General features: G+C 33.8%; 5 protein-coding genes and 1 long non-coding RNA gene across 8 annotated transcripts; 3 read left to right on the forward strand and 3 right to left on the reverse strand.

Annotated features, from left to right (window-relative positions):
• Positions 1 to 11,806: 11,806 nt before the first annotated feature.
• On the forward strand, positions 11,807 to 12,744 carry LOC107921892 (uncharacterized). The gene is made up of 2 exons (XR_001691133.2): positions 11,807 to 12,164; positions 12,477 to 12,744. It is a non-coding gene; the product is annotated as an uncharacterized lncRNA (long non-coding RNA).
• Positions 12,745 to 17,799: 5,055 nt separating this feature from the next.
• LOC107921600 (uncharacterized) lies at positions 17,800 to 22,401 on the forward strand. 3 transcript variants are annotated; one of them, XM_041086278.1, is made up of 7 exons: positions 17,800 to 17,871; positions 18,015 to 18,228; positions 18,465 to 18,600; positions 18,758 to 19,372; positions 20,232 to 20,724; positions 21,290 to 21,371; positions 21,894 to 22,401. In XM_041086278.1, the coding sequence occupies exons 2-7, from the start codon at positions 18,199 to 18,201 to the stop codon at positions 22,092 to 22,094; spliced, it is 1,557 nt and encodes a 518-aa protein (XP_040942212.1). In that variant the 5' UTR covers positions 17,800 to 17,871; positions 18,015 to 18,198; the 3' UTR covers positions 22,095 to 22,401. The 3 variants fall into 3 exon arrangements, with proteins under 3 accessions (XP_040942212.1, XP_040942213.1, XP_016706920.2); XM_041086279.1 differs by having other exon boundaries at positions 17,869 to 17,941; positions 18,022 to 18,228; XM_016851431.2 differs by lacking the exon at positions 17,800 to 17,871 and adding an exon at positions 17,905 to 17,941.
• On the reverse strand, positions 22,320 to 25,574 carry LOC107922107 (uncharacterized). Its single transcript, XM_016851955.2, has 5 exons — positions 24,871 to 25,574; positions 23,932 to 24,066; positions 23,152 to 23,208; positions 22,869 to 23,003; positions 22,320 to 22,732 (listed from the first exon to the last, which is right to left on the reverse strand). Exons 1-5 carry the CDS (start codon positions 25,168 to 25,170, stop codon positions 22,667 to 22,669), a joined length of 693 nt encoding a protein of 230 aa, XP_016707444.2. The 5' UTR covers positions 25,171 to 25,574; the 3' UTR covers positions 22,320 to 22,666.
• Positions 25,575 to 38,457: 12,883 nt separating this feature from the next.
• LOC107922296 (uncharacterized) lies at positions 38,458 to 45,920 on the forward strand. The gene is made up of 12 exons (XM_016852269.2): positions 38,458 to 39,084; positions 39,943 to 40,059; positions 40,168 to 40,360; positions 40,590 to 40,756; positions 40,869 to 41,043; positions 41,549 to 41,610; positions 42,106 to 42,187; positions 43,167 to 43,224; positions 43,412 to 43,536; positions 44,172 to 44,255; positions 44,355 to 44,425; positions 45,538 to 45,920. The coding sequence occupies exons 1-12, from the start codon at positions 38,624 to 38,626 to the stop codon at positions 45,671 to 45,673; spliced, it is 1,731 nt and encodes a 576-aa protein (XP_016707758.2). The 5' UTR covers positions 38,458 to 38,623; the 3' UTR covers positions 45,674 to 45,920.
• Positions 45,921 to 52,979: 7,059 nt separating this feature from the next.
• Positions 52,980 to 55,433, reverse strand: LOC107921327 (BTB/POZ domain-containing protein At3g19850). Its single transcript, XM_016851201.2, has 3 exons — positions 54,987 to 55,433; positions 53,755 to 54,885; positions 52,980 to 53,674 (listed from the first exon to the last, which is right to left on the reverse strand). Exons 1-3 carry the CDS (start codon positions 55,047 to 55,049, stop codon positions 53,261 to 53,263), a joined length of 1,608 nt encoding a protein of 535 aa, XP_016706690.1. The 5' UTR covers positions 55,050 to 55,433; the 3' UTR covers positions 52,980 to 53,260.
• Positions 55,434 to 56,304: 871 nt separating this feature from the next.
• Positions 56,305 to 61,303, reverse strand: LOC107922565 (transcription initiation factor TFIID subunit 15). Its single transcript, XM_016852652.2, has 8 exons — positions 61,070 to 61,303; positions 60,596 to 60,751; positions 60,159 to 60,505; positions 59,848 to 60,042; positions 59,389 to 59,472; positions 57,581 to 57,659; positions 57,373 to 57,499; positions 56,305 to 56,749 (listed from the first exon to the last, which is right to left on the reverse strand). The coding sequence occupies exons 2-8, from the start codon at positions 60,713 to 60,715 to the stop codon at positions 56,535 to 56,537; spliced, it is 1,167 nt and encodes a 388-aa protein (XP_016708141.2). The 5' UTR covers positions 60,716 to 60,751; positions 61,070 to 61,303; the 3' UTR covers positions 56,305 to 56,534.
• Between the last annotated feature and the right edge of the window lie 10,786 nt (positions 61,304 to 72,089).

The following is a 72,089-nucleotide window of genomic DNA, read 5'->3' on the forward strand; positions in this document are numbered from 1 at the left end:
CAAACTGGTTTGGGGTAAAGGTGTTCACGGATGGGCAATGCCAATTTTAGGTAAATTCCCACCTTGATGACTTCCCGAAGTTGTTAAGCCTTGGGTTTGTTTCATATTCTCCCTTTCCTAAACAGTTGATCCATTAAGTAACCTTACAAAACAATTAACAGATCATACCTCCACTCGCTAATCCCCTATATATGGATTAGTTCCACATTGCATTCATAAACAATATATAATCGATATAAAGAGAAAGCATGCTAATTAAATCGATAAGATAGAGTAAATGAAAGAGCCTACTTATATTGATATTAAGTGAAAATCCATAGAGTTGAATGAGTCCACAATAAAAATCTCTTGAAAGAAAACAACGAATAAATAAACTAAACTCTAAAAACCTAAGAAAGAAAGAAAACAAAACTAATTTTAACAGAAGAAACTAGGTTAATGTAAAAGTGTCTTTAATATGTGCTAAAAGAGCCTATTTATAACCTTCAGTTGGTCGTCGTCCTTAACCCTACATCAACTAACATTCCCAAGCTTTAAGTTTGATTGTGCAAACCAAAACGCCCCTACTTCATGTCTAATTTTCGTCCTAGAGTCAATGTCGTGACACACCAGAACCTTTGTCTTGACATAGCAACCAGTATGCTCCTTTGTAGCCATCCCCAAGGGTACGTCGCGACACCCTCAGTCTATGTTGCAACATCGAAGACAAACTTGAGTTTTCTTCATTTTGTTCCTTATGTCGCAACATTTGTCCTCTCTTGTTGCGACATAGCATCCAGAATCGTTCTAAAATGCCTTCCAATGGACTCGTACACACTTACAAAAATACTTTAGCTCTCCTTTAGGTCTCATTCAGCCCTTAAGGTCAATAAAAGACTCAATTTGTACATTTTATTGCATGTAAGTAAAACTAAAAAAACTTAACTAAATTGTAATGAAAATGCTTGTATTCATGCTCCTTTAGTGTGAAAACTACTTTAATCCGCAACAACGAATTTCAGCAAATCAATTATAACGGAGTAGGTGAGTACTCCAAGGATCGTACCCAAAGGAGGCTAGTAATAGATCAATTTTGACCTAAACACCAAAAGATCTAATTAGTACTCAAAATAGGTTATATTAGGCAAATATAAATAAAAAGGGTTTTTGGGGTTTTTTATAATAATAAAAATATAAATAATAAATAAGTATCGGGAAATTAAAAACTAGAATTATTCAAATCTAATTATGGGTGATTAGCTCGCTTCGGTAATCTTCATCAATTGTCGCTTCAGGTTCCTCATCAATCAATTAGTTCATGTCCTAACAGGATCTTCCGATACATCCACTAGAATAAAGAGTCAACAAGGACTACTTATCTTCCGACCTCACAGTCCAGACCGGCTTAGGGTTAAGGTGTTCACGGATAAGCCATATTAATTTTGAGTTAATTCTTACATTGATAACTTCCTAGGGTTGTCAAGCCTAGGGTTTTAGGTTCTTCTTTTCTCAAACAGCTAATCTGTTGAATAACCCTACAAAACAATCATACCTCCACTCGCTAATCTCCCATAGAGGGATTAGTTCCTCATGGCTTTTGTAAACAATATAGATTCGATATAAAGCGTAAACATGATAAATGAATCGAAAGTATAGAGTTTTAGAAAAATCCTAATTTGTATTATAAATGAAAGTGAATCCACAAGGTTTGATTGTCTCCACAAATCAGATCTCCCAAAATAAAATAAAGAACAGACTGAAAATAAATCTAAAACCTAAAAAAAGAAAAACTTGAATTAAAATTAAAAGAGATGTTCTAATCTAAGTAATTGGTGTCCATAACATGTGACAAATGAGCCTATTTATATATTTGAGGTGGTCTTCATCCTTAACCCTAGCTTAGCTAACGTTCTCATGCTTTAAGTTTGATTGTGTGGACCAAAATGCCCCATGGATTGTATTATTTCCCATCTAGAGTCGATGTCACGACACATCAGGACCTGTGTCATGACAAAGAAGTTAGTATACTTTTCTTTGGGATGTCTTCAGAGGTATGTCATGACACCCTTAGGCTGTGTCATGACGTCGAAGGCAGTCTCAGAATTTATCCATTCTACTCCCTATGTTGCAACATTGAACCCTCCGTGTTGCAACATAGTAACCAATATTGGTTTAGCATGTCTTCTAATGGTCTCCTACACACTTACATAGTTCACTAGCTCACCCTTAGGCCTCATTTGGCCCCTAAGGTTAATAAAAGACTCAATTTGCACATTTTATTGAATTTAATTAAACTGCACATTTTATTGAATTTAATTAAACTTACTAAAACAAAATTAAATCCTAATAATAATGCTTATTTTCAAGCTCCTAAAGTGTGAAAATTAGTTTAATCTACTATACTGAATTACGGTAGATCAAACTCCCCCACAATTAAGTCATTGTTTATCCTCAAGCAACACAAGCAAAAAATAAGAGATGGGAAACACGATTGACCGCCTTCGAACGTACTAACGTCTAGAGTGTGAATACTGTAATTAAAGATATAGAATTGAGACGGTGTCTGCTAGTATACAGGTCAGGTTGTAATATAGTTGCAACAAAGTAGGTGAGTACTCCAAGGATTGTTCCCAAGGGATGCGAGTAGTTAATTAATTCTAACCTAAATGCCAATAGATCCAATTAGTATTTTAAATAAATTATATTACGAATAAACATAAATAAAGGGTTTTTGGTTTTTATAAGTAAATAAGAAAATAACATTAATAAAAGGAGTATTCAGAAAACTAGATTATAAATTGGATCAAATGTAAACATGGGTGATTAGCTCGATTTGGTAATCATAATCAACTATCATCTCGAGTTTTCTTGTTCAATCAACTAGTCAATACATCAGCAGGATTTTCTGATACATCCATTGAAATACTGATTTGACAAGAACTACTTATCTTTTGACCCCACAGTCCGAACCAGTTTAGGGTTACGGTGTTCACGGATAGGCCATACCAAATTTGGGTTAATTCCCACCTGATGAATTCCTAAGGGTATTAGGCCTAAGGTTTAGGTTCTTCCTTTCCTGAATAGTTGATCCCTTAAGAAATCCCTACAAAACAGTTAATTATTCATACCTTCACTCGCTAATCCCCCATAAGAGGATTAGTTCCTCATAAAATCAATAAACATCATAAACTTGATATTGAATATATGCATAAAGAATAAAAACAATGGTAGAGTTTAGAAAATCCTATTTGTATTTGATATATAAAGTGATGAAATCCTCAAACATTTAATTGAATTTACAAATTAAGTTCTCCGAAGAACACAAATGAAAAGAACTAAAAAGAAGTCTAAACCCCAAGAGAAAGAAAAATAAAATGAAAACTAAATTTTACGAAGGAAACTAATAATACGAATATTTCTCCTTTAACAAGTGTTTAAGAGCCTATTTATAGATTTAGGGCTGCTGCCATCCTCAACCCTAAGTCAGCTGACGCTCTCGTATTAACTTTTGATTGTACGGGCCAAAACACCTCTAGCTCCTAAGTGCCTCCTGTACAAGACTGATGTCGCAACACCCTAGTGCCTGTGTCGCAACATCGAAGGCAGTATGCTCTAGTTCAAGGTAGTTTCAAAGGTGTGCTGCGACATCCAATGGCTATGTCACTACACCAAAGGCAGTCTTGAGATTCTTGCATTCTGCTCTATATGTTAGACATCAAACTTCCCGTGTTGTAACACAGCAACCAGTATTGAGTTTGTACAACCTCTGATGGTCTCTTGCACACTTACTAAGTACATTAGCTCACCTTTAGGCCTCATTCGATCCCTACGGTCAATAAAAGACTCAAAATACACTTTTTATTGGATTTAAACTAAAACTATAAAAACTTAACTAAAACATAATGAAAATGCTTATATTCAAGCTCCTCAAGTGCGAAAACTAGTTTAACCCACTACACCGAATTACAACAAATCAAACTCCCTCATACTTAAGCCATTGTTTGTTATCAAGCAAAGAAAACACAAATAGCAAATTAAAAGACGACCACTGAGCAAGTACAGCACAAACACTGGTTTCGGAGTTCATAACTAGGCATTCCATATTTACACATAATCTTAACATGATATCTATCTACCTTACCACTTTTGATATCAAACACCTAAGATCAGTATATCTCAAGGTATACAAAAATTAAGGTTTTCAAATGTATAAATCCATCAATAAATTATACGGGTAAGTTGATTATCCTAGTAGAATACAAACAATTGTAAATGCAATTATTTAATATGATGTCAATTCATGACTAAGTCTACCTAGATCACATAGGGTTTTTCGGCTTGTAATGTTTTGAGGCTTAGGAAAGGTATGGAATTCAAGAACAGTAAGCATCAAAATAGCTTCAAGCACGAAAATAGTTTGGCACATCGTATTATTCCCTATTCTCCCCCATTAGTAACTCTTACTCGCTCACTACCTTATTTCTCCTTCTCTCACCTTCCTTATTTCTCTAGTCATAGCATAATATAGCAACTACGGCTAGCTCACGAGTTTTTGTGCCCTAATGAACGAGTTTTTCTACTTTTGTGAATTTGTCACATTTTTTTCCTTTTTTAGTACTTCTCATTCACAAATGCTTTTATTTTTCTTTTTCAAGTACTTTTTCTACTCGTTTTTCTTTTCTTTTTTTGTATTTTTCTTTTATTTAGCACATAATGGCTAACCTGCAATCACTATATCCATTGTTTCTTCCTATTTCACTCTTATTTTTTCAAAATTTGTCTTGTTGTATCTACTTAACCCTCAATACGTATGGCCAGACGTCTATAACCATGCAGTTCATGACAAAGGAAAAGGGGTAAATATAAATTAACTTTTTTTTGCTCAAGTTTTGTATGAAGGTTTATCAAGAAGTCTATTCTGGCTCAAATATAGGTACTAAAAATGAATAAATAGGATTAGCCATCTCACTCAGGATCAGTGCTCCTCTGAAAAAGGTCTTCTTTACAACACAGGGACATCCCCGGCTTAGCATCCATTTCCTTCTAAAATCCTTTTTGTTAAGGAAGGATCTTTTTCAACATGCAGCCCTCTCGTGGAATTCTCTGAGATGACCCTGTTTATTATAGGCTCGTATCATCTGGTACATCCAACCCTAATGAATAGCTTTTAACCCTTTTCCTAGGTCCAACTGATCACATTGCGATTGGATCCATTCTGCTTCATCCAACTCTAGCTCAACTAATACCCGAAGAGAGGGGATTTCAATAGGTAAAACTATTCAATCCTGTAAACCAAAGAGAGAGGTGTTGCCCCAGTACAGATGTTCGACAAGCAATGAGGGCAAATGGTAATTTCTCATGCCGGTCATTGCAAGTCTCAGTCATTTTTTCGCAATTCAAAACAGTGATGAACTATGGTATCTGATTTTGAATTGACTATGGTATCTGATTTTGAATTGATCACAGACCTCAGCTATCATACTAACATTCATGATATTGTCTTCTCTATAATTATATACCGGCATATGATGACATTGACGCATGAAGCAGCCTCTACCCGTTTGACAAAGTAACTAATGATCTCAAACATGAAGCAATGCTCTATTAGAAACATTTGATAATGATAACAGCCATGCCCCATTTTGCTCAAAACTTGAGTCGCCCTTTTCAGGTTTTCAACTCAAAACCACCTTTGGTCACAAAGCGCCCTTTGCGGGTTTTCACTTTGGCATCTCCTTTACTTTTTTGTCATTTTTTATTTTGATTTTTTTTCATCTAGATTTTTCTTTTTTCTTCTTTCTTTTTCTCTCATTTTTTTATTTTGATTTTTTTATTTTGATTTTTTTGTTTTTTTAAATGATCTAAACCCATAAGATTAGGTAAGTCCTTGTTATCCCTTTTGACCAGAACCAATACTTTTCTTGATAAAGTCTTCCACATAAGATCTTTCACTTTCATCTTGTGTGTGAAAAACCTTCTTTGGTATCAGATTTCTTTCATAGAGCCTTTTAGGGCGCAACTATGACAGAAAGCTTTAGATCTTCCTCTTTAATTAAAGTAAAATCCAACAACATCTTGAAGGGATGGAAACTCGACTTCAAATGGGCAGAGCTATGCTGAGTTAACGGGAGAGGCATTGCCCCGAAAAAGAATTGCATCGTTCATATTGCAAATTTCTGACATCGCGCTGTTGTGCAGGTTTCATTATCAGCGGTTAACCCGGGCATATCCTGGTATGACCATACAAGGACATCTTTGAACTCTAGAGGTGACTCGACGAGGCCCTACTTTGTTTCTCCGGCTATGCACATTTCTTTGAGGTCACAATCTCTATTATTTCCTTGTAGGGTAAAATTTCCTCTCTACCATCCTCAACAAGTTAGAAGATAGGTTACAATCAATGTCATTTTCAAAGTCATAAGATCCCTCTAAACACATGCCCCGCTCAAAAGGAAAATCTAGGTCTGTAGCAGAGTCATTCCCGTAATTGATATTTGTGGACCCATATTAAGTACCGAAGAATATACAAAAGAATGTATAAATTCATGAATAATTATTTTTACCATATGATTATGAATGAATGAATAATAATTTGGAAGAAAATCCAAAAGAATGAAAGAATCTGGAATTATTTGTAAAGAATGAAATTATTGGCTCAGTAATAATTGCAAAGATGTATTTCATTAAAATAATAACGTTCAGACATGAGCCTATTTCACAAAGTAATTTCTATCATTTTTAGGCTAAAAACAACAAAATGTTCTGAACATTACTCTAAATAAGCTTTAAAAACTACAGGGATTTCTTTCGCAGTCTAATTGTTTAGAACACTCCCAGGGTTATAAGGGCAGATATCTAACAAGGTCCCTTCTTCAATTACTTTTCGTTGATGTGAACATTTCCCACTCTTCTTCATGCATTGCCTTCACCCCATTATCAATTATGATTAGGTAACAGATTTTCTGCACTGGAGTCATCAAACTTGACAACACCTATGTTAATGAGCCTTTCAACAAGCTTTTTAAAGACGGTGCAATTTTCTATCGAATGTCCCCCAATTCCCGCATGATAATCATATTGTGCATTCGCATCATACCATCTTGGGTACGGAGGTTGCAGGGGTTTTGAGTAGAAAGGGGCAACAACGTGCGCATTGAATAAGCGTTGATACAGCTCCTTATACGACATCGGAATGGGTGTGAACTGGAGCTTCTCAGTACCTAGTTTCACTCCAGATTCTTGTCTCAATGAACCTTGTTGACTAGCGACCCATTTACCTGGATGACTTACTAACCTTGAGTAACTTATGTTATTCATCTCATCTTCTTTTCTCCTTGAGATTGATTTTTTTTACTCTCTCCACCATCTATTCTTCCATTTTTTATGGCATTTTCAATCATTTCACCATTCATGATTATATCTGAAAAACTCTTCGAAGCACTTCCCAACATGTGAGTGATGAACGGGGCCTTCAATGTGTTGATAAAGAGCATCGTAGTTTCTCTTTCTAGGAGCAGCGGCTGGACTTGGATAGCGACTTCCCTCCATCTTTGTGCGTACTGCTTGAAACTCTCACTCGGTTTCTTCTCTATGTTTTGTAATGTAATTCTATCGGGGGTCATATTTGTTACATGGTTGTACTGTTTCATGAATGCCTGTGTTAGGTCTTTCCATGAACCAATCTTGGTACGGCTCAATTGATTGTACGATTTAGACGTTGCCCCTACCAAACTGTTTTGGAAGCAGTGTATTAGCAGTTGATCATTGTTAACGTAGCCAGTCATCCTTCTACAGAACATGGTGATGTGGGCCTCGGGGCAGCTAGTTCCATTGTATTTTTCAAATTCAGGCATTTTGAATTTGGGAGGAAGTACTAAGTCTGGGACTAAGCTTAGATCTTTAGCGTCGATTCCCTGATTACTATCAGCGCTTTCCAAGGCTTTGAATTTTTCCTCCAACCATTTATACCTATCTTCCCACTGTTTTAGCAATTCCACGTTCGCCTATCCTTCTTCAGCTGTTTCATCAAAATCGAGAATAATAGGATTAATTTGGTTTTCTCCCGGGCTTAAACTTGATCGTCCCTAGAAAATTGTGGGGATCATGACACCAGTTTGTAATTGTTGCGGCCTAATTGTGACAAACGGTCCTTTTGGGTATATTTCAGTTTGTATATTTGGTGGAGTAAAACCCGGAGGATATAACGGATCGTTATTACCTTCCCCAGGATTGGCCATAGGGCCATTTCCCTTATCTACTCCTCCCGTCAGTAGATGGGTCAATTCAGCCATCGCATCTTTTTGAGCTTTGATCAATTTTTCCGTCATGTCCTCTTGGATTTTATGTAGTCACTCTTGCATTTGCACTTGTAACCGTTCTTGCATATCTTTTTGCATTTGCTCCAGTTTCTCTAATCTTTGATCAATTTCCTTAGTTTTGCTACGAGTACCGTAAAGGTGTTTGGTTGGTTCGCTTTCCAGATTAGCTGAAATAAATTTACTCAATTAGACTCTTTCAATGGATTTTAATGCAGATGTATGAAATGTATGCCTAAAGAGACATTGATTCTGATTCAATTACATTTAGAAAAATTTTCTAGAAGACAAATTTCTTTACATAAAGTGGATATATATTCGGCCTCGCCCTTATATTCCAAGAGACAACATTGATCCCTTCCTTCACCCATACGTTAAATCTCGCTAGCTTCAAAAGGGGTGTCTCATCTATCTCTTTTTGCCTGATCTTGATCGCAATCTATTGTCTGCCTATCCTCGCAATGCTGATCAGCTTCTTCAAGGGAGTTGAAATGTCGAAGGCTCTTGAACAATCGTCTCGAACCCTCAGGCCACGAAGCAAGGTCACGAACTCTTCCATCGCTCTTCTTGTGTTTCTCAGAATATATTCAGGCAGCCGCATTGTTTTCCACTTTATCAAGGAATCCGTATTACATGACAAGCTTTCTAATTTAGTAATTGTATTTGAATCAATATCTCTTTCCTAAGATGCAAATGCAATGCAATCATAATCTAATCAAAACAAAACAAGATGGGTCAGTATAAAACAGAAGCAAACAAGGAAAACAAAAGTAGCTAGTCGGGTGACTACTAGGGGTTTGGAGTGGCTCTACCTAGGATGGGTTCCTAAGGTCTTCTACATGTGGTTTGGCTCTAAAGTCAAGGTACCCGAACCAACAGATTCCTCAATCTTCACCCATTATAAGCTCATACAGACCGAGTTCGGTTCAGGGGAATACATTTCCCTATGGCTGCACGGAGATGAAAATCTCACGAAGATATAGGTACAGATGTATTCTGAAAGTGATCCACTATCCTGCACGGAGGTGAAAACCTCACGAAGGAGTAGCTTCTCACTCCCACTTAAAAGGGTAAGACTAAATAGTCTTTCTGCAATATGATGCCAAAATATAGAGCTCAATTTATAGTAATCATACAAACAAACGCAAAGAGAAGATCGTAATTTTTCAAATCAAATTTTTAATTTTCGACAATAAGACAAAAACAATAAATTTTACGGTATGACTCTCTTATGTCCCTAGTGGAATCGCCAAGCTGTCGAAACCATTTTTTGAAAAAAACAAAAATTAGTTTAGTTGTCGACTTGAAAATGAAAATTGGAGTCGCCACCGATCTTTTATTGAGGTGTGATCGGTTCACCTTAAAAGCAATTTTGGTCTGCGAAATTTGAAAAAACAAATTCGGGAGTCAGTTACTTACGAGGAAGGGTTAGCACCCTCGTAACGCCCAAAATTGGTACTGAACTAATTGTTTAATGTCTTAGTGTCGAAATTTTGAAAAGATTTAAAATACGATCCTTTGAAAAAAAATTGAATAAAATGGATTGGAAGATGAGACTCACTTATTTTATAGAAATAAATTGTCACATTCAGTGAGTTAGAGTGTAACGTTTTAAATCTACAAAATTAAGTTTATCTCTTGACTTTTAAAACCTATACATTTTGAGAAGGGTATCTGATTATTTGGGTCAAATGAAAAAATCAAAACCCAGTAAGTTAGGGTTCGATTTCACAAAATTCCTAAATATCGAATATTGCCTTTATTTGTTTTTGTTAAAAGAATCCTCGTCTCGAGGAAAGGATATATCATATCAAATAAGTTAGGACACAACATATCGACTTCCCGAGAATGAGTTTATTATTTATGTTTTAATTAAAAAGGGTATTCGGTTTCTTAAATCCCGAAGAAGATTGGAATCCAGTAAGTTAGGACACAATCTTTTTGAGGATCCCAAATTCCGAGTGTCGCGTTATTTTCAAAGACTTTCGTATTAAATGATTTTTTATATTTAAACGATATTTGATGTAACCTTTTAAATGAATAAAGTGTTATGGATTGATAATGGATGACGCAAAATAATAATTCATAAGCCACAATGTATACTAATAAACGACAAATAATCAAATAATATGAACAAGCATAGTGACAATAATTTCAATCATACATTATGTAAATATCAACATTAGCTAATAAGAGGAAGCTAATTAAAAATCAAGCAAATTTATATAACACTAGTGTTTGAAATATACAAATTTAAACATAATTTAAGAAATAAAAATAATATATGTAAATTAAAAAGTTAAAATAAATTTGAATGAATTAACAATGTTGAAATAAGTTGAAATAAATTAAAGATGTTAAAATATTTGAAAGAAATAAAATATCTAATATAATAATATGAAATTAACAATAGATTATATATATGTAGAGGTGCTCATGGGCCGGGCCGGGCCGAGTTCTGGACGGGCCCATAAAAAAATTTTAGCACTGGTACTAGGCCCGGGCCCGGCCCGGCCCAAAATATGGGCCTAAGATTTTGCCTAGGCCTAGTTCGAGAAAAAAATCATAAGCCCGGCCCGGCCCGGCCCATTTTTATTTTAAAATTTTTAAAAAATTAAAAAAAGTATTTTAAAAATATTTTAAAATTAAAAAAAATTAAAAAAAGTATTTTTAAAATTTTTTAAAATTAAAAAAATTAAAAAAAGTATTTTAAAAATATTTTAAAATTAAGAAAAATTAAAAAAGTATGTAAAAAATATTTTAAAATTAAAAAAATATTTATTATATCGGGCCGGGCCGGGCCCGGGCCGAAAAAGTGGTGCCCGAGGCCCGGCCCGTTTTCTAAACGGGCCTCGTTTTTTTTGCCAAGCCCATATTTCGGGCCTATATTTTTACCCAAACCCTCCCATATTTCGGGCTGGCCGTCGGGCCGGGCCGGGCCGCCCGGCCCATGAGCACCTCTATATATATGTATGTATAATGAAAATGATTTAATATGGAATATGTATACCTATATAATATTATAATAGTATTACGTAAAAAATATATATATTTATACAGATCTAAAAATATGTAATGAGTGAATATAGATAAAACATATCGTAGAATGAATTCAAATAATATTAATAATAGTATATTATAAAAAGGTAAATACATATAAGATTTTATAAGAAACCTAAAACAATAATACATATAAAATAAAGTAATGCATATATAAAAATAAACCAATGTATATATATGAAAAATGTAATAATATAATAGTATAATAAGAATAAGAATGAATATGACAATACTGATGATAATAATAATAACAAGTTTCTTAATTAAAAAAAACTAAATAACAAGAAGGATTAAATTGCAATCAAAATCTAATTAACAGGGAATAAATAAAATTAAACTAAAGAGAAGGCCCATTCTGCAACACGCGAATTACATGGGGGCCAATTGGGAAATATCCCGCTTCCCCAAAACGCACCGTCTCAACAGGACCAGATTAAAAACCAAATGAAATTTAAGGTATTAATCAAATAAGATAAAAATGAATTAAAATAATTAAAAAAAGTAGAGGGTCCAAATGCGTAAATAAACCATTGGGATGAAACGCGGGGATCCTTCCCTCGGGTCGGGTCACCGCACGGATCTGTGCCTTCAAACGACACCGTTTTGAAAGCATGGCACTAGCATCAAACGACGATGTTTCCTTCGTGGTTAAAAACAAAACCCTAAGCTATCAGACGCTTTCCTAATCTAAAAAAACCTAAAGAAAAGAGAGAAAAACTCTCTCTGCGCCGCATCAAAAATCGAAAGCCCCCCTCCCATCCACTCAACTCTGATCAGAATGGAGGAGGGATTTGGCGACACCAAACCCAGGTAAGGGTTCTTCCTTTTCTTTTCTGTTTTTCGTATCAAAGAAAGAAAGAAAAAAATAAAAAAAAAAAGTGTAGTAGAAAGACGCAAAAAAAATGGTAAATCACCTTTTTTGATTTCCTTGTATTCAGTATGCCCGTGAGGGTCCTTACAAACACTAAAAAAATGGCCTAATATAGCCGAATCGAAAAGAAAAATAAATAAATCAAAATACATCTATTTTTTCTCTGCCATCTTTTCCTATTTTCTTTGTCGCTCTTTTTTTGTTTTTTTCTTCGTTTTGCTGCTTGGTTTCGTTTGTTTTGGTTGTTGCAGGTACAAGGCCAGCCTAGAGATGTACACACACGGACTTGGCACAGAGGCGCAGCACGCGCGGGGATCTGGTTCGGCTGCGGGGCAAGGGCAGAAAGCTGCTGAAAGCTAGGGTTTCACTTGGAATCGGGCCATGTAAACTGGGTTAAAGTATTTTGGGCTCGGGTTTGATGTAATTCAGGTTATTGGGCTAGAGTGTATTGAAATTGGGCCTATTATATTGGATTGTAGCTGGACTATTATTGGACCTTTATTTATTTGATATTTTTCATATCTGGGTTTTAATAGTTGGGCTCGGGCCGGGCAAAATTTGGGTGTTACATCTCTGTCTAAAGTAAACATACATCAATTAAAAGTTAGAATCTAAACTATATGATTAGTTAAATATACAATAATATACAGGAAAAATTAATTTTAATTTTCGTCACGTTTTACTGTCGGATTCATCCAACAGTTCTACCAACACGTTCCCCCTGCATCTCTTTCAACATTTGTCCACCTATCGTCATGTCCCTTCATCCTTTTCCACTTGTATCTTTCTTTATACCTACTCTGTAACCCTGCATTAATCACATTAAGCGTATTCCTGGATTCAGAATAATTAGATTTAAAGGTAGATCTAAAATGACACTGTTCCCTTGATTTCCTTTGGTTTTCCTCACTTCGGTGAGATCCACATCTGAACGTTTCAGTTTCACCATTAATTTTCATCATTAATTCATTTTTCTCAAGATCAATTATGGATCTAGATGTGGCTAGAAAAGGTCTTCCCAACAAGATGGGTATCTCCTGATCCTCTTCAAAATCTAAAATTATAAAATAGGTCGGGATAATAAAACTGCACACCTTAACTAATACATCCTCTAGCACTCCATTAGGTTGGAATGTAGATCTATCAGCTAGCTGCAGTGTAATTTGAGTGTTTTAAGGTCCCCTATCTCGAGTTTTTCATAAATAGATAAGGGCATTAAGTTTATACTAGTTCCTAAATCGTATAGAGCTTTCTTAAAATGAATGCTCCCTATCTCTATTGGAATTGTAAAGCTTCTCAGATCTTTCAGTTTCTGCGGTACCTGTCTGGAAATAATAGCACTACAGGATGCATTTATGTTGAGTTGCTCTCCTACCTTAACTTTCCTATGCCTAGACATGATATCTTTTAAGAATTTGGCGTATTTTGGTACTTTATTGATTTATTCAATTAATGGTAGGTTGACATTCAATGTTTTGAACAAGTTTAGAAAACTTACAAACTTTTAATGGGAACGGTACCTATGTGTTAGTGACCTTGTCTTTTACCCTCTCTTTTGGTTCGACTATTGGTTCGATAAGCTCCTCTGGTTCTTGTTTCTAATCAGCTTCTTGGATTTTTCTGAAGGTCCTTCTGTATTTTCTTTTGCATCTTCTTGTGCCAAGGTTGTCGGACTACTCAAGATTTTGCCTGAATAGAGCGCAACCATTTTTACTTGCTCTTTCCCTTCTTTCCAAGGATTATTCTCAGCATTTTTGGGTATGCTTATGCCAAATTGCCTTTTAATATCTCCCATCATACCCATCAATTGGCTTATTTGGTCCTCCAGTTTAGTTAATGTTCTCGATGAATTAGTGCACTCATATTGCACCTATTTTACTTATGTTTTCATTGACTACATCTCCCCTTCGATTTGATCCAAGCGTTGACCACATACAATATGGTCATTTGGGTTGGCCCTATCTTGAGGTTTCTACAAATAAAAAGGTTGGTAATTAGTGTTTTTAACTTGATTTGAATTATTATTATGTCCTCATTGATTTCCTCCCTATCTCAAGTTTGGGTGATCTCTCCAACCAAGATTATAGGTATTTAAATAAGGGTTTCCACCCCTATTACCGATGTAACTCACATCCTCAGTAAGATTGTTGATATAATGGAAAAGTGGTTTGTCTTCTCCATACACAGACGGTGCGATATTTACGGATTCAATACGGTTAAGTCTGTCCATTAACAGCTAATATTTATCGTCTTCCTAGATAGCCTTTACCGTAGTTGGTTTCTAGCCATATGTGAATCGTACAATAGGTCACTGGCAGGAGTTTAATGACATGCTTTCTATTAATTCGTATGCATCATCGTACAATCTATTCATAAGAGCTCCTCCTATTGCTCCATCTAATCTAGACCTTGCATTTGCATCCAACCCGTTGTAAAACACCTAAAATGAGTTATAGTCTCCACAAGGATTGTATAAGCTTAACCGATTAATTGAAAATTTTTAAATAACAATTTGATGTAAAAATTCAATAATTTTGGACAGTGATGGTTAAATTAAATAAATGCAAAGAGTGATCCCTAATGCAATTTTAATCTAGATGCAATTTACCTAAATGTATGAATGAATGGTTTTAGAAACAAAAACAATCAACATTAACTGGGCTAGGATAATTATATTCATCAATTCAATTTACCTTATCATGGTTAACAATGTTAAGAAATACTTCCATGGCAACTCGATCTTTCATGAGTTTGGAAACCAAATTAAGTCCTTTCGGTGTCTTTTACTTAGTTAAATGTGCATTTTACTGATCATATTAACTAAGGGTTTCTTAGTATTTATGCGAGGTCACTGGGACATTTATGTTTGCAACAGTTTAATCACATAAACCTAAAAATTATGTAAGATAATAGAGCTAACTAAAGATATTATAAACCTCAACTTAGTCGGGTTTAAGGAGCTAAATTGAGCATTGCACTTTTCAATTATGTGCCTACTATGGAAGATAATAGAGCTAACTAAAGATATTATGGGCTTGGGCAAAAAAATGAGGCCTGTTTAGAAAATGGGTCGGGCCTCGGGTAAGGTTTTTTAGCCCGAGCCTAGCCCGACCTGAACATGAAAACAAAAAAAAAACCTGCTGCTTTTTTACTTTTTTTATTTTCTTGCTATTTTCTTGTTGTTTTTTTAGTATTTTGCTATCATTTCACAATTATGTTGCTACTATTTTGTTGTTATCATTTGGATATTGTATAACTCTTGTTTTATTGTTAATTTTGTTACTATTTTTCACATTTTTTTGTTAAGTTATATTTATCTTGGTGTTATTTAAGTATACATATTTTTTTAATTTTTTTCTAATTTGTTGAGAAATATTTATTTTAATGTTTTTAATATTTTTGATGTATTCTATTTTTTAAAAAATTATATAAAAACAATATAAAAAATTAATACGGGCGGGCCAGGTCAAGCTCGGTTTTAGTATTTTTATTCGGATCGAGTTTGGGTAAAATTTTAGGCCAATTTTTCAAGCTGGGCCGAGCCCAAGCATAACAAATGGACCTAGTTTTTTTTAGCCCGACTAGGCCCATAAACATTTCTATGACTTGACTTAACTGATGCTCTAACTTGACTAACTCTAACGCATTTGACTTTGACATTCTTTTTGTTTTTTCCATTTCATTCCCTTGAATTTAATAAAAGATATGAAAATCGATTTGATGAAAATCGATTTCCTCCTCTTAAATAGAAATTTGTTCTATTCGACATTTATGCAACGTGTATCATTTGAGTTTTTTTTTGTTTTAATTTGATAAAAAAAACCAATTTTTTCCTCTTCAAACAACCATTTAGCCTCAAATTTGAATATTTTCTTCCTCTTCGTAGAGATGATTAGAGGATACCGTGACTCATGGCAAATGTATGATTTTTTGTAGTGTAGTATTGCTATTAATTTTTAAGCTATAATCTAGTGTATTATAAGTGAGTTTGAGATTTATAAATGTTAGCAACCATCAGCCACTGACACTTTATGGGGGGTGGGGGGGGGAAAGAAAATGTTTGTACATGAATGGGGACTGTTTCCAATTTGACTGTTGTTAATTCAACATCACAGATCCGTCTCTTAAGCAACTTTCTTGCATCAAATACAAATTGGCTTTGACTGAACAGATTCCATTCAAAAAGTGATAGAAAGACACAGCCTTCTCTATCTACCTTCATTCATATATATATATACACCTTTCAGTTTTTAATTTGGGATAATGTAAATTTTGGACAATGAATTTGGTAAATAAATTTATTTGTTCCTTGAATTTTTTTGTCCACTATGACGCCTGAATTTGAAAATCGCTAATGACCATTAAAAAAATTGTGACTTTTGGCCCTGGACCTTAACAATTAGGTCTACTCGAGTACCTGTATTTTTTTTTTGTCTATTTTGAACTTGAAGATGAGGTCTATTTTGATCCCTAAACTTAAAAAAGTTAATAATTTAGTGATGCGATACTTTAAAATTATGTCACGTCATCACTTAAGGAAATAAATGATGATTTGCTATAATCTTAGAATGACATATTTAGTGTTTTAATAACCGAACTAATGCTTGAACAGATTAGACCATCAGTTCTTAATTCAACCAGTTCAACCGTCGGACCAACAATAATGAAATAAATAATTAAAAATTCATAATAATCTAAAAAATCAAGTAAAACCAATTTTATCTTTCTTTTTTACTTTTTTTAGATTTTTAAGAATTTTTAATTATTTATTTATTGTTGGTTCGACGGTCGAATCGATCGAACTGGTTAAATCGAGAACTGGCGGTTTAACATGTTCAACTATGAGTTCGGTTATTAAAACATTGAATATGGCATTCTAAAATTGTTCTACATCATCATCATCTAAAAATCTTTTATTTTTCAAACCCAAAATGCCACATCATCAAAGTTTTAGATTTTTCAAGTTCATGGATCAAAATGGATCTAGTTGTCAAGTTCAAAATGAACAAAAAAAAAGTATAAGTACCAAAGTGAACCTAATTGTTAAGTTCAGAGACCAATGTGGATCTACTTGTTAAGTTTAAGGACCAAAACTACATTATCCCCTTTTTTTCACGATAATTAACAAAATAAACTTAAATAAATAATAATTTTTAATAATAATAAAAATTCCATGGACCAATAAAAACCTACTTACCAAATTCAAAAAGAGAAAGTTACATTATCCCTTTGACTCCCTCGTGAATTTAGGATTCAAAGATACACTCCTTTAATTACTGATTTAAATTTTAATTATTTTTTTAAAATTCTAAATATTATTATTTTATTTCCTAACTCTCTTATTTCATTCTTATTCATTATATATAATTATTTAACAAATTTATTATATTTTAAAAGATTATGGTATAATATAAATTATAATATTCATTAGGTGAATGTAGTATTTGATTGGAATTTATTTGACTATTATAACCATAATTATTACCAATGGCATATAATTATATTTTCAAATTTAGTGTTTTTTTGGGGACAAACCGTTAAAATTAGGTTTTTGATAAACAATTTCTTCGACCAAATATAATTTTATACAGCTATTTTCTTTAGAAAAATATTGGTCAGAGACGGGTATCCAAGGCTCATTATCCGGTAAAAATATTTGAAAGAAGTAATCATTTTTGTAACTTTTCTTCCTCTGAATCTGTCCATGGCATCCAAGGTTCACGAATTTAAACTCAAAGCATACAATTATTAAATAATAGGAGATTATTTATTTCTAGTAATTTTGTCAGTTTATAGGGCGAAAGAGAGACATATCACTTCAATTCCCTCATTGGACAGTTCTTCAGCTCTCAAGCAACAAGCATGGTGTAGTAATAATAATAGTAGCGATGCTGCCAGTTCAGTGTTTCTAGCTTCCGTTTCTATGTTTTATCTGCGGAGTGTAATATTGAAAGTAAATCAGTTTTCATTTTCATGGATTACGAAAGAATCCAAAAGCCTCAGGTACTTATGCTTCTCGCAATCTCTCTTTTCTTTTTTTATTTTTTTTCTTAATGCCTTTCTCTTCGCCCTATGCTCCGTTCCTTGTTATTTTTGGGAAAGTAAGAAAGCAAGCAAGAAATAGAGGAAGATGAGATTTCATTTTCAAATTTTATTTTACTGATCCGTTGCTCAAATCCATTTATTACTGAATAAAAGAAAAAAAAACAAATCTGTTTTTTTTTTGTGAAAATCCGTAGGGTGGAGGTGGATTTTCCCCTGCTAAACTAAGGACTATGCTCCTAGGAGTAGAAAAGAAAAGAAAACAAGAAGAAGAACAAGTTGAATCTTCAGTAGATTTAAGATCTGAACTTTCTCACCTTGATGACGATTCAGGTATCTTTATTTTATTTGTTTATTTACTTATTTTTTGCTTTTATTGATGTATATTTGAGAATAGATTCAGAAAGAAAGAAAAAAAAAAGGAAAAGTTGAAGAGAATGGAAAGAGTGTGGAAACTGTTGATTTTTATGTTTAATTTCTTTTTCTGCAGGGAAAAGTGGCTCTGATAGTTGCAAAGATGTAGATGTGGTGAGTGTTCTTCCAGAATGTTCCACTTCTACAACAGCTAGTTCTACAGCTGCTATGCAAAATGGGAACGAGCGAAGATCAAAGGATCATTCTTTAGGCACTGCTCAAAACCGGTTCATTGAGGATCATCCTGGTTTAGATTATGATAGTGGGCATGACAATATGAGTGTGTCCTCGTCGATCTTTGAGTTTCAGAAGACTGAACGAGCACCGCAAAGGGTTCCCCTTGGGCCGTTTTCTAAGCCTGCTCCATCGAAATGGGATGACGCTCAGAAATGGATAGCCAGCCCTACTGCAAATCGGCCGAAGACAGGGCAGGGTGGGCAAGGAGTGGGATCAAGAAAAGGAGGTAATTTTGGTTACGGGAGGCAATCGTCTACTAAGGTGGTCATTGAAGTTCCAGATCAAAGGATGGTTGCTTTCGAAGAACCGGATACAAAACGGATTGATACTAATCATGCTAAGAAGGATGATGGGCTGCAGAAGTTTGTTAATTGGGAGAGTGATCCATACCCAGTTGTGGATTCATATGGGAAGCCTGTACTAATGATCGGGAACTCTGTTGCTGAGTCAGCTAGTAAGGATTAAATTTATTTTATGTTCGAAGTAGTCTAGTTACATTTGCACGTTTCTGTTGAAAAATTAGCCTTCATATTCATAATTATCATGTCCACTCATGCTTTTAATCAAAGAATTAGCCCCTATTGAGCACTTATCATGTTAAAACTTGGAAATTTTGTGTTATCATCAATTAAGCATAAATGCTATTGGTCTTGCACTAGAAGTTTACTGCAATTAGTAATGTATGATTAACTTTTGGCTGATTGAAACCGATACTATTTGAGGGTAGCCTTCTATATAAATCTTTCGTGCATAAGAAGGAAGTTCCTTCATGTTACTGATAGTATCAGAGGTATTATTTCCCCTTTAGTCGACTCTGTGTGGTTAGTTTTTATACTTTCAAGTAAATGTGCAGTTGGTTTTTCTGCCGCAAGAACATAATCTCAGCTCTGACCCTTTTGATGCTGATACTTAGCTTATAGGGATTGGCAAGCCATTTTGACTTTTTTGGTTTCGCTTAGAAAGGTGGATCAAAAATGTATTTTTCAGCCTTTCTACCAGCTGAAGATATGTTTCTTTTCAAAGCAGTTCAGGGATAAATACCTTAGTTTTTTAGATAATTAATCCCCACATTTTAAGACTGCAAGCAGCTCTAAACAAAGAGTGAACTTGGAAATTTTCACACAAAGAGCAGATATGGTGAACTTGCAGCTTTGCTGTTTGAATGAAGTGCTAAAACTTAACTGCCAGTACGCATGCGTTAATTTATTTAAGAAAACAAACTCAACTTCTATGCATCAAAAGCGTCTAACATGAAGCTGCCTTAGTAATTTGCAATGGACTGAGTAAGAAATTAATTGTTGATTTATTTGCAGTTAGTCTTAGCCAGCATGATTCATCAATATCGATACATAGTGCTACGACGTTTATTCCTCCTCCTTCAACAGCTAGATCAGTATCCATGAGAGATATGGGCACTGAAATGACTCCTATTGCTAGCCAAGAACCTTCAAGGAATGGAACTCCTGTGCGGTCTACAACACCAATTCGGAGCCCAAATTCATCGAGGCCATCAACTCCCACCAGAGCTGTACCTTCTACATCTCCAGAAAATTCACGTAGAGACCACTTAGATCTAAACAGAGATTTGTCAGAGAAGGAGCTCCAAATGAAAACAAGGAGAGAAATTATGGTTCTTGGGGCCCAGTTGGGTAAAACAAACATCGCAGCATGGGCTAGCAAAGAGGAAGAGGATAAGGATGCATCCACTTCACTGAAAATTGTAGCACCAGAACAACCATCTAAGAGTGTCATTGAAACCCGTGCAGCAGCATGGGAGGAAGCAGAGAAAGCCAAGTACATGGCCAGGTATTTTCATTCTAAATAATTGTCAATGCCTTTTCGATCCCTTTTTCTTCTTTGTTTTGAAGCTTTTGGTTTTGTTATGAAGCTTTGTTATGAAGCTGAAATATTGATCCTAAGCATACAACTTAGTATTGAATGAGAAGACTGGCATGAGTTGATTTGACAAGCTTTAGAACGATACTATTTGTCACCAACCACAATACCTTTTTTGGCAATATATGTGTCAAAAAAAATGTTACTGAACTGTAATTATTTATGTTATGTCCTGTCACTCGGTGCCTGGACATGTACAGAACATTATCTGAAGGACTTATTAATGTTATGAGGCACTATTTCTAGTAATTTCTCTGTAGGAACTATTGATGTCATGTCTTGTCACTCGGTGCATGGACATGTACAGAAGATATAAGTTCCCATGGATGCACTTATTGTAGGATTTTTATGGAATAATACTTATGTTTTTGGAATATTGACAAGAATATTCATATACAAAAATCTGCCTACCACTTACTGGTAGGAACACTCATCCGCAACTTGAATTGTAAAGTTATGAGGCACTTTTATCCAGGTTCAAACGTGAAGAAATGAAAATTCAAGCATGGGAGAACCATCAAAAAGCAAAAACTGAGGCTGAGATGAGGAAGATTGAGGTATTATGTAGCATTTTATTTATTTATTTGTGTCATGGTCATTTCTGCATTGCCTAATCCTTAAGTTAATAAAATCAACTGTCCATCCAAGGGTTTTTGTGATTAGAACCGCGGCAGAGTTGTATGAACATTCAGGGGTGGTTATATGGATTCAAAACTATGAATATCAATTAAGATTGAAAAACAGGCAAGCTGTTTGGACCAATCAGTTAAGTACCCAAGTTCTTCTGGGTCACCCTCTGTTAGCTTAATCTGAAGCTAAGCTTAGCTTATGCATTAAATAACCCGATTGACCTCAGTCACTATTTTCCAAGCTCCTAAGCTTAGGCAATTGATTATCCTCAATGCCCTCTTAACCCGTATATTACATATATAGATCCATGACTAGCATTATAAAAAATTAGTGGTCTATGGGTAATTTGCAGTTGCTACATCACACATTCTGAAGATACTGGCACGACATTCTATTGCTAATATGTTGATTTGAATTCATATACTGACTGTGTATGGTATGGCTTTAAGGTTGAGGTTGAAAGGATGAGGGGGCGTGCTCATGATAAGCTCATGAATAAACTAGCCGCTGCAAGGCACAAGGCAGAAGAGAAGCGTGCAGAAGCAGAAGCCAAGCGAAACCGACAAGCTGCAGAAACTGAGCAACAAGCCGACTATATTCGAAGAACTGGCCGAGTACCCTATTTTTGCTGCTGGAGTTGGTGCTCCTAAATGAAATCAGATTTTTTCCATTCAGATTGATCTGCTCTTCCTACATAGCTGTTTTTTGCTTATCCCAACTTCTATCAAAATGCCGCTTCCAGGTATTCATCACTTTTGTTCACTTGCACATTGAAAATATCATACTCAGGATTCCAATCTGTAAATCTAAGCTTTTGTAGCAACCCTGACAAACTGATCAAAGCTAAAAATGCTGAGGGTAGAAGGTTATGGTGATTGAAATTTAAAAATCTTTTAGGGATCTGTTGTATGAATTGTTTATTAATTGGATCAATTACAAGTTCCAAATATTCCCAAATGTCTTGGATGCTTTAAGCTATATCAAAATTTAGGGTTTTGAGTAATATTTTAAGTACACTACCTGTTTATATATAACATGAGTTGCAAGGGATTGGATTCCATTGATGATCCTTGTAGATGAGAAGTAAATAAAGAAAAAGTATGGGATAATGCGTGTATGGGTTGAGACTGAGTGCGGCAAATAGATGTTATTATCCTCCATCCATATCAGTTGATGATGATAATGATGCTGTTGTATTGTAATGGCGGCAGAACAATCTTGCCTACTTGTAAATCCATTCATTTGCACGACCTCCAGTCTCGTCCATGTCTATAAATATGCTCACTGCCTGCAAGCATTCATTAATATTAAACAAATACCAACCTAACCATCAGTATATGAATGAATGAATGAATGCCAATGGTGATGTAAATCCAACTGCACCACACATCAAAATATCCATTGGACTCCAACCAAGACCTTACCTTCCCTATTCGAGGCCGCTCTTTCAGCTTGGCCAAGCTGTTTCGAATGTGGGAGACTGCTCCCCAACATTTCAATGTGTTGGCCACATCATCAAGCCTTAGGAGATATTCTTCTTCAGTCAGGGGAAATGATCTCTTCACACAAAAGGGAAAGATGAACTTAGAACATGAACATAATGTAATAATAAAAAGACAGCTGCCGGCAAGGCTACTCGCTTCTCCATACACTTGTACTCTGCTATTAGTGTATTTCCAAGCACAAATCTGTAGCTCAAAAAAATACCTGCTCCATATACTTCCACATAACATTCAGTGCAAGGAGATTTCTTCCCATGAACTCCTAAATTAAGGTAAGCAAAAAGGTTAACTCTTTTAAGTGATGGAATAAAAATCTCAAGCAAACACAAAATAGCATCTGCATTAACCCAATCGCAATAGCATTATACTGAATGAAACTTTAGAATTAGCCCTCAAAGATACAAAACTGGTGTTATCCTCAAATATTCACCTATTTAGGACAAGTTAGGTGGCCAGTAACCATATTGGGTCCTGATTGGATCAAACCGAGTCAGATCCCTAAACAGGGAGTAAAACTCTACTAGATTTATTTTCTTTATCCACAACGCTTGAACCCCAAACCTTATGTTAGAGGAAAAAACATTTATTTTCTTTATTCACAGCACTTGAACCCCACACCTTACGTAAGGATACCACTCGATCCAACTAGCATTGGTAAGTCTAGATCATATCAAGTTAAGCAATATACAAAAAGAGGAAAAAAACATATGTTCAATAACATTATCAATGTTTAATCTGCTATTGCTTTCAAAAATACATTGCCGGATCCCTATAATTAAGAGAGTTTTTCACATAGCTGACATTGGAACTTCATAGTATCCATTGAAGCTTGCCTCTTGAAATAAATCATTATAAAGGACATTCTTTTATCCCATTAGAGAAGCAAATTAATTTTCAGCAGATAGTTTCAAATGCAATGCAGAAAAGGGATTAGAAAAAGTAAAAGTAATCTAATAAAGCCATCCTCTCATTTAGGAACGTGTACCTTCTTTATCAGTTGAACATCATAAGACCTGCCATATTTGTTCCTAATAAGAGTTGCAAGGTCTAAGCCACTAAAGGTGGAATCATCTGTGCCAACTATTCGTTCAAGGTTTTCCCGAAGTATATCGCTGTTTGTCTGAGACAATTACAAAAGAGAAATATATAAACGAAGATAACCACAAAATGCATTAGGATCTTGAATGTAAGAAGAAAAGCTTGGAAAGACACAAAATGCATTAGGATCTTGAATGTAAGAAGAAAAGCTTGGAAAGAAACTTTGTCCACAAAGAACAATCCAAAAAGGAATATAACAAGAATCCACAAAATTACCAATCAAGAAGGTAAGAAGCCAATAAATTCATATAAAAATAAACATATAGATGCTACCTGACCCAACCAGCAGAAACAAATAAGTTCAACAACCCAAATCAAGAACCCAACAGCCTGAAATCAGACCTTGACACAAAGGAAGTAACCGTACAAGTTACAACCCGTAAGCTGACCTGGTTCACCAAATTGCCACCTCTATTAATACTTTTTTTTACCGTTTATAAACCAATATTAAAAAGATAACACTACCCATCGCAAACTCTATTAATACATGCTCCACAAAGTGTGTGCAACTCTTTAGCATCGCACGGTTTCGCCTGTTCACACACTCCTGCAGTGCTCACATTCTGTGAAGCAGTCACAACTCTCAGAAAAGTTGTGAGCAACAACAGGCAGAGTCGGGAGACAAAATCCCAACCAGAGACAATAGCTGATGTACTGAGAGTACAGTACACCCCTCAACAAACATAGTTTAATTGAACACAGACATGTTTCATTGAATTTGTATGTTGGGTCTCATTTAACTGTGTTCATCTCAAAGGCGTCATCCCAATAAACAAAAAGGATTGTTTTTCATTTAATATAATTAAAAAGAGAAGATGAAGCATACTCCTTGGTTTTCGCTTTGTGAAGATTCTTTCTGGCCATTCCCATCCTCAGCATCACCCGAGTCAGCGCCACCATCATCGACGGCGCTGGAAAAGATCGGACCAGATCTCCCACGACTTTGAGAGGAAGTAGCAGCAAAGTATTGACCCTGACCCTGGGAAAAACTAAACCCACCGAGATGAAAATATGGACCACAACATCTGAGTCTTGGAGGCTTATGAAATCTTCCCCTGCTGCTGCAAACGTGTTCCAACACTCCAACCGACCAATTACAACAGTTAGTCAATATAAAGCTTGTCATTATTTACCCTGTAAAATTTACCCAAATTCCCAAAAGCTTTAAAGGGAAGGCAAGTGAAGATGAGAGAAGGAACCTGGTAACTGTGAAGGAGAAACCTCAGTCAAAAAAATTAAATGGGATTAGAGAGAGAGAGAGAGAGAGAGAGAGAGAGTGGCATTGGCAAATGGCAATGTTTTGTTGAGGAAAGGAAATAAATGTGGTAATGGATGAGGATAGCGTGTAATCTAATATCTCTGCTTCCCCCACTCAATTAATCAACACCGTTTTGCCTTTCCCTCCCAAACAAAAAATGGGTTCCTTTGGAATTTTCTTTAGCAATTATCCCCCCACCCTTTTTCTCATCTTTTTTTTTGTTTGAAAAAATTTTTAAAAGAAGTTTGAAGACCATATTTATAAATAAATGTGAGAAAAAAGAAACAAAATGATAATTAAATAATAATTGAGTATCACTTGTGCTATCCACTTAACTTCGGTTGAGCCAAAATAATTTTTTTAATAGTTAAAAAAAGATTTCAATCAACGATCTATGAAATACAAGTTAGAAAATTACAATTACTCCAATCCAACCAAATGTCTTTTATTTAAATTATATGTAATTTTAATTTTTATGATATAAAAATAAATTTTTTAACTTAGAATGATAAAATTAACTTAGAAGTTCTTTATAACTTTTTAAAAATATCTTATGAAAGTTATTGATTAATTCTTATTTGAAAAATATTTTTTTAAATTATTATAAAAAAGACTTTAAAATTTTACTAAATAATATTCAGAAGGCATAAAATGAAGTTAATTTTATAAAAATAAATCCAAACATAAAAAATAATCTGAAAAAACCGAGAATCAAATCGGAATAACTAAATAATTATAAACAATTCAAAAAATTCAAAAAAATTCGACCAAACCAAACTCAATAATTTGGGTACCTATTTGTGAGTTTCTATTATCCATGGAAGGGTCTCTCACGAGAGTTATGCTTCCATTGTGGATAGAGTGATGAAGGAACTCTGAGATTGGAAAGGTAAGATGCTCTCCCCGGTGGGACGAGACGACGACGCTTATTCAATCCACCACATCCCTCTTTGCTTGATGTAGTCATTACTTCTTCCAGTTTCCACATATAAGCAACTTGATATACTTAATATAACCATGATCATTTAGTTAATTGGGAACAAGTTTGTTACCAAAGAATACAAGGGGACTGAGATTGCAAAAAGCTAGGCAATGCTTGCTAAGTGAAGCTGGCATTTATTCTGGAAGCAAGATTTGTTATGGTGTCGTTGCAAATACTTTAATGAATATGAAACCGAGAGCAAATGCTTTTTTGACATGGCGCTGATTGTTGAAAGCTAGAGAGGTAGTGTACAATGGATGGAAATGGAGAATCAAGTTCGGTTTTGGCATGATTGGTAGGTTGGCAAGACGTCTTTCAAGAAATAAATACAACTGCTAGAGATTGACAATGGTTTGGAGACAGTGTCGACCTATATAGATGAGAACTGGGACTGGAATTTAGAGATCTTTTAACTAATCAGATTTTGTTAGACATCGTCCCATTGTCACTTCTTGTAGGGAGCGAGGATTAAGATTCATGTTGTCGGGGCCTAGAGAGTTGGATAAATTTTCATTGATACAGGTGTATTACAAAAAAAATAATGCGCGACTAAGTTGGATACGGAGGTTAAAATGTCCAGAGAGACTACGTCTCATCATTTGGTTGGTTTACCTTAAGAAACTCAACATGAATCTAATGTGACTAAAGAACAACATAACTGGTGCATTTGTGGTACAACTATTGAATCCAATGATCACATCTTTATTGGAACATTTTCAAAATATATATAGTATTTCAATAGTTATAATTGAAAGATTATAAGCGATCCCAAAATTATGTCACTTGATTATTAACCAATAATTATTGCTATTCAAAAGTGATGAGTTACGGCTCTTGTTACTAAAAGTTATGTTACTTCATTATTAACAAAATATTATGATTATTCAAATTACAATATGCAATGAATAATTGTGTTTATTCTTAATAGATGTGATTATCCAAATAGACATCTATTGTATAATTATATCATGAGAACTCTTATAAATAAGAAAGGATTTTCATTTACATGGATATTAAGACATACCAAAAGTTAAGAAAATACTCTTGCTATGTTCCACTCATTGTTTAGTGGATTGTTTTCATTAGTGCAAAATATAGACAATCATTGGGCTTCATTATATCCTTGAAGTTCATTTGCTTGTAACTCTTCTCGACACCAAAATATAGGTTAGGGCGAACAGAACCTTTAGTGTAGTTATTTCGTTATTAATGCTCCGTTTGTTTGCTAGTAAAATGTTTTCTGAAAAATGATTTCTGGAAAATGAATTACTTTTCTGAAAATGATTTACTTTTCTGGTGTTTGGATGAATCTGTGTAAAATATTTTCTATTGATTGGCAGATTTCCTGAAAATATTTTCCGAAAAAGTTGTTTTTACATATATTAATAAATTTATATATATTAATAAATTTATATTTTTAATTGTTTTCACATATATTGCAATGATTTATTTATAAATAAATAAATCAAATCAAATTAAATATATAATAATACTCAATTATTAAGCTAAAATATTAACCGTCATAAATTGAAAACAACTAAAGTCAAATAAATTATTTGTAATTGTGTTATAAAAAAATAAAAAAACAAGGATTGAATAATTATAAATTAGCTTCCAAACCACAATTAATACTAGAAATTAATAATATTATCCAAATGCATAATTAGTAGTAACCACATAATAACAACAACATTGTCCAAGTGCATAACTAATATTACACCACATTAAAAGTATCAATATCTTCAACCTTAAAAAAATTTTGAAGCCAAATTTTTTTATGTTTCTTACTTTTAACTAAAATAGATTTGGCCTCGAATTCATGACTCACTAGATAATCAAACACAGAACACAGGAAGTCATCATCAAATCCTTCTTCCTCCATCGACATCACTTCTTCGTAAAGATGTGGTGTCTTATCCGCAGTAAATTGTTCCAAAGCATTAGCAATTTTGCCAAGTTGTTCACCCACAAATTTAATTTGTTCATCAACGACACTTTCTTGAACATTTTTTCTTTTACGTTTGGATGTGCCAGATGAAGAAACTTTTGTTCTTACCTTTTCAGTTTCTTCATTGTCTGCCTATAGGCACTGAATCTTGGTTACCATCATCCAAATCTATGTCAGCAAATATTCTAGCAAAACTCTCTGTTGCCATATCTTTGCCAACAACCAAAGCTATTTTATCATAATGATCCATGCTTTTATTCAAAAATGGTTCATACTTCTTGTGTGCCTGTTGGATATTATACACAATTAGAATAACAAGTAAAAAACAATGAAATATACTTAACATATATATACATATAATACCATCACTGCTGCATCATATGTCGCTCTATCACATGTGATCATTTTCATGTTATCATCCCATCCAAAACCACTTTCACCCCGAATTGTGCATATAATCTGCCACTGGTTTTTTACAGTCCTCAAATGATTTTCCACATGCTTCGCATCGCATTGGACTTGAAATCTTTCAGAAATAGCTTCGGCAACTCAATTAATAGAAACTATTTTGAAAGTATTAGAAAGCTTATTTCCTCTCTGGCCTCCTCTGCTAGAATTTCAAAAATAAGATGTTCCATCGGTTTTGTCCACCTGAATTGCTTAGAGGTCCCTTCTTTGTTGCCCTTACCCATTCTACATTAATAATTGTCATTGTCAATCATTTCAATACCCAACAAGCTTAAAACATAATAAATTCAATTTTAATACTAAAGCATACATAACATAGAAACAATAACCCTAAGCCCTAAACCTACCTAATATTTCTAACCATATAATTAGTTCACATAGTTTGTGCAATTTCGTCTCTCTTAGCAGACCATTCTCTTGCTTCTTCTCTTTCTTCTCGCTCCGTAAGAGTTAGTATTATCAAATCAGACACAGGCTCCTCGTATAATCATTGATTAAGTAAATCACTAGGATCAACCCCCATTATATAATTATGAATGATACAACAAGCCAAAACTATATCTACTTGAGTTTGAATATTCCAAAATGGTTCAGCATCTAATACACGAAATTGTTTCTTCAAAATCCCAAAAACACGTTCAATAGTTATTCATAATGATGAATGACGAAGATTAAAGAGTCCCTTTGCATTTTCAGGCCCCTGAGCACTAAACCCCTTTAAATGATATCAGACACCACGATATGAGGTAATATATCCATTTCGGATGTCATATCCAGCATCAGCAAGATAATATTTACTTACAATTTTACAAAACATAATTATTACTAATAAATTATATGCTTACTAGAACTATTTGGTATTTAATGATAATTATTACCTTCCAGAATTCTTAATCCTCTTGGGCGTGAAAGTGCATAACTTAAAATACGAGAATCATGTGCACTATCTTCCCAACTAGCTAGAACATAAGAAAATTTCAAATCAAATGTAATGGTAGCCAATACATTTTGTGTCGTCCCCCCTTTACGGCTACGAAATCTTCCTTGAATGCTAAGTGGAACGGATGCATGAACATGTGTTCCATCTAATGCTCTAATACAATCTTTAAAATAAGGATAAAACCTTGGATTGTTTCTGATTTTACTAGGAGTTGACTCATCAGGTAATCTAATAACTAGTTTATACAATTTCAAAATAGCTCTCAATACAACCCTAAAGTAACGGTGAATTGTCTCAGTTGATCTATAATATCTAGATCCAATCACTCGAAACCTTACATTATGACCAATTATATGTAAAAATATAACTACTTGCTCCCTAATATTCACAGATTTAGTTGATTGTAACAAATTATTCCTACTAAGAACATCACACAAATTAAAAAAGACAATCGGTCTCATCCTTATCACATCAATACAATGCTGGTCATCACTATATAAAATACTATTAATATAATTTTCTCTTTCATAATCTCAACACGAGGGTGAGAAGTAATTTCCTTCCTAGTTTTTAATTTTTTAATCCAAAGAGCCCCAAAAGCTAAAACTGAAGCCACGACTTCGACAATTACATTTTGACCTTGATTACGATCCATCTACACAAAATAATGTCACACAAATATTTGATCACTACAAAAAAAGATGCAAGATTTTCATAAGATCACATATATGACTAAAGTTACCATGACTAAAGTGCATACATACATATTAAGCTAATTATAATTGCATTAATAATTTTTTGAGAAATTAAAAAGTATCAACTACTTTCTTTGTACCAATTTAGTGACACAACTAAAATTAGATATGATTCAATTTGAGAATAAACCAATGATTGGTCATAATATGATGTACATATGTAATGTTGAAAATGGACACCGGACCTATACTTATTCATCATTTCATACCGTTATTCTATTCTTTAATAAATATTGCAACCACTTCCCTCTTCTTTTTTTAAGTTATTTGTAGATGACATGATGTACAGTAGCAGTAGTAAAAATGTTATTTTATTTAATATTTTTTATTACACTTTTCCTTTTGAACGTATATATGATTTAATTAGATTTTTTTTACTTCAAAAGTTTTGAACTTAATTATTTTAAATTTTATGTCAAAATAAATTTTAAAATTAAATATTTAAATTGTAAAAAAATATTTTATTGTATTCAATTTTAATTTATTTTAATGGTGGTATTATTTCATTACATTTTTTATTAATGTGAAATTCTTCTAATTATTGTTTTTAATTGTTTCTTTCTGGCTAAACATTGAGGATAGGCATAATATCAAATTTAGCCTTTAATGTTTACATTTTGTATCAATTTGGCTTTTCCAATTAAAATCTCAATTGTAGATACAATTGGATACACAAGTCAACCTTTTGTATTATCATATGAATTCACAAAAAGAAACATAATATCAAAATTCACATAAAGCAGACGATAAGGTTAAGAGTTAACAAAAGGATAATTGTGGATAAAAACACTGCGTTAATGATGTATGATAATATATTATTGACAGATAAAATTTCTTAATCCATAACGAAAGCTGAAATTGAAATAAAAAAAGTAGGCTAGCATATACTTAAAACTCAGAACAATACAACTTTCAGAACAATATAAAAAATGCATTGATAATGGCCAGCTTTTAACTACTAAACTGATGCACATGGACATGAGAAATACATTAATTTAGTATATATTATATCCACAATTTTTAACTTCACCAGGATATGAATTTCTTTGAACTTCATGGTGAGTGGAGCAGTTATTCTCTTGATTTTTATAATTTCTGGTAGTTTGATCATGCATCATTGATTCATTCAGCATTTTTGCTGACTGAATTAGCCAATCCCTAGAAGTAGCTAGTTTTGAAAATGATTCCCCACTCGAAGAAACTTATGGTAAGGCTTGTCTTTTATAGCTTACAGACAAACCCATTGATGTGGAAAATGCTTTTGGCTTGGCAAGGATTGATTTTAGCACAACGTGGAAACCGTAGTGTTCTATTGTTTGTTAACACTTATTGAAGGTAATGTAACTTTACAAAGAGGAACAAAGAAACAGAAAATCAGAAAGAAAACCATTTGTTTGACTATATAGAGCTAATAACTTATGCATGAACTCGAATGTTGGATCACATGAGAAATGAGTTCAGGTCAAAGTTCAATTTTATCAAATGAGAAAAGGGGAAATTTTGCAGCATCTTCTGTTCTGTTTTAAGAATCTTTGCAAACATATCAATGCATTACCAACTATAACAATGAGAAAGTAAGTTACCAAATATCTATTACTTCAGAAAATCAAAGAAAAAAAAACAAATCTAGAGTAACAGAAGAGCAAGCATAAACTGAATGATGTAAAATGCAAAAACAAACAGATTTTAAATAAAGCATAAAAAAGGAAGAAGAAGAAGAAGATTCTTCAACATACAGATGCAAAATCCAAACAGATTATTGAACAAAAAAAAAGGGAAGAAGAATATTTGAGTGAGAGAGGCGACAAATTGAATGAAATACAGAGTAAAGCATAAAAAAGCTACCTTGAGCTTTGTTTCAAGAAGGAAACTGGTCCAACTGGATGAAGAAGGAGAAGGACGGAAGGAGGAGGAAAGATGGAAAATGTCTTACAAAAATAAAACCGGTAAGACATTTTTCCTAAAATCCCTTCTCATTTTCTCGTGTTTCTGAAAACATTTTACCAATGTAAGTTATTTTCAAGCAAACAAACACTGGAAAACCAGGAAAACATTTAATGCTTGTAACTTTTTGAACAGATTAATTTAATAAAATCTCATCATTTATATATATATTTGTATTTGTCCTCAGATTTTTGCATGAAAAACAAAATATATAAACAAATATTGAATCATTAATTACTTAACGTTTAACTAATATTAAGTTGTATCATGTGGTTGGATTATGATGTGAGAAAACAACTTATGTTAGTAGGTAATCTAATGTTGGAAAATTCCGGTTAAGAAAAAAATTATGTTGGTTACAACGAAAGTTTAAAAAAAATTCTTAAACCAAGTTTGTTGTGTTATAATAAACCTAAATCGAGATGTACATGTGCTTTGTGCGAGATGGACTCAAATTGAAACTGACTTTCAACCGAATGACCTTCTCCACTATCCTCAAACCACAAATTGCCTCAAGTATGGGCTTGAGCAACACGAACCAAGTCACATAATGAAAATGATTTATTTACTTTCAGTAGGAAAGTAAATTCTCTCTATAAACCGATAACTTTTTGATATTCCCAATAAATAGAATTTATTCTTTGTAAATAAATTACCAATACTTTTTGGCAAAACAACGACGAATGAAAAAATATTGTAATTACGTTAATCGATAGTCTCTATTTATAGAGAAAAGTACAAGAGTTCTACTTAAATAAAACATGATTAAATAATATTATTTTACTATTAAGGTTGTCACCCCTTGTATTACATACAAGGCTCAATTTTGGGCCTCTCACGTATTGGTCCAATTATATGTGTTTCTTGTATTTTTTATCCAACACTTATAATTTATCCAACCCACTATTTATTTTTTATTACCCAAAATAAATATTATTTTTTAATCAATTAATTTAATTAATTAACTAAATTAATTTCTCAATTAAATAATTTTCTCAATCTAATTCTAATTTCGTTACCGTAATAGAATTTATGAAGAAAATATATTTAATTTCCTTATTCAATAAATTCATAATGACTTAATTAATTTAATTCCATAGTTGAATTCCAATATTTAATTATAATTAATTAAATAAAAATTTGAATAATCATAAATTTATTTCTTAGTAATTTCTTGTATATAATGAGAAAACTCATTCACTGTGGATAGTGACACGTGCAATCTATTTCTCTCACTTTATCGTTTTTCATTTATTTCTATTCATTGGTTCTACATGCAATTCGTTTTTGGTTATCTCGAACTAGAGGAAGGATCGATTAGACATATATAATTAGGGCTCAAATAATTTATAATTAAGCTTTGGCTTTTCGCCTGTAACATTATTTAGTTAGGAAGTCATTCCACTAAAGTATCGTGACTAAGCTCCCTCTTATTATATATCATTATGAAAACTACTTAATAAGTGCTCATCCAATGGCCTTGTAATAAATGTGTTACCCTCATAGCATATTCTTAATATCTTTGAGATAAATTTGTTCTCCCAATATGATCTTATTTTATCTCATGATAATCATTGCACATTCCTTCATGAGAATTCATTTACTCTCAAGTAGTAATTAAATCATTTATCACCAAGACAAATGAAACATGACCATGTTTTCTTTGCATCTATCATGTAATGTTGATGAGAGACTATCATTTACCCTTTAGTTGTGCTATGAATTCTATAGTTGTGAAATAATGTTACATACTACAAAAGTCGTAGACCAACATACCAACTGTCATATCCCAAAAATCAGTCTAGTAGTGTCAAGTTAGGAAACCAAGAATCCGATTCAGATCTTGAAATTAAGTTCGTAATGATTAATAAATAAAATATTAGAATAATAATCGAGTCTAAAATTTAGAGTCGAAAAATTAAAATTAAGCATTCGAGAAATAATTTTCTTAAAATGGATTTCAAAAACAAAATTGAATTTGAAAATAATTAAGAAAATATGTCTTAATTTAAATTAAAGGACTAATTTAAAAAATGGTAAAATGGAAAGTAGCTTAAAAGAAAAATCCCCAAAATTTAAAAAATTGTTTCTCCCTTATGTATTTAAACACCACCTACATCTCTTCCCTCTATTAGATCTCCATTTGAAAAATCCCCTAAAATCAAATTAGAACTTTTTCTCTCACATTAACTAATCCTTATCGGGTTTCTTGCTTTTCAAACATCAAAATTCCTTTCAATTTTAAAGAAAATTCCTCTTTACCTCATCAATTTCTTCACCTATTCTCAAATGTTTTTTTTTCTTATCAAATTAGAGTATCAACTCGTCACCCTTATTCAATTGAGGTAACATTCTTATTTCTATTGATAAATCTAAGCTTGTTGTTTCTACAATTCAAAATTTAATCAATTATATTGAGAATTGCATAGATCTAAAGTTTTTAAACCAAAAATTGGCTTAAAAATGATGAAACTCGAAATATTAAGTTGAATGATTACTTTAAATTGATTTTCAACTTATTTTGAACTAATTAGACGGTCATTTATCTCAATTTGATAGATCGCTAAAGAATTTTAAGAAATTGAGAGTCTCTTTGATTGTTCATGTAAGCTCAATTTCCCGGAAAAGTTATATTTGAAGAATTAAGTGTTTTAGATGACTTAGATCTGTAATAATATGATATTTAGGGTGTTTAAATTAGAAACGAAAATTGAGTAATAAAATTACTTATTTCAGTTAACTAGTTAAGTTTTCGGTATTAAAAAGGGAAAAGCATAGGTCTGCAATATTTTTTTTTATTTGAATGTGATTAAGGTTGCTAATGATGAGTCTATATTGTGTTTAATATGTATGCAAATTGTTGAATCCATCAAAAGCCTAACTTCCGAATGTAAGTTTTCTTACTCGATCTATGTTATATTACATGTGATGCTTGTATGTTGAGATATGTGATACATGTGAGATTTTTAGCATGTGCTTTGTGTATATGGTAGTGAATGATAAGTGGCTTGTTATACACCCTGAAGTGATTTAAAGTGAATATGGCTCTATGAGCAGTTGTGATTGATGGAAAATTGGGTTTGAAAAATATAGCGGAAAATAAATTTAGGGAAAAACAGAGTTTTAATTTTTTTTCCAAAACAAGAATTTGGTTGTGATATCTAAAATAATAAACACTTAATCAAAATTGTACATTTTCGATTTGTCTAGGATGAACTCTTCGACTGAGTAGTCTTCTCCGTTATCCTCAAGTTCACATCTGCTGAGTGTGGCTCGTTTCGAATCAGAAAATTTTTCACAAAAATTATCAATGGAATAATTTTGTAATTTCTCTAAACTTTTAGGCCAAGTTATAAATAAGAAAAATATCTCTAGAAATTTTCTGAAATAATTTATTTAGCAAGTGTGTAAATAATGAACCATGCTCTCTTTATATAGGGGGTTTAGAAAGTTCAATTATAATTAAACTTAATATAATATAGAATTAAACTTAATATTAAGATAATCACTTTAATATTAAATTAATAAAATATTATTAAGATAAATATTAAAATAAATTTAATATTAAATCTATTAAAATAATATTATTTTTGAAATAGTTAATCTGGAATCAAATTCTTTGGTAGAGTCTCAGTAAGAGTGTAATTCTTCCACTGCTCAACCACCAAAGAATCCCCGTCGTCGACCATTTGTTGGCCATCAAAATGCTATCGTCGCAGTTGCCGACACCTTGAGCTTGTTCAGTTTCTGCCAGTTCGATTTGAGCCAGTGATGGCCCAATTGATCCGATCTAGCCATCGATTGGATTGTCAGCCAGGTTTTACATACTAGACTCGATTCGACAAGTTTTTGGGTCTTAGTCTCGGTTTTGAACCCTCGGACCCAATTTACAATATCAGGTCTAATTTTCAAGTTAAATTACTCATTGTGTCTGACTTAAAAATTAATTTACAAAAATATAATATTAATTTTAATTATTTTGTTTAATTTAATTTTACTTGATCAAAATTAATTTTCCCAAAAATCACTTAGATTTTCCAAATTAATTTTTCAAGAAAATTCTTTAATCAATTTCTCTAGTTGAACAATTCTTACGACCGCCCAATTTAATTCCACATCGAATAAATTGACTCAATTAAATTATTCCTAAAGTTAGTAAAATTTTTTTCTAATTCAAATGCAGTCCGATTGAGCTTTTATTAAGCTAGCGGAGGGACCAATCGGACATATACAATTAGACTCTAGTAATTGCAATTATGTCTAGAAGCATCATTCATATAATTCACAAATACTTAATCATGGAGTCAGTCCACAAGAAGTACCATGATTGAAAACTCCTTATTGTATACTCTTTACGAAAGCGTTTCATCCAACTACTTTGTCCAATAATCTCGTCATGTGTGTATTACCCTCATATGATATCCTTAATTCATTTGAGTTGAATCCGTTCACTCAATACAATCCTATTTTATCTCATTGTCACCATTGCATCTTCTCAATGATTAATATGATCACTGTCAACAGATGACTGTGATAAATTGCTCATTTGAGAACAAGTAACCTATGGTCACGTTCCATATTTATAAATCCACACAATGCTAATGAGAGGATATTGTTAACTCTTTAATTGAGCTATGAATTCCACTGTTGCTAGTAAATCCATACTATACACAAGTCATGTACCCAACATACCGACTATTGTCTCGATCATCTTTAGAACATAAGCCTCCACTTATATCAAAGCGCATGAGTTACATACACATGGTCAATAACTAACTCAGGGTTTAGGTAAATCACACCATGAGTATCATAAGTGAATTAATTCACAAATGAATTCAGAATTAATTCATATTGGGGTCTAGTCCAATATATCATTTTGCCAATGAATACATTTATGTCTCTACCCGCGGAGTTAACTGCTCTGATAGCCAAAACTAATCATCTTCTCAATTGGAATTGTAGACGACATAATAATCCTTCTAAGTATTTGAATCAAATGCTCACTTTAATTCTTTTACGGAATCACGGACTCGTTTAGATTATCTACTGAAGTAAGTTGTCTTTATTGCAATGTAAACGTTCTGACAATGCCACTTATCATCAGTTTTAACTTAGATAATCAATGAGTTAATATTTGCTAGTCACAATTCCGTTATACATGCAAAATATGAAATACAAAAATACAAAAGACATAACAATGAAATGCGAAATTTATTTATCCATAATTCAAATACATAGAAAACAATTACATGTTTACTACAATATGATCACATTTCCTAACAATCTCCCACTTGCCCTAGTGAAGTAAATGTGTCATGTTTCGCATTCCTATATCCTCAACGTATTTGTTAAAACTCCTAGTTACAAGAGTTTTAGTAAACGGATGCACAAGGTTATCTTCAAAAGATACTTTCACCACATCGATAATTCCTTTGGCTACTACTTCTCGTATCATGTGATACTTCTGATGTAACACCCTTCACCCTTCTCCGTTTTCGTATTAGGGTTACGGGATGCTACAACAATTAACAAGTTAAAAACGTGCAATTTCAATTTAAAATTTAATTAAGATAATTGTTAATAGACAAGTGTTCATTTAAAATTCGGCTTGGGCTCGGGCTAAAAAAACCTTACCCAAGGCACGACCCAGTTTCTAAATGGGTCTTATTTTTTTTACTCAAGCCCATTTTTCGAGTTTATATTTTTATCCAAACCTTCTCACTTTTTGGACGGACTTGACCTAGCCCATTGATAGACACCTGATCTAGCCCATGACCAGATCTAAATACAATAAAAATAATTATGAATATTTAAATATTAACACATGCATCCATCACAACTACTAATTTAAATATTATTCAAATTCATCCAATCTAAATTCCGATTATAAATTACCATCCTTAATCTCAAATCCATAGGGTGAATCTGTTGGTAAAAAAAAAAAAGTAAAAATCACTAGCAACTATTTTCTACTTTATTTTAATTTTTGATGTAAAAAATAAAAAATAAAAAATACTAGCAACTATTTTCAATTTTATTTTTATTTTTATTTTTTATGTAAAAAAAAAAGACAACAAATTTAATGAAATTAAATAGCGAGCCTTCAACTTCAACAAATTTGCCCAAAATGTAGAAACTTAGTATTTGTATTTAGTCATCATCTTTTATACGATACTCCACATCCAGTAGCAGTTCAATTAAAAGCACCAAATTCCTCAAAATGATTCGCCCAAAACCCTAATTTGAAACCTTCTCCCTTTTATTTTACCTATCAGAAATGATTCATGGTAGCGATGATGATGCAGCAGCCGCAGCAGGCGACACCGCCGAATCCTCCTCCTCCTTCCGACTCTTCACTTAGATCCCCTACCCCAACTCCCACTCAATCCCCTCTCCCTCTCCCTCTCCGCCCACGCCAGCCCCTCGAGCATGTCGCGGTTCCAATCTCCGCCGCTCATCCGTCCGGTGAGCCTCTCGTAACCATGGGGGCCGCCGCACTTCCACTCGCCAGAGTTAGGCTATCCGATATTTCCCCCTATGATGGTGCCCCTTCTGCTTCCTATGTGAGGGCCGTGGAGGCTTTTTCGGGTTCTTTGATGCGACACAATGCGGCGGTTATTGAGTTTGGGAACGAGGATGCCGCATTGATGCGTTGCGCCTTGGAAGCCGCGCGGTTGTACTTTAGGAGTAGGGTAAATACTGTTGGAAAAGGAAGTCGTGGGTTTTATATGTATAGGGCTGGAAGGTATGTATTTTTTCTGTCCGTTCTCTTTAAAAATCTAATGCTTAAAATTTTTTTTGTTCAAATGATTGCTTTCAGTTAGTATGCTAGCTAAGGCTTGTATTTGCTTCGTTGACCATAATTACTTTAGCTCGAGCAATCGAGCTTATTGCTGAAGCTCGAAAAAGATCGAAACAGCATTTAACAAATCGCATTATAGTTTATGAAATGATGAAATCTTTCCTCCAGTGTTTAAATTGGTACAAAAGGAGACATTTTTATTTGGATTTGTTTCAAGAAGTTAGCGAATCAGTTTCCGGAGGGTTTTACACTTAAGTGATGATACATCTTTGAAGTCATTTGGTCACCTTGTATCCGAAGTAATGTGATTTAAGTTAATGCCAAGTCTTCTTTCACAATAGAATTTTTTATTGCAAAATTAACCTTAAATTCTTTGGCCATGTTGCTGCTCTACTGCATTGCCGGAGCCTATTTCTTTGTAACTTTTCTAGTCTCATGTCAATTGCTTGGATGAACAGTTGAACTCTTCTTCATAATAGGAGTTCTCCTTATTCCCGCACATAACTTCGCTAGGATATGCTTATCAATGATCATTTAGCTAATTTTCTAGCTGTAAACCTATTGAATGCATTTTCTTTTAAGGGTGCTTGCTGCAGGTTTTATACACACTTAGTAGTTACGCCATTTGGTCTATGCATAACATTTACAACTGCCATGGCTTTTTGCTGCATATTTATTTTAAATGTATCTTACATTTACTTTTTTTTTCTCTGAACTTGTTTATATTGCTTTTTTTTTATGCATCTATTTGCTTATTACTTTTGGGCAATTGATGACAAATCGTTAGCTTTCTTCTGGTAGGTCTTTGGAAGATTGGGACTCATCTCCCCCATGCATGGCTGATATATTTAGGTGCATGGGGAAGGCAGCTCGTGTTGCTTTATGTGCAATAGCAAGGCACCTTCGTTTACAAAGCGAGTAAGGATGGTGATGGTGGATTATCTTACCTGTATTAATTTGCTCATATTTATTTTTCTGCCTTCTATCTTGGTAATGATATCACAATACAAAATATGTATTGTACAGTGTGTTCAATCATTTGCTTGATGATACCCCATTACCTGCTAATGAGGTGTCCTCATCGGTGCTTGTTGCATCCTACTCTCACATGTCTTTGCAAAATGGAAAGGGGGCTATTGGAGGAGGGAAGCCAGGGACTGCTGGTGAAGTTGAGAAGGGGTTATTGACATTGATTTCTTCAGATGGTCCTGGTCTACAGGTCTCTTTATTTTTCTTTCCTTGCAGAAGAAAAAAAATCTTTGATGTATGAATTTTTCATTAATCAAGCACTTTCTTCGGAATCTGTTGCTTTGCATATATCTTTTTCTGTAAAAACAAACTCATGTTGAAGTGAGGAATATATACTGCATGTGTATGCATAATTTGTTTGGGATATTTTGATTATATGATCCTTTTGGGGAATATCTGTTAAATAGTTTCTGCCTTAGGTTTGTGATCCCAACGGTCGTTGGTACCAAGCAGATGCTGGATTAGCTCCTGGGGATATGTTGCTCATTACTGGCAAGGCGCTTAGCCATGCCACCGCTGGTCTTCGTCCTGCTGCCACCTATAGAGCTGCTCCCGAGTACCTATCAGGCATTAATAATGGTGGCAGGTAACATGTAGTCATGTTCCCTTCATGCTTTGCTGCTTCTAACGTGGCAGCAAAGTTATTCAACTTGTACTTCTTGACTAAAGTGAGTAACCTTTTCAGCACTTGGTGTCAGGACATCACTTGCATTCAGGCTCATGCCACAAGGCAATGCTATATTAGATTGCTCTCCAGTTGCAGCTGCTGGTCATGTAATTCCACAAAGCTATGTACCAATATCTGTTAGCCAGTTTATGGATGAACTTTCTGCTGAAGAAGATGTAGTGTGCAATCGTTCTGATAATACTTGTGTAAGTCCTGACTTGATGCATATCACACAATGCTTCTCCAGTGAAAAGTAGAATACCTAGAAAAAAAGGGTGATGGTGAATATCCATCTCCCTCATTTAATATACTGTTATTGTTTTTAACTAATTTTAAGGTGTTGAAAATAGTCCTTTGCAGAATTTGAAAGCTGATTTAGTGTATAAATTTATTCTGTGCCATTTCGAGTTGCTTCTCTTCTTATTTAGGGAAACAATGTTCGACTTTGTTTATTTTATATTTTTTTAATAGGGAAAGATTTTCAAATACATGTGATGGGCCTGGTGGTTGATTGAAAGTGGATTTTGTTGTGTTGATTTACATTTTTATTTGCTCACGAGTTTACGGAAAGCAGTTTACTGGTTGCATAGCTTTTCCCCCCTTTTAAATGGACCTACTTTATTGTTGTTGCTTGCATATTGCATTTCGAACTTTATATTTTGGCTGCAATTTTTTTGTTAGAAAACCTTATTGTGAATTGTGGATTCCCAGGTAGCTCGAAACAATTTGAATAAGCAGCCTTCATTGAGAAGCGTTCTATCAGACCCCTTGTCGTAAGTTGTCTCACTTTCATTCATCTTTTTGTAATTTCCTTTGGTTAAGCTATTTTGTATCTCTTTTAAAGTTTTGTTCGAAAATCGAAATACATCCTTGGTATGTCATAGCATCAATAAAATTGTTTATAATCATATTGCGTGTGAATCAGCATAACTAAGTCATTGTTGAAAGTCCCAACCCCTGTCATCTTTCCCTCCACCTTTAAAATGGGGCATATTCCATTAGCTCACATCTTTTTATAGGATTTCTCTAGGCTATTCTCCCTCATGTATGATAGACCTTAAAAAAATGCTTCTCATTTTGTGCTTAGTTGGCACCACATCCGCCTTTTTTAGGATGCATAATCCTTTTTAAGCTTTTCTGAAATACAAATGAACCTAGGTATTTGTATAAATCCAGTAAGAAAAAAGAAACATTCATGCCAATACATTTCACTTTTCACATTTACCATGTCTGCTGATCTATTTTGTTGGTTTTTCCTTGTTGCTTAGTGGTGCATTCCTTGAAGATGCTGTGGTTGTTTCTTGTGGACATTCATTTGGTGGTCTCATGTTGAAGAGAGTCCTGGATATGGTAAGCTGGATATTGCAATTAAGGAGAACCAAATGTTGCTTTATTTTCACGCTGCATGGTTTCCTCAAGAAAATGACAGTTCTGCCCTTTCTTGGGGATTTAGAGGTGAATCATTGAATAACTGTAGGATGAGTTGCAATCTAGAAGTTGAATAGATTCTCTGAGAACAGAATAGCAGTCGCATCTTTCTTTTCCTAAAGCTTGTAATTCTCTGTGGCCTACATTAACAATTCTTCTTGTCCTTTGAAAAGAGGGAAAATGGGAGGTAGATAAAGGCTAATGGCTATTCATTTGAATTTAATGAGTCCGTTTACTCTCTAGATATGCTAGGAGCCAGTTGCTTTTCATTTTTGAGGAAAAACTAAACCTTTTAACGCCAAAAGATTTTCAGCTTGTTGGAACTTGCTGTATGTTCTATGGAAAGAATATTTAAGAGACAGGGTAGATAAATAAATATTGGTTTTCTCAACTAGAAGGTGTGAGCACACCTAATTCAGCATTCTAGAATGATGTATCTGTTGGTAATATCGAACTATTTTTATCTCCTTATACTTTTGATGGTTAAAGAATGGGGTCAAATTCTTTCTTTTCTTTTCTGTTTTTTTTTTTGGGGGGGGGGGTTGGATTGTAATCAGGCAGTTTGCAAACTCATAAATATTACAGGAGTTAATGTAAATCAGAAGTGCTAAGAGGTCTGCCAAGAAGATTTGAAGGAAAGGAGATCTTGTCATTTTGTGGCTTATAAAGGCTGTTTTTATGTTGGCGTGCATCTATTGTTGTTTATATGTCTGCTTGTACGCAAGTGCATAAAGTTGTTTGCTTTTATTTCTCTGATTAGATCACTGCTGCATTTTATGTTGAGGCTAATCATTGATGGTTATTGCTGTTTCCTTTTCATTACTGTTTTTTTGTGGATTTATTATTACCTTTAGATGGAAACAGATAAGAATCATAACTACAATTGTTGTTTGCATCACAGTCAAGATGTACACTCTGCAGTGCAGACATCGACTCTGGATCATTGATCCCTAATAAAGGTACATTCTGATAGCTTCATTAATTTTCTCCATCTTTTTGTTCCCAGTTTTGCTATGTTCATTTCTTTCTGTCTCACTTCTCTCCCTCACCATTTCCTTTTTCAAGCAATTTGATTCCTTGTGTGTTCTCTCTTTTTTTCTTGAATCTTTTTTATCTGTTTATCATAATCTCACTTTTGTCCAACAGCTCTAAGAGCTGCTGCTTTAGCTGTGAAGCAAGAGGATAATCGGAGGCTATTCCATAATGCCGCTCTTCGTAAACGACGGAAAGAAATGGGTGACCAAATTGATTTATCAAAGAGATCAAGCAGGGTATGCTCTAAATTTCTTGACATCGTCCTTTCAAACTTTTGTTTGGCATGTATAAACTGTCATAAGCATAATGGGGATATTAAACTCGCAGTTCATTTGCAAATGCAAATGGGAGGAGATAGACCCATAATTTTCCATGTGGGCAAAACTGTTGCTAGAGTTTTCAAAGTTTAGGAGTGCTGCTTCTTGGAATCCGGTTGTTCTCTAGGAAATAGTCTTTATTATTATGAAAATGGGAAATGGACCTAAGTGAAATGCAGTTCTTTGACTCATTTTACTTCATTGTGCTAAAATAAAACAATCACATCATTTAATTTCTCAACATGGCCATTCGGTGTGAATTGGTTTTTTTATTGATGCATCTTTGTGAACTTACCTATCATGTAGGTTAATGTCTCAACATGGTCATTAGAAGTCAGGATAAGCTGAGATGTTCATGTTTTCTTTGGGAATTTTAGTTCTTGAATTCTTATGAAATGAAATTGAATCATCATTTAAAATGTTTGAGAAAAAAAAGGGGACATTTATGGTGAATATTATTCAAACTGCTTTTAGCACTCATTGAACTTTCCAAATGTAATTTGTTAGAGTTGTTTTCATCTTGAAATCGACACTCTTCAAATGTTTTTCTGTAGGAGAATGGAGAGGATGGTGCTGAGGATGGGTTGCATAGGGGCGTGCAATATCCATTTTCAGTGAATGAGAAGGTGTTGATTAAGGTGTGTGTTTTGCCATCTGTTTATGGCAAAAATTTTGATTATGACTTCTCTGACTTAAAAATTAGATTGAAATTTGAAACGGTTACACTGATTGTTTAGGGAAACAGGAGGACACCAGAAAAGTTTGTTGGAAAGGAAGCCGTTATTACATCCCAATGCCTCAATGGCTGGTGAGTGGGCTTGATCCAAAGATCTTACAGATGCACAAAACTGTGTCTAGTAGTCTTCAATTTTGTAATAAATGCTCATTAAAATACATTGTTAGATTCCAGTTGTGAATGAAGTGACATGAACCTTAAACAATTAATGATGTTGATATGAACCGACTTGAAATGTCCCTAGTCTAAATCCAAAAAAGAATTGAACTATAGTCTAAGATGACTGAACTACAAACTAATGTGACAAATGATAGTTTAAGGAGCTGGGTAAAAAAAGGATTACCTAGGCTTTACAACTAGGGATTCTTGATTGCATCAAACAAAGAAAGTAGAAAGAAATTCTAAACATTCACACCCAGGTTTCTTTAGGACTTTACGCTTTAGGTTGATTGCATCACAAAACCATAATAGCAATAATATAGAAAATCTCTTCCTAATCAAAGTCAATATTTATATCTATATAGGCTACTAGCCAACTGTGAACCTTAATCCTAAAAGAACTAGAACCCCTACCCCAATTAGGACTTTAAAAGAAAAATACCAGAAACTCTTAATAACAAAAGCTAATACTTTAGAAAAGCTTAATAGGGTAAGGGGAACAAACCAAGATCCTAATCCTACTGGAGATGTAAAATACCAAATATAACTTTAGATTTATGAATATTACAGTTAAGTCTCATAAATACAACAAGATCAACAAAATAAAGGCTTGAGTAAGCCAATCCCTCAATTAACTTAGTAGGGTTCTGCATCATAATATGGCTGAGCTTGAGCGTAACTCCAGAATTTTACTTTTAACAAGAAAGTTTAAGTTTGAAAAGTGCATTATCAACGTTTTGGAAAACTCAAGCAGAAGATTAAAATAATAAATATTATCTCCTTCACTTCTGTGTGTTAATTCCTTTTACCCCCACAAAAATTAGACTATAGTGAGATGACCTTTTCTTGAAGATACGCATTGAACGTTTATCTCTTAATGCATTCATTTCATTAAGTCGAGGAAACTGTCATTTCTTTTTTTTTTCACTCACACAAAAAAAGTAGATATGTCATCGCAGCAGAGGTAGCAATGGGCTTAGATTTCATTGGTGACAGTTGCCATGCTTTTTATGAATTTCTTGCAGGTATTTGCTTAAGATAATTGGAAGTGGTGAGAATGTTCGTCTACAATATCGATCTCTTTGTAAGATCATGAACCCGCAATCCACCATTGAAGAAGATAGATGTCCTTCACAACCGATTCAGAACAGTAGCTCATAGTTATAGCTGTAATTACCTTTTACTCACGGCATAAAGAAAACCTCAAATACCTAGAGGAATAGTGAACTTGTCCGGCTATCATAGATATGTAATTTCCTTCTCTTTTGTTTCTTTGATTATACTGTTGTTGTATTTGAATGTTGTTTTTATCCAGGAAAAGTAAGTTATTTGACTCCCAATATCATGTAAGAAACTCTGCTTAGAAAAAAGGAACTATGGAATATGTATAATACGACCAGCTTGCTTATTTCTATGTTTGTCTGTTGTTTTTTTTAATCTTTCTCGATCATGTAAATATGAAGATGACATAAGTTATTCCAACATGTTGAAATCGTAAACTGCTAACCACAAATACATTGTGTATTAAACTCCCCTTCCTGCCCTTTCTGCCCAGAACTTTAACTAGCTGCTCTAGGATGGTGCCATCAACCGGCAGCCACATTTTTCTTTTCTTTGCTGCTTTTCTTGTTCTTTAGGCTCGAATGGTGGTTCCTGTTGGTTTCCTCTTTGGCGACATGCATGTTGTGATGGCGGCTTTCCTAATCTCTTCTCCATCCTTTTTGTTGGGCCCTTGGTTTTCCAAAGATGGTGCAGGCTTCGGCTGCTTGAGGTTCCCATGGGTTATTTCAGATCAACCTTGTTCTTGGTTTACATTGGTTGCTCCTCCCTCTCCCTTAACTTGGTGCCCTGGGGCTGCTGGGAGCAGAGTTCTAAGTTTGGAGTCCACCATAGTCTTCGACCCCTGGCATGGTCATTTGTGGGGTGTTGTTTCGATTGTCCGCTTTTAGTGTCTTTGTTGCTCGCTCTCTTGCCAATACCAATGCACTGACCTGGGTTCTCCTTGGCCTAGTGACCAGGCTTCTACCGTTATGGTTGGTGCTGCTGCCTTAAGTTTGAATAGGAGAACGACGAAGATTGCTCTTTTTCTTGTTTTGGGGTTGTGGTGTTGTATTGACTGAGATTTTGGGCAGTTTATTCCTCTATTTGCTGTTGTTTTTGGATACTTATTTTGGTTTTGGGTTGATTCCGTAGCAGTTTTCCTGTTGTTCCATCATTTGTTTTTTCGTTTCTGTTTATGGAAAAATATGGCTATTAACTTCGTTGATTTAATTGTATTTTTTAATATTATTTGTGTTGGTTAAAAAAATATTATTTTTGTGTTCATTGTAGAGGTGTTCATGGGCCGGTTTGGGTTAGGTTTAAGTTGGGCTTAAGCATGATATTAATATATTTTATGCTTATCCAAGCTCGGTCTATCCCGAAATATGGGCATAAAATTTTATTCAAATCTGTCTTTATTTGCAAAAGAATAACCCAAGTCCATTTTAGGCTCACTCGTATTTTTAATTTTTTAAATATTTATATTATATTATTTTAGTATTTAATAATTTTATAAATAAAATTAAAATTTTTTATAGTCATCTTAACATTATTTTAATGTTTATATTAGAGTAATAATATATATTTAGTATATGTTTATTCTTTTAATGTGTTCTAAATTACATAATATATAAAAATAACATAATATAAAATATTATAAACTTAAAAACAAATCAGATTAGGCTCGGGTCTTGAATGTTCAAGCCCATATTTTAATCGGGTCTAATTTTTTTACCCGGATTCATTTTTTGGGCCTAATATTTTTGTTAAAACCTTCTCAAACTTTGAGTGCACCTTCAGGTTTAAACAAGTAACTCAACCCATGAATAAATCTAATTTATTGCTTGACAAGTAGAAAATTAAGTAGCCTATAATTTTATTAACATACATTCTCGTTTAAACTTTTTAAAAAAATATATATTAAAACATAAAATATTGTCGGGCAATTTACCAAAAAAAGCTATTTTTTTTTCAAAATTTACCGAAATGGGCCGATTTTTTAATTATTTACCGGAATGGTCCATTTTTCGGGAAATTGCGTCCATGTCAGCGCGACCTGCTGACGTGGACGCGATGTCCTGACACGTAGCGCGTTCCAGGGGACGCGATTTTGACGTTTTTTCACGTTTGGTTTTTTTGGCTTTTAGGGTTTAGGGTTCAGGCTTTTTAGGGTTTTTAGGTCCCGGAATAAATTATTTCGAGTTAACGTTTTTGAGCAAATAGTATAAAATCGCTTCTACCAAGATGCTATTTGAGAAGAAATTGTGAAATCGCGCCCTCATGGACGCGATTTTGCTACAGTAGTTCATGTAAGAAGTAATTTTTTTTGACGTTTCTGAGAAAAAAGTATAAAATCGCTTCTACCAGGATGCTATTTGAGAAGAAATTGTGAAATCGTGCCCTCGTGGATGCGATTTTGCTACAGTTGGTCATGTAAGAAATAATTTTTTTTTGATGTTTCTGAGCAAATAGTATAAAATCGCTTCTACCAGGATGCTATTTGAGAAGAAATTGTGAAATCGCGCCCTCGTGGACGCTATTTTGCTACAGTAGCAAGTTTGGGCTGAGGCTATAAATTAGGCAGAAAATGTTCTTAGAATGCATGTCATAGCAGAAACAATTTAGAGAGGCTAAGAAAGTTAGAGTTTCAAAATGAGTGAACGTATTAGTGCTGTTATTTACTACGATGGTGAGGTTTGTCATACCGAGAATGGTGTTGTTTTTTTGTCAGAGAATACGATGCGACTGTCATTTAACCAGAACATAGATTTGACAGAACTTCGTAAAAGAATTAGGCGTAAAATCTTCGGAACGACGCCAATGAAAGTTCTGTCAATCACGTATCGATTTTGTTCTTGTGTTGATCCGGTGACATATGACTCGTTCGACATAAAAGGTGCTCGTAGCTTGGAGGCAATGATGCAGACTCATCTTGCTAGTGGAGCATCTTATATTGAGTTATATGTACAATTTACGTCGCCAACTTTCGTCCGGTGTTCGAGATGTATACACGACCTTGCTCCACTAGAATACGAAACAATATGGATATCCGAGAAATAGCCAGTCAACAGAAGTTGTGTGGATGGTGTAGGAACCCAGGCCATACAAGTCGATCATGCCCTAATCGCAATAGTTGAATGTAATTTTAGAAAAAATTATATTTTATTCAATTATTAATTGATAATTGTATTAATTATTAGTAAAATTATCAAATTAGTTTAATTTCTTAATTGTTAGTACCAGTCAAAACATTTTACTAAATCTAACATTATGTAAAATTATGTAAAATTATTAAGTCCAAAAATTGTGTTAATGGTTAGTAAAATTATCAAATTATGTAAAATTATTAAGTCCAAAAATTGTGTTAATGGTTAGTAAAATTATCAAATTATGTAAAATTAGGTTAGGGTTAGGGTTAGGGTTAGTGTTTTTAATTAAATTAGGTTAGGGTTAGGGTTTTTAATTAAATTAGGTTAGGGCAGTGGGTTTTTAATTAAATTAGGTTAGGGTTTAGGGTTTTTAATTAAATTAGGTTAGGGTTAGTGTTTTTAATTAAATTAGGTTAGGGCAGTGGGTTTTTAATTAAATTAGGTTAGGGCAGTGGGTTTTTAATTAAATTAGGTTAGGGTTAGGGTTTTTAATTAAATTATGGTTTTTATTACATCAAATAGAACTTCTATTTTATTATATCAAATAATATCAAAATAACTCGAAAAAATTTCTATGCCTATTATATCAAATAAACTTCTATTTTATTACATCAAATAATATCAAAATAACTCGAAAAATCTATGCGTATTAAATCAAATAAACTTCTATTTTATTACATCAAATAATAAATTTAAATACGGCAATCAATGTCTAATCCTGGGGGATTCAGTTCCACATGGCGGCCGTCGACAGTTACGCGCTAGATTCCTCCTTCCTCTAGATTTCGGCGGCGATTGTTCTTCCTCCGGTGGTGATTGTGGTTCTTCCGGTTCGGCATTTGGTTGTCGGACTTGAGACGATGATCCACCTTCAAAGAATAGTGTATGTGGAGGTGTTTGCATCATGAACGGCGACGGTGTTTGAAAGCCATACGTTGGTGGCGATTGGTAAAAAGGAGAGCTCCCCGACGACCCCAATTGCGATCCCTCTTACGCCGCTGGCCTAGATATCGGTGGTCCGTTCGGCATAACAGGAAATGGAGCTAAACCGGGCATTTGGCTCCAACCTGCCATAGGATTCGGAAAAGGATACATGTAAGGGTTAGGGTACATATAAGGGCTAGGAAACACACCTGGCATCATAGGGAAAGGCGGTTGCGTGGGTATCATCTGTTGAATTGCTGTGTCAGGTGACTGCGTCGATGCTCTCGTTGGGGACGGTGATTGCATGATCGCTGATGATGAGCCGGGTGACTGTCTGGGCCTCGTTGAGGGGCTGCCTTCGTAGTCTTGTCGTCTTGGATTTAGGGGCCCGCGCCTTTCCCTCCCGACACGTATTTGTCGCTGCCTCTCCTCTGGCATACGAAAATACGGCTTGCCATGGATCCTAAACCATGGCATGTATTCTGGAACGCACGCTAACTCCGGAACAATGATTTGTTCCCGAGTAGGTAGATATTTATGCCGATTTTCCCACATTTCCGTGTACTCGGACCAGTACCTAGGCCAATCCGTACCTAATAGCCGAAGGTCGATTTTGTGGTGAACATCAAACACCTCAGGGTCCGCAGGAATCGGTTGTCTACATCCAAACTGTCGTAGCACTCTGTCTGTCTGGTGGGGCTCCACGGTTGCATAGTTGATCAACACCACTTTCGCGGGCCAAACGTTTGGATTTTGTAAAAACTCTTCTGGGATTACTGCCTGAATTGCCGGATCCTCGTATGGTGTCCATTGAAACTATATGAATATGATAGAAATATTAGTTATATACATAATACTAAATACTAAATACTAAATATCAATCGACTAGCAAATGTATGGAAATATCTATTTGCAATAATACTTACTTCTGCTTCCGACCGTTGCTCCAATAGAAGCCGTATATCTTCAACTTCAGATGGTAATCCACGATAACTTGCCGGATGGTTCCACCTAATTCAATAAAATTTTAGCATACTTTTAATTTTAAAAAATCTACATAATAATTCCAAAATGTAATATAAAATTTATCTCGTTACGAGTGGGAATGTATATGGGTGGTTCACTCGAGGACGTAGAAATGGAAATCGAAACCGTGCCCATGATTGCAGTAGTAACAGGCAACCTCCGATGTTTGCTCTCCTCGGTCGCATCGCCCCGTACATCTCCCGATATAATGTTGCCAAGACGGCAGACCCCAACTAAATTCACCGGCTCCTCTAAAATCAATAAGTTTTAGCAGCCACCTTAGATGTACACGGCTCCGTGACGTGTTGGACATCAGATAACCTCCAATTATTTGAAGAATGTATGATTGTGCATATCAGATTCTTTCAATTTCGGTTGAATTTTTATTCGGATCGGGGAAGGTGGCACGTAACCAGCCCATCTCGACCTTACCTCCATCCATTTTATCCGAAATAACGCCTAAAAACTCGTAGCACACCGCCTCCCAATTGCTAGATTGGGCAGACCCGGTGACTAGGTGCCCATCCACCGGCAATCCCAATTGCAGATGGACATCTTCTAGAGTGATAGTGCACTCTCCACATGGAAGATGGAATGTGTGCGTCTCGAGTCTCCACCTCTCGATCAACGCACTGATCAGTTTCGGGTCCAACTTGCATCCCCGGCCTACCGTCGCCACGTGCCAAAAACCCGCTTCCCGCAGGTAGTTCTCTCCTAACAGTGATGGAGGAGCATGCATATTCCGGATATTGCATTCCAATAACCGATCTTCAGACTTTTATAACAAATAATAAATTAATAATTATCTAAAAAAAACATAAATAAAAAAATCTTAAATAATATTTAAAAATTAAATTTAATACTTACCATTTTCATTTGCTCTACCGATATGTGATTCCTATCAAGACGAATCAATGATCCGGCCATTGATGAAAATATAAAAAAAAATTTAATTATTTTAAAAATATAAAAAAATATAAAATTATTTTAAAAAATAAAATTGAGGGGAAATTGAAATTAAATATGGATTTGAGAGAATTTTGGAAGGAAATTGAGAGGAAATTGAAATTAAATATGGGTTTGAGAGAATTTTGGAAGGAAAGTTGGAAGTAAATTGAGAGGATTAGAGAGGAAATATTAGATAGGATTTGTTTGTGAAAAAAAAGGGGTGGGGGGTATTTATAGTTTTTTTTTTGACCGTTGGGGGGGCAACGGTCAAATTTTTGACCGTTGGGGTACTGTTCACGCGCGGACGTGGACGCGATGTCTTGACACGTATCTTGATATCGCACTGACGTGGACGCGATTTTCCGGAAAATGGACCATTCCGGTAAATAATAAAAAAATCGGCTCATTTCGGTAAATTTTGAAAAAAAATGACTTTTATTGGTAATTTCCCCAAAATTATCCCTATATTTAATTTTATATTAAATTGAAAACATTTTATTACTTAAATTAATAATTTCGATTATAAAAACAGCCAAGCCACTTTCCACAAGCAAACCAATGTTGGTTTAGTTTTGGAAAAAGGAGATGTAGTGAGCGTCCTACATACCCTAAAGCAAAAGCATGTTACAGACATAGTAAGATAACACCTAAATTCCCCTCCCCATGTTATATGTGTCATGCTTATTATTATAATTTTTAAGCATATTAAAAATTAATAATGGAATAAAGTATTTTAAAAAATTACTATCACTTTCATCCAAGAAAATCGATAAATATATAGTAAGATAGCCAAAAAAAAAATCAGTATTAATCATAGACTCCCCCTAAATTACTACCTCTATATACAAAAAGTCAAAAAGAAAATTGGAAAAATTGTTGGGGAAAAGAGAGCAAAAATCCAAAAAAAAAGAAGCAAATACATGTTTTGTCTTAATAAAACCACAACAGCCAACAATACATATGTGTTTGTTTAATAATCACGGGATCAGTCGTATAACCCCAATTGGCATTATTAAAATAATCACATGTTGACAGACAATGACACAATACACCAACCGAAGCCTCCCCATAGTTTCCTCCTTCACTCTTGGCCTTTTCCTCCCACTATACCCCCCTTTTTTTTATTTCTTATATCATCTATTAGTACACTTTTTTTTTTAATTTATATCAATTTGGCTTTTTTTCTTTCTAGTAAAGATCTGTATTTTCTTTGGTTAATGTGTTGTTTGCTTTTGAATTATATATATATATATTGTCGATTCCATTCTTTAAAAATATCATATTTTTATTTAATCAACTACTTAAATATTTTATAAATAAGTGGGAGATATTGTTAAATGGACAGGAAAAAATATATACAAATGAACTCAGACAAAAACTTTTTAATTTACACTGAAAATTTCCCATTCATATTTTTATAAGAAAACATATAATTAAGATATTCACCATATTTGAATTTTATAATTAGATATTTATGTTAAATTTTTTAAAGGATAAAATACAATTACAATGTAAAATTATTTACTTTTCAAGTAATCATACAATTTCTCAAACCAGAAAGAAAAAACTTATTTACTTTTTCAATGTAATCATGCATTTTCTCAAATCTTGGCTTCAATTTATCAAACACTAACCCCCTTCAGTAATTATACAAAGAACTTCAACAAAATCTTGGCAAAGTTGCATTGTAGCAAGGGGTGATGGCACTGTTATGCCTTACCAACTTTGACATCTGCCCCTTCATTTCCTTACACGCTTTCTCTAACTCTACCACTCTCCATTGCATCTTTTGCAAATTTAGTTTCATATATTCAGTCCCTTCTGAAAAATTCTCTGCTGATGATGAATCTATGCTATCATGGTACAACACCCGGCTGCCTTTGGGATTACTCCCATATAACATTAACTCATTTTGGGGTACTTTAGATTGCTGTGATATGAGTGCTTGAACTGAAATATTTGGTGGGATTCTTGGATTCTTGGCTAGCTCTTTGCTTGCTTCAAATGTGAGCTTTTCATAGCTGAGACATCTGCAAAGCCTTGATCTATCTTCAAAAGAAAGTGTAGGATGGGACTGCAATAGCCATTTATGAAACATCAACTCTCTGAGTTGAAAATAGAGGGGGCAAAAAAAAAAGGGTATGAAATGGTCACCTGAAGATAGAAATCAATAGCTCTATAGACCCCATCAAAACAATCTCTAGCAGAATGTGGTAAACTCTCAGCAACTGCAAGGAACTTAGAGGTGTTGAGGTTCTGATCAGGAGATATTTCTCTCAAATACTTATCTATTAATCTTCCAAGCTTCTTCATCTTCTCTGAATTCACCCCTTCACTATTAACAAACACTGTAATCAATCTTATTACCAGATTGACATCATAAACACCCTTGTTATGTCCAGATACCAACAAGTCATCTACAGTTGCTTCATCAAGATTCTCACCAATCAATCTCTCCAACCCTGCCCTATAGTCTTTGCTGAGGCTAAAACCAGATACAAGTCTCAATACCCAGAAAAGTTTCCTGCAAGAAAATTTGGTTTTCCCCACTAGGATAACCCCATGAACAGCTGTGTCAGCCAGACCACCATATTCAGATTTTGAGGTTGGTGAACCTTGGGGTCTGCTTTTGAGGTAATGGAGAAGGAACCTTGTGAGTGTAAAACTGTTATTTTGGTTCCCATAAGCACCCAAGTTCCTAATGATTTTTTCTATAATCTTTGGACTTAGTATTGTCAAGTCATCAAACCACCAATCCTTGCCTGATTTAGTACATGGACTAGCTGACTCAGGAGAGGCTTTGGATGTTGAAGAGAATCTGAACCCAAAACTTGTCTCAGGTGAAGATGATGATGAAGAAGATGTTATGAAGTTCATATCTGAGTTCTGAGCAATCTTTGCTAACAATGCAAAAATAAACTTTTGGATTAGACCATATGAATCTGCATATGAAAAGAATGGCTCACAACTCCTTAGGCTCATGATTAAATCAGTCCAAGACCAATCAAACATCCCTTCAAGGAACTTATCCGTTTGTCTCAAGAGATTATTGGTTGATGTTTTCTCAGTCATGCCAAGAAAAAATGCACAGCAATAAAAGAGAGGTACATTGGAAACTGTGATTTCAACTCCACCATAGCTATAACAGAACCTTGCAACTTGCTCAAACCCATCTGGTCCTCCAGGGAAATCATTGAGCTCTATAACGTAATTTTCAATCTGTGTTTTTCTCTTTTGTTTCCTAATGATCTTCTTCAACCTTCCTGAGAAAGCTGATATAATATTCTGAAAAAAAAAGTTCCAACAAACATATTCACAATCAGTGGTTCTACTTGTCCATACAAATGAAATTAAGAAAGAAAAACCCCAGAAATGAAAGAACTTACCTCATGAAGGAAGAAAGCATGTTGATCATTAATGATAATCTGAAGATTGATGAACTGAGGCATTGCTATTGCTTGTTTTTTCCCAGGTTTTAGCTTGGCATAGAATGAAGCAATGAAACCAAAATAAAGGAGGCTTTTGTTAGTATGTGACAAAGAAGAAACAGGAAAGGGTGTTGAGTGGCAAAAGAGGCGCAACAAATATGATTATATATTAGAGAGAAGCCATAGCCTAAAAACTCCAGGTAGAAATTATTGAACCATTTAGGTAATGGATAAGTAAAACCAGCAAACTTATGCCATATTGCCATACATGCTCCGGGATGTGCGTTCCCAATATTAAAATCAATGATGTTTGTCGACCTGTATACTTTATTTTGCCAAAAAGAATCCTGCCACACCGGTGGGTTAAAGACAAAACCTTCAAAAACTCTTCCATGCATGCATATAATACTTATATATAAATGCCATTTTTTAGATGTTTGGAAGCAAAAGGGATTAGATTCAATTCTTTGACTGAGAAGAGATGTATGTATAATCCAATTGGCTAACTTTTTTTTCTAAGCCTATAAAATTCATTTACTAATAAAGGATTACAAGGTTAAAGGATATCATCCCCATTCCAATGATAGAGCATATTTTAATATGTCAAAGTTGTGAGATTATTTGTATAAAGTCATCACTTCATTTACTTTTTGGTTCTAGACTTTTAATTTCAAATGTTTTAATTACTTTTATATATTAAAGTTTACTCTATCATAATAAAACTTTCATTTAATTAAAATGCAAGGATAATTATTCGGTATACTGTGAGATTTTGTTATATATCATAAAGTTGTATTTAAAAAATTAAAAAAATAATAAATAAATAAGACGTGACAAAATTTCAATCCCATTTGTGGAGTTAAAAAATTTCATCGCCTATGTACTAAATAAATATCGTGATTAGATATTTAGTACACTGCTAGTAGAGTTTTTAAACTTTACAAGCAAGGTTAGATATTAAGCATTATGTGTTTTTAAAAAAAAAATGAGATGTAACATACCCTAGACATCGGTGGTTAGATTTGTATCTGGTGTTCATTTATGAATTATGATGTAGCATCAATTTTATTACAAACAAGGAATTTGTATAATGACTATGGATAGTCTATGTATGAAAATAAGGTCATATTGGTGGTGTTAATTGATGTGTACCTACTTACTAATTTTTTCATGTCGGTATTATGTAATATTCAATAGCCCAAAGTACTGTGTAGAACATTTTTGAAGAATGATGTCAACCAACTTTTGCTCGAACATTCATCCCGAGTTTCAAGAATGCTAAAAAGAAGGCTTTGAAATACCATAGCAAGGAGATAAAATCATTAACTGTTTTAATTTCAAAATCTAAACTCTCCTATAGTACCAAAACTGTGGCCACCCCATCACACTAAATCCACAATACATCCAACTCTAGACACTAGTCTTTGCTAAGATGCCAATTCAACTCAAAATGTTTCAATCAACTGCCATATTCTAACCACATTAACGTCACCCATTCTTTCTTTCTCAGTAAAAGTATCTGCCTCGGTCTCGATCCCGTCCATAATCTCTATCTCGCTCATAATCATAATCACGGCTCCGATCCTTTCCCCTATCCCTCTCTCTGCTTCGACTACGGCGTCTTTCCCTATCTTCACGCTCTCTATTCTTGCTACTTTCTCTATCATCCCGTTCCCTTCCTCTGTCTCTGCTTCTTTCTCTTCCATCCCTGTCAATCACACCTGCCAGATACAATGTTTTATAAAATTAAAAAAAAAAAAAAACTGTTGATGTGCCTTGGCTCTGCTGAGACCCTGCAGGTTCACAGGCCAAGTGGCACATCAACAAGTCTGGTATTGTTCCCAGTGGGAATTTTGTCTCCCACCTTTGTCGAGGGCTTAAGTGCCTGAATAGGCGGCGGATTCACAGACCATAAGCATCTAGTAGGATGCCTGAGAAGGCAAAACCCTGCACAATTGAGCTCTTGGCAGAGTCTGAGACAAAACTTCCACCGGGGACAATACTGAATGTGTCGAGGGTCCAACCCTCAACAAGAATACTGTTTTTTTCTGGGGTATAAATGAAAAAAGTGTCGTTTTATTTAAGTTAAAAAAAAAGTTTATATGAGCTCAGTATTTTATGCCGATATGAAAGTTTTCAATGAGTATCTATCTGGGCTAAAGCTGATATGAAATATGGTTACCTCATATATAAAATATACTGTAAAACAAAATTAGCCGTCAAACTAATCTGGAACAAAGCAACCTAAACTAGGACCCTTATCTTTCATTTTCTGTATGGCAATCAGTATCTAAAAACAACGCATCCTCATATGAAGTAATTATCAACGTAATGAACCTAATACCTAGTTCCTCAACCTCCCAGCCAGCCCGGCCTGAACCTGGTAGCACTCGAGCAGCTTCAGCTTGTTGTGTTTTTGCTCGAAACTTTTTCTTGAGATTGCCAAACTCATCATACATCTCACCATCATCCTGAGGATAACACATAATTACCATAAAATTAAGATATTCAATGAACTAAGCTTCAAATAATGATAACAGATATATTTTTACTTCTGCTTCACGTCGACGTCGCCTTGTTTCCTCTATCTCTTCTTCATCAAGTTCTTTGTAACCACCAGCACGTCCTCCTCTGTTAACCACAGGTATAAAGCAAACGTAAGATGCTTTGCACATAGCAGTAAAAATCGAAGGGTAGGAATGAAAGCTCAGTAATACTGTAGTAAAATGACAAAAACAAACTAGCATTTCACTCCATCTAGTAAAAGCATATTAAATGAGTCAAAAAAATGGGATGTGAATACAATTAAAGAAAAGAACATAGAAGAGGAAATGAAGCAAACGTAAGATGCTTTGCACATAGCAGTAAAAATCGAAGGGTAGGAGTGAAAGCTCAGTAATACTGTAGTAAAATGACAAAAGCAAACTAGCATTTCACTCCATCTAGTAAAAGCATATTAAATGAGTCAAAAAAATGGGATGTGAATACAATTAAAGAAAAGAACATAGAAGAGGAAATGAAGCCAATGCTCTGATAATAAAATTAATTAACAAGTAGAAGAATACCGTGAAGGCACATAACAAGAATGCCTATGCAGTAATGGCAGTTACTCCAGAACATCACTACAGAATCAGGTAAAACTGTTTAAAAAGAATAATGCACTGTGTAGAAGAATGTATGCAATTCAGGTAATAAGAGGAAACTACATTTCTTTTCAGTTTCCCTCCAATGAAGTGAGCGTCTAACTAACTAAATTTAGGATCTTTTTGCTCTCTAGATAGCCAGTAGCACAACAAATTCCAACAAGTTCAAATAACGGAAATGGGTAGCTAAGGAGAAAATGATGGAACAAACTTAAGAAAGTTGAATACCAGTTGTACTAACAAAACCCAATCAAGCCAATAAAATAGGGTCAAACCAGCATATCTAGTGCAAAGAAAACTAATTGACAAACATATTTAACAAAAAATGATGGAAACCAGATTTCCAAGACATTTGGCTCAAATAAATAGTAAGAAAGTACTGAAAGGAGTTCAAGAGCACAAAAAGGAACTGCCTGACTACATATCAAGGAGCAAAATTGATGCACAGCAAAAAAAACTCAAAGCATAAACCATTTTTGTTCCAAAAAGTTTTTCCAGTGAAATAATAACAACAACAACAACAACAACAAAGAATAGTTTGTGGTCCAGGCCGTTGTGTGTACCCTAATCATGAAAAAAAAAATAGTTAAATAATGAAAGAGATGAAATACAGAAAATACAAGAATGAGCTGGTTTATTGGAATTTTCTTTTATTTTCCATCTCCTTCAAGTGAAGGGAGTGTGGTACAAGTTTCTTTTAGAAAAGGAGCAGTAAGCAAAAGTTAATGCATTTGAAAGAAAGCAAAGCCATGTTTTAGCAACATTATATGAATTGGAAAAGGTGAAGATCGAAAGGTGGTGTCTCATGCTTGATTGGAAATAGTAATGGCAACAATATCACTACTGTCAATGAAACATGGTTCTCAGCTTTCTCACTATAACTCAAAAAGATTAAAAGATACAAAAGAGAAACCATTGGCAAAAAGAGAAATAGGGAAAACAAATTAATGCCAATGCCCATCCAAAACCAAAAGGTAAATCAGAGGAAAAGAACACTTGTAAGGTTGACGACTTATTCATATAAGATTAAAGGTCCACATCACCCTGAAGGATACTCTTACAACATGAATTAAATGAAGCAAATGATTAAGCTACACAATGCCAACATGGAAAAGTAAATCAACAATACAAAGAAGATAGATCAAATTTTCAATGAAAATATCCACAAGATTTTAATTTGTAACTAAGATTAGAATATATCAAATACTTATGAATACCTCACACCACCCTCATTGTGACCAGGTTTATTAGTGTTGCAAATATTGCATTTCATACGCTTAGCCCAGTTGATGTTACCACACCTGTTACAGAGAAATTCAAAGAACTGACATGAATAACGTTGGGCAAAAGATGGCATTACATTCAAATATAAAAACCACACCCACATTTCTTAACATTTGTAGAGTTGAAGTGTAAAATGTTTAAAGCACCAATAAAACCACCCCTAGTGGCTCCTCACCAATTTGTATAATCCAGCAAAATATTAAAGACATCACTTTGGCTTAGTTCAAGTGGCAAGAGAGGGGGCATGTTACAGTAGAGATATTACGTTCGAGCAGTAGTGCTCTCCTTTGCACCAAATAAACAGAAAAACTAAAAGAAAATATTGACTTTCCTAAGATCACACAAGGACCAGAAAAGAAGGAAAGATTTCACTCGAGCATTAGAAGTCATACATTGGGCAAGGCCAATCATTTGGGCCAAAAAGTCCACCAGTAGCAGCTACTGCTCGGCCATGACCTCCAGAATCAGGAGCACCACGACCCTTCCCACGACCACCAGCCCCTCCACCACCACCAGATGCACCTGCAGGTCGAGCAGTTCCACATCGATTGCACACACCACGGAATGAAAAGTTGACATTGGAACAACTGCATCCAGAAACATAAATTATATGAAGTATGAAAATAACAATCAGAGGTAAAGACAATTGGAAGGAAATGTTACAGAAGAGCAAGAAGCTGCTCACCAATATCACATCACAGACCTTGTATTCGGACAGAGCCAATCTCCCTCCTGTTGCCACGTCTTTCCTGAAGCATCAACCCGACCTCTACCCCTTCCACCACCCCCATCCATGTCCTTAGCTGCATCATCCTCAAATCCACCATCATCAGCAGCTGCAGTTGGAACATCTACAACAGCATTACTACTCTTACTCTCTGCCATAAAAACACCAATTGTGCTCCCATGGAAATCCTTGTCATTAAACCATTCAACAGCAGCCAATGCAGCATGTGGATCCTCATAAGTAACAGTAGCATCACCTTTTGGCTCATTTGTCACCTTATCTCGGTATAACCATATCTTAGGTCGACCAGTTCGCTTATCTTTCTATAAAATCAGCAAAAACACAACAATAAGGTGACAGATAGCACAAACAGCTGCATACATTTTGTTTTTCCATCAAAACTTTATGAATACCTTTAGCAAGCCAATGGTTCCAAAATATTCAGCTAACATACTTTCATCGGTTCCCTCAGGTAAATTACAAACATAGATGGAACCGTTTGTAGGGTATCCTCTTCCTGAATTGCTAGCCATAGTTTCTTCACTTCGTCAAAATCCTTCTAGAAAGCTCTAAACAAAATTAAAAGCTTAGCTAGGTTTAAAATTAGCAATAAATGTTAAAAAAAAGGGAAACGCTTTAATTGATCCTGCAAGGTGCCATTAACAGAAAATACTATAAAAAATTATTAATATCAGAACAAAATAAACACAGATAGATCTCACCTTAATGCTTTCCTTTTTTTTTATAAAGAAAAAGAAGTTTAAGCTAAATCAAAATTTAAGAGCAAACAAAATAAATTAAAAAAGCTAAAATATAGGATAATCAGGAAACATACGACAAAGATCTGAAGCGAAGAAATAAAGGGAAAGGAGAGATGGAATTCTCACTGGTAGTGGTGGCGCAGGCGGCGGTGGTGGAAGATCAAATATGTGAAAGTGAAGATGGCGGTGGTTTCGTCGCCAGCGACACCGGTGGTATATTTTCTCTTCCTCCTTACGATACGAGTTGAGGATAGGGCTTCTTTTTTGTTATAACGGGTCCTGCCGAGAGTGGCGTCTCCCGCTCCGGTGTTGCTATTATTAACTAGTAAAAACTTTTTTTTTATATATTTTTTAATGCTTAGGCATAAAATTTTGAAAGAAAAATATAATATTTAAAATTTTCGATAAAATAATTTTTAAACATATATTTTGTTAAAATAATTATTTAATTAAAACATTTAAAATAAGTAAGGAAAAATATAATATAATATATAAAAGTATGAGTTTAAAAAAACTTTGTTTTCTATCATATCACTAAATTAATTATAATTTAATTCGGAATTGTTAGTTAAAAATATGTACTAATTTAAAAATAGATTTATTATTTGAATAGAATTCTAAGTATGAAATATAGATAAAAATTGTGATAATTATTTCTCATGTATCATCTATAAAACATTGGAAGGCTATCAGTTTATGCATTATAGAAGAAGAGTCAAATCCAGAAACACAAACAGTAGATTTTAGGACAGCCAGAGCCTCTGTCTCTTCTATCCCAACAACATTTAAGACCAATTTACAAGGAATAGATAATTCCTCAAATATAGCTCAACCTATCTATGCCAGACAAGAAGAGAGTCCCCAAAATTCACCTAACATGTCACCAACTTATTCATCAATGACTAATAATGCAAGACAAAGAGAAAATTCAGAAATATTTGTTTAAGAAAAATTGTTTGAAATAAATAAAGAATGGTGTAGAAAGCACTTCTATTCCAACAAAAATAAGCAAAAAAGAGATGACTACTTTAAAAATTATAATGATAAAAAAGAAAATATTCTTCAAGAATATTATAGATTTATGAATACTCATAAAGTCCATATAAAATTCTTTGAATGGTTTGAAGAATATTATTTAGGATCTGTTAATACAATAAGACATAATACTAGATGGCAGACTAATAAAGGAGAAGTTGAATCTCGACATCCCCCTTTAATGGAGGTTCAATATCTTCATAAGAATACTGGAATAAAAGCAAACCCTTTAAGAATGAGAGCTCCCGATGCAGGAGAACAAATCTCATCAAAAGATATCAAAATAATAGTAGAACAAAACAATTATACAAATATTAATCTTCATACAATAGGAAAACAATTAGATTATATTGAAAATTTGGTAGAAAGTCAACCAATCAAGAGAGAACCAGTAAAAGAGATAACCGAAAAAAGTTCCAAATAACCAATATTCACACCTTATGAAATTCCAAAAGCTTTCCAAAAATCCCAAAATGATTTCCTAACAGAAATCCAAAATAGACTTAATGCTTTAGAAAACCATAAGTCTGAATTAATCGCCCCTGATACCCCAATACAAACCCAATATTCAGTAAATACATTACACCAATCCTCCCAATCTGACTCGGATCAGTCAGATAACAACAAATTAACAAGATGGCTTGGAAAGAACCAAAAAGATTATATTATCCAAAAATCACTGCACCTGATCTTAACATAGAAGAAAAATCTGTTTTCCAAAATAAATACAATGCTAATACAATCTATGAATGGAATATAGATGGAATGTCCGAATACAATATTCTTAGTTTATTACAACAAATGACAATGGTTTCAAATGTTTATAAAACCCAAAATCAAAATGGATTAATCAATGACCATGCTATAGCTAATCTTTTAGTTGCTGGATTTACTGGTCAATTAAAAGGATGGTGGGATCATGCACTGACTAAAACCCAACAGGAAGAAATTTTAAAAGTAATAAAAAAAGATGACCAAGATAGAATTATTTTAGACGAACAAGGAAGAGAAATCCAAGATGCAGTAGCAACTTTAATTTTCTCAATCTCTAAACACTTCATTGGAGATCCTTCTCATCTTAAAGATAGAAATTCAGAATTATTATCAAATTTAAAATGTAAAAAATTAATCGATTTTAAATGGTATAAAGATGTCTTTATGACTAGAGTCATGCAAAGATCTGATAACCAGCAACCATTTGGAAAGAAAAATTTCTAGCAGGACTTCCCACATTATTAGGAGAAAAAGTTAGGAATCAAATAAGAGAAAATTACAAAGGTATTATTCCATATGAAAAGGTTACATATGGTGAACTAATTAGTTTCACCCAAAAAGAAGGATTAAAAATTTGCCAAGATTTAAAATTACAAAAACAACTCAAGAAAGAAAGATATCAATGTAGAAAGGAATTAGGATCATTCTGCCACCAGTTTGACATCAGGAATGAGCCTTCTTCTTCAAAAACATGTTGCCCTGAAAAGCCAAAAAATAGGAAAAAGAATATTTCAGAATATTATAAAAACCTAAATATAAAAAATACAGAAAATGGAAGAAACAACAAAAAACAGAAAACAAAATTGACAAAACAATAAAATGTTATAGATGTGGAAAACCAGGACATATCTCAAAATATTGTAAAATCAAAAGAAAAATCAATAAATTAAATTTAGAAGAAGAGATAGAACAAAAATTAAATGAAATCCTGTTAGAAACAACTTCTTCTGAAAATGATACAACAGATGAATTACAAATAGACGAATTACATACAACATCCCAGTCTTCTGGAGATGAGAATGAACCTTCAATTAATATGCTAACTAAAGATCAAGAATTTATGATAGAAGTTATTGATAAAATTCAAGACCTAGAGCTTAAAAGAGAATACCTTTTGAAATTAAAATCCTCATTAAAAGATAAACCAGAAAAAGAAAAAGAAATCATTTCTAGTCAATCACAAATGTATAATATACAAGATATAATATTTAATAAATATGAAAAAATAAAACCAAGACAAATTACAAACTCTGAATTACAGTTGGAAATAAAACAGATTAAATCAGAACTTTCTCAGCTTAAAATAGAACAACAAGAAATGAAAGAACAAATTAGATCCTTAAAACACGAAACCTCAGAAAAAAGTTCATCAGAAACTGAACCTGAACCTGAAGAAAATACACAAGAATATATGATGGTTCTAACTGAAGTATCTATTCAAAGATATTTAATAAAAATAAATATTGTCATAAATAATGAATTTCAATTAGAAACAATAGCCCTTTTTGATACAAGAGCGGACCAAAACTGCATTAGAGAAGGAATAATTCCAACAAAATATTATAATAAAACATCAGAATCTCTTAAGGCTGCAAATGGTAAAAAATTAAAAATTACTTACAAAATTCCCAATGCAGAAATATCCAACAAAGGTATAAAATATCAAACATGTTTTTTAATGGTAAAAGATATTACCCAAGATGTCATATTAGGAACCCCATTCATATCCTTACTCAAACCTTATAAAGTAACAAATAATTCTATCTCCACTAAAGTTTTAAACACTAAGGTAGAATTTCCTTTTGTAGAAAAACCGAAAATAAGAAACCTCAACCTATTAAAATCTTTATCCATTCATAATGGACAAATTAATAATTTAATCAATTACAAACAGAAGCAAATCTCTTTCCTAAAAGAAGAAATATGTTTTAAAAAATTAAATGAACAATTAAAAAAAGAGAAATACAAAAAAGAATAGATCAAATCAAAAAAGAAATAGAATCAACGATTTGCTCTGACATTCCTAATGCCTTTTGGAATAGAAAGAAACATGAAGTAACATTACCATACGAAAATGATTTTGATGAAAGACAAATACCCACAAAAGCAAGACCAATACAAATGAACAAAGAAATGAAAGAATTTTGTAGACAAGAAATACAAGACCTTCTTAATAAAAAATTAATTAGAAAGAGCAGTTCCCCTTGGAGTTGTTCAGCATTTTATGTAATAAAAAATGCAGAACTTGAAAGAGGAACCCAAGATTAGTAATTAATTACAAACCTCTCAATCAAGCCTTAAAATGGATTAGATACCCAATACCAAATAAGAAAGATTTGCTACAAAAACTTTGTAATGCAAAGATTTTCTCAAAATTTGATATGAAATCCGGATTTTGGCAAATCCAAATAAAAGAAGAAGAAAGATATAAAACAGCATTTACTGTACCATTTGGACAATACGAATGGAATGTAATGCCTTTTGGGTTAAAAAATGCTCCATCTGAGTTCCAAAGAATAATGAATGATATTTTTACCAATATTCTCAATTCACAATAGTATACATCGATGATGTATTAGTATTTTCAGAAAATTTAGAAAAACACTTTAAACATATATCAATCTTTATAAAAGTCATAAGAAATTATGGTTTAGTAGTTTCTAAATCCAAAATAAGTTTATTCCAAACCAAAGTAAGGTTTTTAGGTCATTATATTACCCAAGGAACCATTACCCCAATAGAACGATCTATAGAATTTGCTAGCAAATTCCCAGACCAAATTCTTGATAAAGTCCAATTACAAAGGTTCTTAGGAAGCCTCAATTATGTTATAGACTTTTATCCAGGTCTTAGCAAATTATGTAAACCATTATATGATAGACTCAAAAAGAATCCACAACCTTGGACAAAAAACCATACCAATATTATCACCCAAATCAAAAAACAAATCACTAAGCTTCCTTATTTATATTTAGCTGATCCAAATGCCCCCAAGATAGTTGAAATAGATGCTTCTGAAATAGGGTATGGTGGGATCCTAAAACAAGTTAAAGGAGGAAAAGAGCAAGTAGTCCAGTTTACTTCCAGACACTAGAATCCTACTCAGCAAAATTATAGTACTATTAAAAAAGAAAATTTATCAATTGTTTTATGCATTACAAAATTCCAAAGTGATTTATTAAATCAAAAATTCCTTTTGCGAATCGATTGCAAATCAGCAAAAGAAGTTTTACAAAAAGATGTTCAAAACATTGCCTCAAAACAGATTTTTGCAAGATGGCAGGCAATTTTGAGCATATTTGATTTTGATATTGAATACATCAAAGGAGAAACTAATTCTTTGCCTGATTTTCTCACCAGAGAGTTTCTTCAAAAATGCCCCCAAACTCCGAGACAAAGGAAAAGGAAAAATAGAAGAATCATCCAAAACCCAAATCACATCAAAACCAATTAAAACATGGTATGAAATTTGCCATGAAGAAGATGAGAAATCATCATCATCGTCAAAATCCTCCAAAAATACAATAATTCAAGATGCACAAGATCCAAATGAGATTGGTTCTTAAATCAAAAAATGGATTGAGTCCCTATCTCAATCTCCAGAAGTAGCATTGGCCTTTTCGCAAATGAAAGAGGAAACTCCTCTCAAACAAATTGCTGCTGAAGCAGCAAAGGTTTCAAAAAATAAAGAGATTGTTTTACACAAACCAAAATCTCTTAAAAATGTTTTAAAAGAGACTTCTCTCCAAGATGTTTTTCCAAAAGAGATAGCGGTATCTTCACAAACTGCTACACAAAAATCTTCACAATATTTTCCAAACAAATATTTTGAAAAAATTCTTGTTATGGAGGAAGAATTTTCAGAAAAACCTCCACATATACTGGCAAAAGAACTTTTTAATGGATGGCATTTCAAACCATTGGATTCTCAAAAACCCCAACAGTATTATGAAAATATACTGGTCCAAACTGGATCTGTTTTGTTCAAACATTACACAGATCCAAAAGATCCAAATTTTATTACCCATTCAACAGCCCAAATATTAAAAATTCTTCGACCAAGAGATTGGAGTGAAAACCCAAATGCTCCAAAGAAATTCCCAGCCAAATTTACCTCCAAAATAGACCATTACCCATATTTTACATATTGAGATTACCAAATGGCATGGTACAATGCCTTTTTAATGAACAACCAACACATGAGACATTCGTGGCTCATATATTTCAAATATGGCACCCAATTCAAATTCCCAAACTAGTTCCAAGAGTGGTGGAATTGGTATGGACCATCATCCTTTGAGATACTACCAGAAAAATTCAAAACTTATGGCCCAAATTCTTTGACAAATTTCATCCTGAACCAGATCAAAAACACATTTACAGGACAATCCATTTTTTCTCAAAACTATGCATTTCCTGGATTGTCTCATGGAGTTATTCTTATGAGCAAGACCAACACACTGGAATTCCATTATCAGTTCGCAATTACAGGACTAAATGGTGGGACAAATTTAATGATGAGAAATATGATTCAAAATATTTGGATAATTTTTTCAACAAGAATCCAAGATTATGTAAGTCCGCAGCCTCGGATCAAACCACAGCAAAATTTCTTCAAGCAAAGTCATCAGCCAGTGCAATGTTAGCTCAAGCCAAGACCAAAAAAGAATACAAAAAACTCATGGCTGAAATGCTCAGCTCATTGGACTCCGAATCTGAAGATGAATCTCCGGCATCCTCAATCAAAACGGTGGATCTTGCAGATGATACCACTTCGGTAACCATCACCAGGTCCAAAAAGAAATAATACATGAACAGGAGAGATTCCCTGCAAGAAATGATGTGAACAGGAGAGATTCCCTGCAACAAAATAATGCGTGAACATGAGAGATTCCCTGCAAGAAATGATGTGAATAGGAAAGATTCCCTACAACAAAATAATGTGTGAACAGGAGAGATTCCCTGCAACAAAATAATGTGTGAACAGGAAAGATTCCCTGCAAGAAATGATGTGAACAGGAAAGATTCCCTGCAACAGAATAATGCGTGAACAGGAAATATTCCCTGCAAGAAAAGACAAGTGAATATATGTAATTTGTATTTTGTAACCAGAGAATATATTCTCTGAAAATTTATTTTCAAAAGTTTCAAATGTAATGATTTCCCGATTTAGATGATGTAAGGAGAGAATAGCCCTCTATAAAAGGCTATCAGTTTGTGAATGGAAGGCAGAACTCGTTTTTACCCATTTGAGTTGTTTCTCCAAAAAGTTTCTCAAAGTTTCTCAAGACATTTAAGTTTTCAAAAATTTAGTTTTTAAATTTCCAAATTTTCAAATTAAGTTTTCAAACTTAAGCTTTCAAATAACAAATATATCATTACCAATCCGGTCCTCAGATCATCGGGACTTCATGATATCAGAGCCAAGGAGGAGCAGGTATTCCTAAGTTTAAGAAAATATTCAATTTGTTTTCGTTATTTCTGAGTTCTGGTTTAACTATCTTTATTATCGTATTATTATTTTGCTGAGAATTGATACATCCAATCACACCATATAGGACTATATGAGTCTATGCATCCAATCACACCAATATGTAGCAGTGTGCCACTCAAATAATTGCAGCTGAGCTGCCATACACAAATTTACGGCCTAGCCGCCATAATTGCAGTATAAACTACTATATATTACTTCCTCCATCATATCATATCCCACCCACAAAACACATGCATATCATAATCATATATCATACATACATATATCATATATCATATGGCATACATACACATGTACTTTTATATAGATCATAGCATAACATATGGTTAAATTGAACATATCCTACTTAGCATACCTCTTAAACTTACCCGTGTATTTTTACATATTAGAACTTATGTTTTTTTGGCCCTATACGATGCCTATGAACCCAAATTTTGAGTCCCTTAAGCAACCTCTAATCGAGCCCAAAAATTTTCCAAAAGGGCCTACATGGCCCAAAAAGCTAGCCCGTGTGGTTTGCAAAATCTCACATGACCATGTACCCCAATGGCCTACCAACACGACTTGCAAAAACATACATGACTGTGTGGCAACACACAGTCAGTCACACGGCCTGCACACACAGCTGTGTGGCACTGGGTAGTTTCAAAAAACAACCTAGTTTCACGATTTATTCGAGTTTCAATTGAGTTTTTGGGTTGATTTCACACACTTGATTGCAAAATCGATTAACCACGTAGCTAGGAACTCCCGATACCTACACTCAAACATCCAATCGAACCATCTACTTGTCAAAAACTCATCTAATTTAATATTTTTTTGTCAAAAATTCAATCTCGAAAACGAAATTCGTATACTTTCTACTAAAAAACAACGCCAAAGATGGAAACTATTCCACTAGAAGATTCTAATTTCCGCACCCTTCAACTATTCAAAAATCATAAAATACCAATCAAATCTTTGAATAGAAAATATACCAACAACCTCACTTCACTCAAAATTGATTAAACTAAAACAACCATGAAAAACCAAAATAGTATTCGAGCAAACTTACACTGAGAATGGAAAGTGATCCAAGTAATAAACTTAATAGAAGTATTGAAGAATAACCCAAAAGAAGAAAAATAAATCAAGCGGGGAAGAAAACAAAAGAACAAAAAGAAAGAAAATGAAAATGGAAGAATTGGGAAAAACAAAAGGAATGTGCAAGGGATGAAAGAGTTGGGCGGTTGAAAACAAAAATGAGAAAAAATAGGAATTGGGGAAAATTAGTTTTAAAATAAAAGAAAATACTAAGAGGTTTAATTTAATCCAAATTCCACCTACCAAATATTTTTAAGAATTTTAGTTAAACTCAACAAGGAACAAGTCCAAAGGACAAAAATATTACACTCATGTGCAATACGAGATTGAAACACAAGACCAAGTGACAAGCTAAAGCCTTACCATAGAACCAATAGGCTCATTCTTGTTAACAAAATAACAAAATTAAAAGATAACCCGAAAGGCTAAACTTGGACATAACACAAAATTAAATCAGAAAAATCTCAGAACATAGGAATTGAACCCAAGACCTAAAGCACACTTTCAAGGCACTTAACCAACACACCAAATCAAATTATTTAACAATTTACGAAATTAAAATTTAAGAAATTTGGGGCATCACATAACTTGGTTATTGAGTATGCCTTTGGTGGGACTGTTTTGGATTTGATCCATAAATACAATGGAAAGATACTGGAAATGTAATTCCACCATTTTAATAGTTTATATCTTTATAGTTTTTAAAGGACTAAATCAATTTTTTTTATCATTTTTGGGCCTAAAGTGAAATTTTACCATTACTAATTTAACATTTTATAAATTATAAATGAGCCTAAATGGAAAATTTTTCATTTTAGGAGGGTCGGGGCCCCTTCTAGCCCCATGGCTTCACCTTTGTGTATGAGGTTATACGAAAATGATATTGGAAGGGCTTTGTCATAGCTGATTTCAAGTCATCCAAGGAACCCGAAGAAGGAGACATGATGTCAGCTTGATGTTTCCGCATTATATGTTGCCAGAATCAGTTACGAGTAGGGAAATTAGTGGTGGTTTTGATATATGGTCATTAAGGTGTGTTGTTATAGAGATGATGACCAGAAAGTTTTCTTGGGTATCATCTACCCTGACCCCAATCACTATGACTTGTGGATGAAGATTGCTTGCTCCAAGCATCCACTGGCTATACCCCAAGAGACGTTGATGGTAGGTAAAGATTTTTTGATCAGGTGTTTCACTAGTGATCCTCATCAATGTTGGAGTGTTGAAAAGCTGATAACCAATCCTTTTATGTTTCCTGAGCAGTCTCAGTTAATGGCATTTGCACCACGTAATGAGACTTTGCCTCCACATGAAATGGTATGGTTTGAAACAAACAAAACCCTCTCTCTATCTCAAAGTTCAAAGCGATACTAAAAGGAACTAAGAAAAATATGAGTTAATATGGATGTATAAGGTTTTAGGGTTTTGAAAATTGTCAAGTTATGTATGATTTTATGTTTTATATTTTATGTCTAAACATTGTTCTTAAATAATTCTAGTAGAATTTTGAAAATTTTATGTTTTCTTTTATACGCTAGAATATCTTCCTCTAATGATATCGTTTATATATAAAGTTTGAAGTGTTTTATATAAAGTGCTTAAAATGACTTAACTAGCATTGGATCATGAACCAACGTGCTTTTAACTTTTTCGTTTTCCTTTTAATGTTTTTATTAAAAATTCATATTTTAACACACATTCATATATATATATGCATATATATAGGTTATGGTCATATGCAAACTTTCCAAATATATGAAAAATATATTTTATATAAATATCTAACACTCGTTTAAATATAAGTAACATATCACATTACTTTAATACTTGTTAATTAAGATTTCCTTATGTTTTGTCTACTACATTGCAACTAATTGCCTTGTTATTATCTTGATTATGAAGTGATGACTTTATACATCATTATATGTGAGAAATGTTAGAGTATGCCCAAAGACCAATCATGAGATGATTGTAATAACATACTTGTTTTACCTCGTTTATTAATATAAGACATTACCATTATTATTTCAATTTCTTTTCTGTGTATATAAATAAACCGTTTTATAATAATGTTCTGAGAATAATGTGATTATTCTTAAAAGGTCCTTAGTTGAGTATTATTGTAGGCTTGGACAACAATAATGCATTAAGACTAACGTATAGTTTATTGATGACAAAGTGTTGTCATTGACATGAGATGTCAAAATCAATACATGAGTATGTGTGTTAGAAAACAACATATTGGACTGACATGCTAGGAGTATGTTTCTTGGATTATTATGTAAAAGTCACAACATTACTCGTAATGTTTCTTGGATTATTATGTAATAGTCACTACATTACTCGTAGTGATTACAATGTATGTGATCCTCAGACTTGAGATCATCATTATCCCAACATCGTGAGTTGTATATTTTGATACAGTCAAACGTCCACCGTAACTGGTTGTTCTATAAAGACTGATGTAGGATATACCACAATCTATGTAGTAGTATATAGTTAATCAATATAGGATTTGTCCCTCCTACATAAAGGGAGTAATATCTTAGGCCACTTGATTGAGTGAGACTAGAAATACATGACCATGCTCGAATAAGTTGATATGAGATATCATACTTATTTGTTTATCATAGTCTACTCAGGATATCAAGAAACATTAGATGGACTATGCAAATGTGACTATTCCATGACTTATGTCCATTATAGATATAAAGGGCAAAATGATTTAATACATGAAGGGTTAATCACAGGGAGGTTATG

Source organism: Gossypium hirsutum, chromosome D01 (assembly GCF_007990345.1).
Source record: "Gossypium hirsutum isolate 1008001.06 chromosome D01, Gossypium_hirsutum_v2.1, whole genome shotgun sequence".
Taxonomy (NCBI): Eukaryota; Viridiplantae; Streptophyta; class Magnoliopsida; order Malvales; family Malvaceae; genus Gossypium; species Gossypium hirsutum.

Excerpts from the sequence above, each read along its gene's own strand:
- LOC107921600 (XM_041086278.1), top strand. The coding sequence starts at position 18,199 with ATGGATTACGAAAGAATCCAAAAGCCTCAG. Across the intron at positions 18,601-18,757 it reads TCACCTTGATGACGATTCAG|GGAAAAGTGGCTCTGATAGT; the intron begins GTATCTTTATTT and ends CTTTTTCTGCAG. Across the intron at positions 21,372-21,893 it reads CTGAGATGAGGAAGATTGAG|GTTGAGGTTGAAAGGATGAG; the intron begins GTATTATGTAGC and ends TATGGCTTTAAG.
- LOC107922107 (XM_016851955.2), bottom strand. The coding sequence starts at position 25,170 with ATGACAAGCTTTATATTGACTAACTGTTGTAATTGGTCGGTTGGAGTG. Across the intron at positions 23,209-23,931 it reads ATGTTCAACTGATAAAGAAG|GAGTTCATGGGAAGAAATCT; the intron begins GTACACGTTCCT and ends ACCTTAATTTAG. Across the intron at positions 22,733-22,868 it reads AGCGGCCTCGAATAGGGAAG|GCAGTGAGCATATTTATAGA; the intron begins GTAAGGTCTTGG and ends GAATGCTTGCAG.
- LOC107922296 (XM_016852269.2), top strand. The coding sequence starts at position 38,624 with ATGGTAGCGATGATGATGCAGCAGCCGCAGCAGGCGACACCGCCGAAT. Across the intron at positions 39,085-39,942 it reads TATATGTATAGGGCTGGAAG|GTCTTTGGAAGATTGGGACT; the intron begins GTATGTATTTTT and ends TTCTTCTGGTAG. Across the intron at positions 43,537-44,171 it reads TATCAAAGAGATCAAGCAGG|GAGAATGGAGAGGATGGTGC; the intron begins GTATGCTCTAAA and ends GTTTTTCTGTAG.
- LOC107921327 (XM_016851201.2), bottom strand. The coding sequence starts at position 55,049 with ATGCCTCAGTTCATCAATCTTCAGATTATCATTAATGATCAACATGCT. Across the intron at positions 54,886-54,986 it reads ATGCTTTCTTCCTTCATGAG|AATATTATATCAGCTTTCTC; the intron begins GTAAGTTCTTTC and ends TTTTTTTTTCAG. Across the intron at positions 53,675-53,754 it reads CTATTGATTTCTATCTTCAG|TCCCATCCTACACTTTCTTT; the intron begins GTGACCATTTCA and ends TGGCTATTGCAG.
- LOC107922565 (XM_016852652.2), bottom strand. The coding sequence starts at position 60,715 with ATGGCTAGCAATTCAGGAAGAGGATACCCTACAAACGGTTCCATCTAT. Across the intron at positions 60,506-60,595 it reads GAACCATTGGCTTGCTAAAG|AAAGATAAGCGAACTGGTCG; the intron begins GTATTCATAAAG and ends CTGATTTTATAG. Across the intron at positions 57,660-59,388 it reads CACAATGAGGGTGGTGTGAG|AGGAGGACGTGCTGGTGGTT; the intron begins GTATTCATAAGT and ends TGTGGTTAACAG.